A 72089-nucleotide genomic window follows, 5' to 3' on the forward strand; every position below is an offset into this window, starting at 1 on the left:
GTTTTTCCTCATAATCCTGGACTATCAGACCACCATTTTATTACGATTGCAATTGCAACAAATAATCTGCACAGACCCCAACCAAGGAACATCAAAAGTCGTGCTATAAATTCACAGACAACACAAAGATTCCTTGATGTCCTTACAGACTCCCTCTGTCTACCCAAAGACGCCAGAGGACAAAAATCAGTTAACCACCTAACTGAGGAACTCAATTTAACCTTGCGCAATACCCTAGATGCATTTGCACCCCTAAAAACTAAAAACATTTCTCATAAGAAACTAGCTCCCTGGTACACAGAAAATACCCGAGCTCTGAAGGAAGCTTCCAGAAAATTGGAACGGAAATGGCACCACACCAAACTGGAAGTCTTCCGACTAGCTTGGAAAGACAGCACCGTGCAGTACCGACTGAATTGAGGAAAGTAAGAACAATCCTTTTTGATACTGTCGCAAAGCTAACTAAAAAGCAGCATTCCCTAAGAGAGGATGGACTTCAGCAGTGATAAATTCATGAACTTCTTTGAGGAAAAGGTCATGATTATTAGAAAGCAAATTACGGACTCCTCTTTAAATCTGCGTATTCCTTCCAAGCTCAGTTGTCCTGAGTCTGCACATCTCTGCCAGGACCTAGGATCAAGAGAGACGCTCAAGTGTTTTAGTACTATATCTCTTGACACAATGATGAAAATAATCATGTGGTCTAAACCTTCAAGCTGCATACTGGACCCTATTTAAACTAAACTACTGAAAGAGCTGGTTCCTGTGCTAGGCTATCCTATGTTGAACATAATAAACGTCTCTCTATCCACCGGATGTGTACCAAACTCACTAAAAGTGGCAGTAATAAAGCCTCTCTTGAAAAAGCCAAACCTTGACACAGAAAATATAAAAAACTATCGGCCTATATCGAATCTTCCATTCCTCTCAAAAATTTTAGAAAAGGCTGTTGCGTAGCAACTCACTGCCTTCCGAATAGGACTTCTCCTGTCCTATTCGGTGTCCTGTGTGAATCTAAGTGTGCGTTCTCTAATTCTCTCCTTCTCTCTTTCTTTCTCTCTCTCAGAGGACCTGAGCCCTAGGACCATGCCCCAGGACTACCTGACATGATGACTCCTTGCTGTCCCCAGTCCACCTGACCGTGCTGCTGCTCCAGTTTCAACTGTTCTGCCTTATTATTATTCGACCATGCTGGTCATTTATGAACATTTGAACATCTTGGCCATGTTCTGTTATAATCTCACCCGGCACAGCCAGAAGAGGACTGGCCACCCCACATAGCCTGGTTCCTCTCTAGGTTTCTTCCTAGGTTTTGGCCTTTCTAGGGAGTTTTTCCTAGCCACCGTGCTTCTACACCTGCAATGCTTGCTGTTTGGGGTTTTAGGCTAGGTTTCTGTACAGCACTTTGAGATATCAGCTGATGTACGAAGGGCTATATAAATACATTTGATTTGATTTGATTTGATTCCTGAAGACAAACAATGTATACGAAATGCTTCAGTCTGGTTTTAGACCCCATCATAGCACTGTGAATGTGGTAAATGGCATTTTAATGGCATCGGACCGAGGCTCTGCATCTGTCCTCGTGCTCCTAGACCTTAGTGCTGCTTTTGATACTATCGATCACCACATTCTTTTGGAGAGATTGGAAACCCAAATTGGTCTACACGGACAAGTTCTGGCCTGGTTTAGATCTTATCTGTCAGAAAGATATCAGTTTGTTTCTGTGAATGGTTTGTCCTCTGACAAAATCAACTGTAAATTTCGGTGTTCCTCAAGGTTCCGTTTTTGGACCACTATTGCTTTCACTATATATTTGACCTCTTGGGGATGTCATTCGAAAACATAATGTTAACTTTCACTGCTATGCGGATGACACACAGCTGTACATTTCAATGAAACATGGTGAAGCCCCAAAATTGCCCTCGCTAGAAGCATGTGTTTCAGACATAAGGAAGTGGAAGGCTGCAAACGTTCTACTTTTAAACTCGGACAAAACAGAGATGCTTGTTCTAGGTCCCAAGAAACAAAGAGATCTTCTGTTGAATCTGACAATTAATCTTGATGGTTGTACAGTCGTCTCAAATAAAACTGTGAAGGACCTCGGCGTTACTCTGGACCCTGGCCCATCTACTGTTGCTAGCCCCAATTCTGACTTGTGCTCTGATATCTGCTTCACTGATTTCTGTTCTCGTAAAAGCCTGGGTTTTCTGCACATTAACACTAGAAGCTTATTACCTAAAATTGATCAATTTAAAGTGTGGGTTCACAGCTCCAATCCAGATGTGTTGGTCATTACGGAGATGTGGTTAAGAAAGAGTGTTTTGAATACTGATGTTAACCTTTCTAGTTATAACCTTTTTCGGCAAAACAGATCTTCCAAAGGTGGGGGAGTGGCAATCTTTACCAAGGAACACCTTCAGTGCCCAAACAATTTGATTTGCTGGTTTTAGGCATTACACTTTCAAAAAGCTCTTTGTTGACTGTTGCTGGGTGCTATCGTCTTCCATCAGCACCGGTCTGTACCCTACCTGCCCTAAGCTCTCTCCTGGCCCCTTACACTAAATCTGAATTTGTCCTGCTAGGTGACCTAAACTGGGACATGCTTAAACCACCTGACCAAGTACAAAAGCAATGGGACTAAATCTTTCTCAGAATATCACCAATCGTACAAGGTATGACTCCAAACACCCAGAAAAGACTACTCTCCTTGATGTTATCCTCACAAATAATACTGATAGGTATCAGACTGGTGTTTTCTGTAATGACTTTAGAGGTCACTGTTTTGCAGCATGTGTTTGTGATGGCTGCTCAGTGAGATGACCTGTCCTGATTTGTCATAGACGCTTGCTAAAAAACTTTGATGAGCAAGCCTCCCTTCATGAACTGGCCTCTGTAAAATGGTATAGAATCAGCTTGATCCCCTCTTCTTTTTGATATTTTCAGTAGTATTGTTAACAAACACGCCCACATAAAGAAAATACGATTTTAAAGACAGGTTCAGCCCCTGGTTCGACCATGATCTTACAGAGTTACTCCACCTCAGTAATTGCATTTGGCGAAAGGCTCGGTACACGCATTCTCAAGCTGACTGGCTCTCGTTCAGGCAAATGAGAAATAAGTGCACAGGCTATCCGGAAGGCCAAAGTTAGTTACTTTAAGGAGCAGTTCTCTCTCTGTGGCTCTAAACCCAAGAAGTTCTGGAAAACAGTTAGACCTGGAGAAGAAAACCTCCTCCTCAACTTCCCGCGTCCTGTAATGTTGATGATGTGGTTGTTACTGACAATAAGCACATGACTGAGCTCTTTAATCACCACTTCATTAAGTCAGGATTCCTATTTGACTCATGCCTCCTTGCCCGTCCAACATTTCCTCATCTCCAACCCTTTCTAATGCAACTATCCCCGATGCTTCTCACTCTTTTTCCCCTGCCCCGCTACAATGTTCTCCCTGCAGGAAATCACTGAGTCTGAGGTGCTAAAGGAGCTCCTTAAACTTGACCCCCAAAAAACATCTGGTGGGCAAGCGATCGCCAACACTGGACATTTGAGGAGTGGAAAGACATCGCCTGGTCCGACAAATCCCGGTTAGTGTTGCGTCATGCTGATGGCAGAGTCAGAATTTGGAGTAAACAGCATGAGTCCATGGCCCCATCATGCTTGTTGTTAACGGTACAGGCTGGTGGCGGTGGTGTAATGGTGTGGGGAATGTTTTCCTGGCACATGTTAGGTCCCTTGATACCAATTGAGCAACGTTTCCATCCCCCAACGAATTCAGGCTGTTCTGGAGGCAAAAGGGGGTCCGACCTGGTACTAGAGTGTATATTCCCCTGTCTATTCTCTTCCTTTAGTTATCTGTCAATGTTGTACAATGTTATAGCTATAGTAAATGTTTATGAATGAATGCTTTGCCGTCTATAAGGGTTAGAACTTGGAAACCAACAGTTGGATTCAAGATTCAAGAAATTGTAGGCCAATGAGGCAAATGAGTGCAAACTAAACCATAATGGTATAATGAATCTGACTGGAATGTTGATGACTGAATGGAGAATTTGAGCATTTTAACTAACATTAAACCTAACCGTTGTCCTAACCTTAACCTAATTCTCCTAACCTACTACGTTAATTATCCTAACCTGCTACGAAAATAGCTGTATACTATCTAGTCCTCGCCTTCAATGTTTTAAATAAATATAGTGTTTTAACTATTTATTTATTTGTTAAGGACAGATACAATGATTCAATGTTTTAATTGTATCTATTCCTAACAGATTAGGCTCTTTTTATCTATGTATCTATTGTTAACTCTACTCTAAAACTCTTATAAACCATCTAGTAATAAAAAGTCAAAGTCGTAACAGTTTTAGTTAAAAGCCCATCTTTTATTCAAACAGACTTTGACATCTCTACACTGCGATCGTGAGGGAGAAGCGGAAAAGGGCGGTTAGGCCAGGTAGGTTACCCGGCCTGTCTAACGCCTCCTGCGGCCCCCTCTCCTTTGATGCCAGGTCACCCTGGGTCGGCGGCACCCGCGGACAGGGTGGCTTGTGGGTTCTCTGCGATTACGAACTTTGGGACAGGTAAGAACATCTGAGGACATTGTGCCCTCTTCTATCCCTCTTCTCCGTTTGTATCTGTCTGGTTGAAGGTCAGGTTGGGCGAGGTACAATTAGGAGTTCTCCTTTTGTCATCCTCCACCTGATTTGATTAAAACAAACTTTAATGGATGAAAAAAATGTAATCAGAAAATGTAATCAAAGAAAATAGAGGAGGAGGGGTTGGGTATAGGGTACGAACCCGGTTTAGGGTACGTTGTTTGGTTTGGGGTAAATAATTGTATTTAAAATAGAAATGTTGGAGATGGAAACTTCAGGATATGGGAGGGGGTTGGTGGTTTGTGAATGGTTTTGGTTTATGTTTTTCGTGTTTTCCATCTTTCAACAGGAGTTGCAGAGAGGATTACACACGTCTTCTCCAGAGTAGCAACATATCATCTTACTGGCGTTCTGAACTTTAGGTAAGTAATTAGGTATTCATGAGTAAAGTATGCATGTTTTAAAACATGTTTTAAAAAGACAATTATGTTAATTGTTTGATGTAAAACATTCTTAAAAGCTGTTCTTAAAAGCTGGCAGCCTCTGTGCTTCTGCCTAGGTGGGTTGAAATGAGTTGGATAGCAAACATTTATATAATGTCTGCCTCCAGTGTTATTAAGAGTTAAGTGGAAAAAAAGAAATCAACTTAAAGTGCATTTAAACTGTGGTTAAGATTGCTAAAATGTCAGCTTCTATTGCACTATCCTTGACAGGTGGGTTTAAAAGGGTATAATGGTTTAAAGTAAGTCCAGTGGTTAAAATAACTGGAGTTAAAATGTTGAAATATCAGCAGGAGAAAGAGCGCATATAATCATAATTAAATGGAACAGATATCCACTCTAAAATGGTTTTAAAAGAGTTCAGAACTGACAAAATGCTCAATCTTTAAGAAGCACATAGAGGGGGGTGCTAGATAAAAAAATTGGTGTGGGTTGGCTTGTTCATCCTCAATCATGGGTTTCAGAGATGGGTTGTCCACTGACCTGAGTGTAAACCTGCACCCAAGAACGGCCATCCTCTCCTCAACTGTTCTCAGTCCTAAAGGTTCATGTAGTGTGTGTTTGTGTACGTGGGGAGTCTGTATGCCATCTTGATGGTAAGGTTTTGAATGGTCTGACGTTTTCTGATGTGAGACCTCTCCACTTTACACCAGGCTGGTGTAGCGTACTCAAAGAGCGGCTGAATGCACCTCTGGTAGACTCGATGGCTGTTCCATGGGGAGGCTCCTCCTTTTCTTTTACAGAGTACCCTCAGGTGGTTCAGGCGCTTCATTCCCTCCTTCTCCAGGCAGTCTGTGGGCACGCCAGGAACATTTTTCTTGGAATGTGACCCCAAGGAACTTGGCCTTTGGGGTCATCTGGAGTGCCTGTCCATACAGTTTAAGGTCCACTTGCTTAGTTCTTTTGGGGCGCCTGGAGAAGGGGACGCAGTGGGTCTTCAGGGGGTTAAGCATGCCCAGCCACAGAGTTGCTCAGTTCTTGATCTCTGTTATGCACTTCTGTAGCTTTTTTCCTGCATGAGCAAAGTTCTCAGAGGAGGCCCAATAACAGAGATTGTCTGTGAACTGGGCCACATGTCCCTCTCTTGGGTGGGGGTTATAAATATCACAGATGTACATTAAAAACAGCAGAGAGCTGAGGGTGGAGCCTTGGGGTACTCCCGCCTCTGGAGAGAACCTGGATGATGTGGGTTCTCCTTCTCCCATGCAATCTCCCACTGATTCAAAAAGCTGTTTAAGAGTGACCATCTGAGTGGGGAGTTTCAGGTTTGTATCTGATAGCCTATAGATGAGCCCATTGTGCCACATCTTATCAAATGCCTTTTCACTGTCGAAGAAGACAGCCACCGCCACCTCTTTTTTTGTTGAACCCGCTTTGTACAGCTTCGGCCAGGCTCAGGATGTTGATCTCTTCATCCTGAAGCTCACCTGATGTACTCTTGAGTGCTCCGCTGTTGTTGAAGTGTCTCAGGTGCCGGCTAACCAGGACCCTCTCCAGCAGCTTCAAGAGGTTGATGGGCCTATAGTTGGCTGGCTGGTGAGGGTCCTTACCTGGCCTGGGGATCATTGTGACAACCGCCGACTTCCAGGGCTTGGGGAAATGTGTGGTGTGCACACAGAGGGTGCAGAGGTCACAGAGCTGGTAGTGGAACTCAGGGGAGGCCTCCTTGATGAGTCGGTTGTCGATAGTGTCCTCCCCTGGTGCCTTGATGTGCTCTTGCAGCTCTGTGACAGTGACAGGAGTGATGAGGGGGTGACTTGTGTTGAGGATGGGGCTTATGGGTAGATGGATGGGGATAAAAACCTGACGGTCAATGATGGTCTTCCACTCAGGGTCAAACAGGGGGCCTCCAGGGCAAGAGTTGATGTTTTTCAGATGGTCTTCAAAAACATTGGCCTTCTCCCTGTCCTCCACTATTTTCCCTTGTTATTTTAGTTTTGTGACCTTGCTGTTGCTTTTCTTCCTGTTGAGTTGGTGCAGAATGTTCTGGGCTTGGGATCGTTGTTTAGGTCTGAGTAAAATGTGTCCTGTTTTCTCCCTCCCTCTCTTCATTTATATTCTTATTTGTGCTTGCAGTTGGTTTACTCTGTGTTTTATCTCAGTTGGCCTTGTAATCATGAATTCTCTCCTCAGATCCCTTTTCTGGTGGATAAGGAGTAATGGAGCACCATGCACAGACTTCATGGAGACCACTGAATATGACGAGGATTTGGCCCATCAGGACGGCCCTCTGGTCCAGGCATAGGGGGTTTGGGTCACAGGGGGCAGAACAAGAGCTTTGGTAATTGTGGTTTCCCAGTCTGCAGTTTTCTAATCATGTTGGATTCTTCTATATACAGACTAGGATTGAAGGCAGAGAGAGGTGAGGATAAGAGAGCGGGGGTCTCTTTTGTAGGGCTTGAGTGATGTCATCATGGGATAAATGATGCAATAATTATTGACAGTTTGAATTTTGCCCATTCTCATACTGCTACTGCACTGACTACACACACCTTGATTTGTGAATGCTTGGCAGCTTTTTTGAAAGCCCTCAAATATCCTATTCAATCTGACAACTGGTAAAGTTAGGCTTATTTTACAGAATAACTTTTGTGTAAAATAAAATGTTATGCATGATGTCATATCTTGTGTACTGTATGTGTAGAAGACAACATTGCCATGTGTTAAGCATAGTCTTACAAGACAATGGTAAAATGATTACATTCTCTCCAAGAAATCTTTCAAATGTTTGCTTGTTTATTTCGCAGGACCCCAATTTTCAAGAAATACATGATTAGCCTCGCAAACCTAAACACAACAAGCATTATGACTTGCACTGATATGTAAAATACATAATATACAAAACAAAATAAATATAATTCATATTTCAATAGCATGCCTCACAATGCAAACGGCGTATGTACTTTATGTATACATTAGAATGACAACTATGAAGAGATGAAGCATAACTTTTCCAAATCACATTTTATTAATAAAAACAAAAGCCCTGGATCTACCACTCTAATCTAGGCTTATAACAAAGCTCTGATTTTACATTGTACTTTGATGCATACAAGTAACACAGCCCAAATGTCTTACAAGCTGGTTGACGGCACCCATCCATCTGCACAATATACAACAGTCTGTCTACACCGGAAACAGTCGGCTGGGCAGTTAGTGCCTTATTCAAACGCCTTCAGAATGAATTTACATTACTGACATCTTTTTACACGTCAAGGTACTGCGGGGGAAGAAAAACAACAGTGGGAAAATATAAAATACATTGCTTATAGTCAAACAAGGCAGTTTGACAAAGAGAACGACCTAGAAACTCTACAGAACCTGTAAGGTAAAAGGAGAGATAGATGAATGCTTTGCTTTCTGTACATTCTAGAAGGTTTAGTAGCACCATGTAAAAGCTTGAGTCAACTGTCTTAAGGGCTTTTCACACTACATGTTCTTAGCCCAGGGCCAACCTTAACCCTGGTTGAAAACTAGCCCTGGGCTACGTGCAGTGTGAACGCGACTTAAGAGGGACAAGCGACAGGCAAGGTAAAGCTTTAAGGGAAATAGTCCATTTCAGTTCAGTCAGTGCTTTCAGCCTGTTTCCTCCCCTCATCTCCATGTCATGTGCGGTAAGCAATGTAAGTTGATCTCAGAACCATATTCTATCTTTAACTGCTCTTAGTAAGTTAATATGGCTTGGCGAGGCAGAGTACAACAGATGGAAGGAATGCAGTCACACCGGGTGATTGACAGGATTTTAGTTCTGGAGCACCTGATGGTCAGGCGCTGTGTTGACATGATGACAAAGGTCAGAGGTGTTCTTTCCTGTCCTGAATCTCTGGTGGACTGCTGGCTGCTGCTGTTCTGTAGCCTGGTCCCAGATCTGTTTATGCTGTCTTGTAAACTCCTATGATTGTCACGCCAATGGCCATAGGATTTGTCGAGACAGCACAAACTGATCTGGGACTAGGTTAGCTGTTGAAGGTACTCCATTAGCTTTTCTGAGTGTCCGTCTCCAGTTCCAGTTCCTCTCCATCTTGTAGTTCTTTGTTCACTTCTTGTAGTTCCTGGTCATCTTGTAGTTCTTCATCATCTTGTAGTTCTTTGTCCTGGTCATGTATCTGATCATACTGTAGCTGCTCAACGTCTTCTTCATCTTCCTCGTGCAGAGTCAGTTTCCTGTCCTCCACCAGCTTCATCTTGTCCCGGATGTGTACAGCAGAGGATGCCATGTCTCCTGGGCTGCCGAAGTACTGCTCACTCCTAAAGGGGGACATAGCGGAGGGAAGGAATCAACAACAAGGCATCAGTTCTCCTCTTAAAGTGGCATGCATCATTAGATCTTCAAACATCTTCATGTACACTATGACATTGATAAATGGTTATAGTGGATGGATAACATCAGTTACCAGTGTAAATTATGTTTTGTACTAGAGGAGTAAATTGGAAATAACTTTACCAGCATTGACGTTAACCCCGCATCATGACAAGTTTCAGGGAGTCACTAAAGTCATGCAGGTTTTAGTGTGACCTGTCCTCTGTTTCTTACCCATCTGGGAATATAACAGGGACAGTGAGTCTGTCCAGTAAAGCTTTCCCCACCGTCTCCACCTCCTCATAGGTCTCCTGCTCCAACTCCACTGGGAGATCACCCTGCTCTGGGCTGGCTTGGACCAGCACCTGGGATGGAGAAGACAGTGTTGTGTTCATATTTCAGAACATATGGATTCTTTAGAGATTCAGAATGGTGAAAACAGAGAGCCACAAACAGAGAGCCACAAACAGAGAGCCACAAACAGAGAGCCACAAACAGAGAGCCACAAACAGAGAGCCACAAACAGTGTGTCACAAACAGAGTGTCACAAACAGAGTGTCACAAACAGAGTGTCACAAACAGAGAGCCACAAATAGAGAGCCACAAACAGAGAGCCACAAACAGAGAGCCACAAACAGAGAGCCACAAACAGAGTGTCACAAACAGAGTGCCACAAACAGAGAGCCACAAACAGAGAGCCACAAACAGAGAGCCACAAACAGAGTGTCAGTGTCATGAAAGGAGTGTGGTTGTTTGTCCTGGCAAAGTGGTTTTATGGCTGACTGAATGGGAGCTGATAATTATGAGTCTTTTACTCTGCTGGTCTCGGCTGCTCTCGGGAAGAAATTACGAGTCCTCATTGTCCGAGACGAGTCAAGACTAAGTAAAAACGTGTCCAACACAGAGACAAGACTGAGACACTCAATATATGGTCTCGAGACTGGACTCACTACAACACTGATCATTAAAGAGGCTGCTCTGGAGTTTAGTTGCTAATTGTTTACCTAAAATGTTGGCTTGAGTGTTGCCTGTCATCACTACCTTCTGTCATGAAACCTCACAACCTGTAGGTTTTCCATAGGCTCAAATAAGCTTTAGGCAGGGAGAAAGCCTTTTCTTGGTGTCTCATTCTTTACACAGTAACTATTGTCCATTCTTCACCCACCTTCTCAGCTGCGGTGTGGAAAGAGCAGGCCATTTCCAGCCGATGGACCCTCTCCTCAGAGGTGACAGTGAACTGTTTCCAGACCCGGTTGAGGCGTGGCAGGGTGTCACCGGAGGAGCGTGTGGTGCAGCGTAGAGACTGACACAACACCACCGTCGCCTGAAGCAGCTGACGGCCGTAGTCGTAGGTGCTCTGAAACACAGAGAAAGAGGGAGATGCTCAGGGTTGTGTTCAGGGTTGTGTTCTGTACATGTATGTCAACAGCTTGCCACGAGAGATCAGTACCTGTGCAACATCCACAAATTTCTTGTGTTTCTCCAGCAGCACTTTGGTTTCCTGTGCATCGTCCCCGAGCCTGATGTGGGTCTTCAGGAGAGCATCCAGCAGCTCACCAAGCCACTCCACCGCCTGAGAATCAACACAGGTATGAGGTTTACTTAAAAACAAAAACAATATGTCAAGAATAACAAAACAACACATCAGTGACGTGTTGACATATGCAACCCAGAACCAAAGATTAAACTAACAAACAGACAGACAGAGATGAAGAAGGGAAGGTCCATAGACTGACCTGTGACGCATCTTCCTCACACTTGAAAAGCTGGACCATCTGAAGCATCTTCAGTCTCCTCACATCCACCATGTCTTCACATCTAGACAGAACCAAAACACTCTTAAAACATGACAATGGTCATTTCCATGTCAATATCCATGGCAAAGTCCAAAATTCGATGATATTACAGAAATTGTCTGACTCATGGAAGCTTTGTAAACAACTTCAGCATTATCTGGAGCAGCTGCAGCCCTGCACGCTCAGGAAAAAAGACATCTGGGTAAACCTTTGTTTCCGGAGTTGCATGTCCTCCATAACTCCTTGGATATGATCAATGTTTTCTTTGTTTTCAATGGGCACATCCTTCCCATAGGACCAGGTTGTCTGGTTGGACATCTGATCCATCACGACCTGCCCTTTCTCCCTCAGGCCTGCCAGGGATCCCTCTGGACAGAGCATCACAGCAGAGAATATTCCTCAATAACCAAACTAACACTACTGATAGTTATAAAATATTCCAACCAAACTTTATTCTTGCAGTTATCCATCTACAGTTGAAGTCGGAAGTTTACATACACTTAGGTTGGAGTCATTAAAACTCGTTTTTCAACCACTCCACACATTTATTGTTAACAAACGATAGTTTGTCGGTTAGGACATCTACTTTGTGCTTGACACAAGTCGTGTTTCCAACAATTGTTTACAGACAGCTTATTTCACTGTATCCCAATTCCAGTGGGTCAGAAGTTTACATACACCAAGTTGACTGTGCCTTTAAACAGCTTGGACAATTCCAGAAAATTATGTCATGGCTTTAGAAGCTTCTGATAGGCTACTTGACATCATTTGAGTCAATTGGAGGTGTACCTGTGTACCTTCAAACTCAGTGCCTCTGTGCTTGACATCATGGGAAAATCAAAGGAAATCAGCCAAGACCACAGAAAAAAAATTGTAGACCTCCACAAGTCTGGTTCATCCTTGGGAGCAATTTCCAAATGCCTGAAGGTACCACGTTCATCTGTACACACAATAGTACGCAAGTATAAACACCATGGGACCACGCAGTCGTCATATCGCTCAGGAAGGAGACTCGTTCTGTCTCCTGGAGATGAACGTACTTTGGTGTCCGAAAAGTGCAAATCAATCCCAGAACAACAGCAAAGGACCTTGTGAAGATGCTGGAGGAAACAGGTACAAAAGTATCTATACCCACAGTAAAATGAGTCCAAAATCGACATAACCTGAAAGGCCACTCAGCAAGGAAGAAGCCACTGCTCCATAACCGCCATAAAAAAGCCAGACTACGGTTTGCAACTGCACATGGGGACAAAGATCGTACTATTTGGAGAAATGTCCTCTGGTCTGATGAAACAAAAATATTACTTTTTGGCCATAATGATCATCGTTATGTTTGGAGGAAAAAGTATGAGGCTTGCAAGCCAAAGACCACCATCCCAACCGTGAAGCACAGGGGTGGCAGCATCATGTTGTGGGGGTGCTTTGCTACAGAAGAGACAGGTGCACTTCACAAAATAGATGGGATCATGAGGCAGGAAAATTATATGGATATATTAAAGCAACATCTCAAGACATCAGACAGGAAGTTAAAGCTTGGTCGCAAATGGGTCTTCCTAATGGACAATGGCCCCAAGCATACTTCCAAAGTTGTGGCAAAATGGCTTAAGGATAAAAAAACGTCAAGGTATTGGAGTGGCCATCACAAAGCCCTGACCTCAATCCTTTTGACAATTTGTGGGCAGAACTGAAAGCGTCTGTGCGAGCAAGGAGGCCTACAAACCTGACTCAGTTAGACCAGCTCTGTCAGGAGAAATGGGCCACAATTCACCCAACTTATTGTGGGGAGCTTGTAGAAGGCTAACCGAAACGTTTGACCCAAGCTAAACAATTTAAAGGCAATGCTACCAAATACTAATTGAATGTATGTAAACTTCTAACCCACTGGGAATGTGATGAAAGAAATAAAAAGCTGAAATAAATCATTCTCTATACTATTATTCTGACATTTCACATTATTAAAATAAAGTGATGATTTTACCTGACCTAAGACAGGGAATTTTTATAACATTACAAAAATGAACAGTAAGAATAGAATAATAAAATGGTGCTTACCAACACTCTTGAGTTTCTCCTCGAGGTGTTTGAGTGTTTGTTGGATGGCAGCCCCGTCAGTGGGGGCCACGTCTGCACAGAGCATGCCCAGTAGACCATCCAGCTGCTGGGACAGCTGCGAGGGTAAACTGGGGTGTTAGTACAAAGGCAACACAAAGCTGTAGTCCATACAGTTAGTCTATACTATTATGACTGAATCCCAAATCAACCCCCACTCCTTCACCCCTAGGCCCTTAAGTAGATTGGAGGACTTGATAAGTGTAAGCAATATGGGTGGTGGTAGCTCCATCTTGCCATCTGATTGTTGTCATATTGCTTTCACATATCGATCTACAGTACACAAATGCCAAGGGACTGGCCCTAGGTACTGACTTGGTGATTTAGAGTAAGAATCACTGTCGCTCTTGGCTGTATAGGTATTTTGCTGTTATCAAATAAATTCAATCAATCAATGAATTAATCCATGAAACATACATCCTGTGCGGTGCCGTGGAACTCGTGTGCTGACTGCAGTACGTTCTGCCTGGACTCCAGTTGGCTGGCCTGTCTGTAACAGACATCACTGAGCTGCTGCTGAAGACCCTTCAGCTCCACTAGGTCCTCCTCGTCTCCAGCACTCAGCAACGCTGCTATCTGCTGGTTCAGCTCCACGTACACCGCAAACCACTCCTGTGGATACACAACCAATAACACACACATTATTACACCGCAAACCACTCCTGTGGATACACAACCAATAACACACACATTATTACACCGCAAACCACTCCTGTGGATACACAACCAATAACACACACATTATTACACCGCAAACCACTCCTGTGGATACACAACCAATAACACACACATTATTACACCGCAAACCACTCCTGTGGATACACAACCAATAACACACATATTATTACACCGCAAACCACTCCTGTGGATACACAACCAATAACACACACATTATTACACCGCAAACCACTCCTGTGGATACACAACCAATAACACACATATTATTACACCGCAAACCACTCCTGTGGATACACAACCAATAACACACACATTATTACACTGCAAACCACTCCAGGAAATAAACAACCAATAAGACATTATCATACACAGCAAGCAATCCTGTATATACACAACCAATAAGACATTATCATACACAGCAAGCAATCCTGCATATACACAACCAATAACACATTATCATACACAGCAAGCAATCCTGTATATACACAACCAATAACACATTATGTAAACTCCCGAGCTGACAAGGTGGGGCAAAAAAGTATTTAGTCAACCACCAATTGTGCAAGTTCTCCCACTTAAAAAGATGAGTGGCCTGTAATTTTCATCATAGGTACACTTCAACTATGACAGACAAAATGAGGGGAAAACAATCCAGAAAATCACATTGTAGGATTGTTTATGAATTTATTTGCAAATTATGGTGGAAAATAAGTATTTGGTCACCTACAAACAAGCAAGATTTCTGGCTCTCACAGACCTGTAACTTCTTATTTAAGAGGCTCCTCTGTCCTCCACTCATTACATGTATTAATGGCACCTGTTTGAACTTGTTATCAGTATAAAAGACACCTGTCCACAACCTCAAACAGTCACACTCCAAACTCCACTGTGGCCAAGACCAAAGAGCTGTCAAAGGCTGGGAAGACTGGTGCAGGTAATCTGCAATAGGTAAGCAGCTTGGTTTGAAGAAATCAACTGTGGGAGCAATTATTAGGAAATGGAAGACATACAAGACCACTGATAATCTCCCTCGATCTGGGGCTCCACGCAAGATCTCACCCCGTGGGGTCAAAATGATCACAAGAACGGTGAGCAAAAATCCCAGAACCACACGGGGGGACCTAGTGAATGACCTGCAGAGAGCTGGGACCAAAGTAACAAAGCCTACCATCAGTAACACACTACGCCGCCAGGGACTCAAATCCTGCAGTGCCAGACGTGTCCCCCTGCTTAAGCAACAGTGTGTGAAAACCTTGTGAAAACTTACAGAAAACGTTTGACCTCTGTCATTGCCAACAAAGGGTATATAACAAAGTATTGAGATACACTTTTGTTATTGACCAAATACTTATTTTCCACCATAATTTGCAAATAAATTCATTAAAAATCCTACAATGTGATTTTCTGGATTTTTTTTTCTCATTTTGTCTGTCATAGTTGAAGTGTACCTATGATGAAAATTACAGGCCACTCATCTTTTTAAGTGGGAGAACTTGCACAATTGGTGGCTGACTAAATACTTTTGCCCCACTGTATATACACAACCAATAACACATGCGTTATTACAGAGCAGAAGAGTCAGACACTACAAAACAAATAAGTTATTTTGTGGAGACACAATTCATACCAGCAAACACAGAAGGTTGTGCTAATACTGTATACCAACAATACAAATTGTTTCTGTATCAAAGTTGTTAATGTTCAGTTCAGACCTACTGTGTAAAGTAATTGAGTTGAATGCTTTTGGACTGTCATTATTACTTAGAGAACACTTAACATTTCAGATCAATAGCTCCACCTGCTGAAGGCTGTGGGATATAACAGCAAAACAAGGCTCTCGCTCTCTTGACAGTGTGGGTGTCGCTCTCTTGACAGTGTGGGTGTCGCTCTCTGCCGGTGTGGGTGTCGCTCTCTGCCGGTGTGGGTGTCGCTCTCTGCCGGTGTGGGTGTCGCTCTCTGCCGGTGTGGGTGTCGCTCTCTGCCGGTGTGGGTGTCGCTCTCTGCCGGTGTGGGTGTCGCTCTCTGCCGGTGTGGGTGTCGCTCTCTGCCGGTGTGGGTGTCGCTCTCTGCCGGTGTGGGTGTCGCTCTCTGCCGGTGTGGGTGTCGCTCTCTGCCGGTGTGGGTGTCGCTCTCTGCCGGTGTGGGTGTCGCTCTCTGCCGGTGTGGGTGTCTCTAGCCTAATCGTCAATCTTAGCTTTGACCTCGCTCTGGCTTTAGCCTTCAATTCACCCTGGCCAGCTTTCTCTGTTCCGGTCAACGGGGCACGCTCCAGCCCAGAGCAATGATTCATCAGGGTCTTTGATATAAACCCAGCCAGGAGAGACATTAGTTACACCCCACAGCTGTTGCTGCTGCAGTCACTTCCTGGCCTGGACTGACTCTGGTGATTGAGCAGGGAAATACTAATGCCAGCTGTTGTTTTGTTAGTGAAATCACACAAACCTTTTCCAGATGTAAACATTGTACCTTATTTATGTCAATGGTTTACCTACATCAGTTCCATAGTTTTAGTCTAGTACCGCTTTGCCCCTGCTTCTCAGCCCAGAGAGTACTGATCTATGAAAAGCAGTTACAGAACAGTATGTCTTCTGCCAAGTGCCTTCCCTACAGTCTCCTGGCAGCTAACACATTCGTCCTAACAATCTAAATCCATAATCATATTCAGTCACCTAATTATTGGGATCTTCAAGACACTCCAGACATGTACTTCTACTGCAGAGAGAGAGAACTAGCAGCTATCTATCTCCACAACTCTTCTCTGTAAGTGAGTATGAACACTGAACAATGAGTGGCGTAACAGAGCTGTGTCTGTGGTGTTATCGTGTCTGTGGTGTCCTTACGCTGTGTTTGCTCTCTATCTCTTGTGTCTTCTGGCCAACTATGTGTCTTGAGTTGTGTGGTATTGTATTATGTTGTGTTGCGTCTGTTTTGTGTCTATTGTGTCTGTAGTGTGTTGTTTTATTCTGTCCTTACGCTGTGTTGGCTTTCCATCTCCTCGTGTTTCTGCTGTAGGGCCTGGGAGGCCCTGATAGAATCTCCGATCCCCCACTGTGTTCGGAGCTGCTCTGTGCCAGGCCCCTCCAGCCAATTCACAACCTGCATAGCAACAAGAGAGACCCCATTGGACACAATCATTGATAAATGCTTCATCACTTCCCCCAGGCCGACCAACGAAATACCTTCCAGGTATCAGAGGTCCCTAATTGGTTGGAAAAACTGTAAATCAGAGTGGGTTTCAATCAGGTAACACTCCTTAAAATCTAGAAGGTGATATAAAGCATGTATTGGCATTTAAAATGTTGTATAATGAGGCTCATTGTTAAAACAGTGTACCATGTGTCAGCACAGCAATATATTATGCCAAGTTACCTATAAAGTAAATATTGTTCACGATATATTGTACTAATGTTTTCTGTGTGTGTCTACTTGAAACTGACATCCCAGGACAAGATAAGGATAACATGATAAATCTAATTCAACATCTGGTTGAAATACAGCATCATTTAAGGAAAGATCAAGAAGAGGTGTTAGAATCCACTGAACTTTGAAAGAGGGATGATAAAATGGTTCAGTGTTGAGTTTGAAAGAGGTTTTCGGCATCATCCTTGAGCCTTGCTAAGCAATTCTCCCGCCTGTCTCCTATATCGCTCGGAGAAATACAGCTTACAAACTACTCCCCCACTCGCTACACTGCATCTCTACTCCCAGCAGATAAGAACTAGGCCAAACCCCCCTAGCCAAACTAATCCATCATCCTACAGAACAACATCTTCATCCCCATAGCAACAGACTGCTCATTCCGTTAGGATCTAGAATCTAAAATAGAATCCATCCATTCCATGGAACACTTCACATCATATCGAAGGAGCTGTTCACTTCCTTTTGCACAGGAAAACATTCAAAATGCTGACATCTTTAGATCAGCGGTTCTCAGCCTGGTGTACTAGTGCCCCTAAGGGTATCAGTCAAATCGACAGGTGGTAGCCTATATGGGAGGAATAATAAGAACATAGGGCAAATGATCAGTTGCACATGACGGAGTACGGAGAACAACTGTTTTAGATGCTAAAGTAGAGTTAAATCTATTGGCCAATGGGAGAAAAGGCATTTTCCCTTCATGGTTACAGACAGGAAATGAGGTAGTGCCAGCTGCCAAGGAGGAAGTGTGCTGATATGTAGCCATGTGTGCTGACTGCTCATCCTGGCTTTGTCTCAAATCACTATCTTTTCCCTATACAGTGCACTACTTTTGACCAGGGCCCACTAGATATGGGACAATTATTAGACTGAAGGTGAGGACACAACAGTTCACCTGACAAGACTGAAACCAAACATTACACTGTTTTATGTGCATTTTACATGAATGTATCCAGGTGCATCAGCTAGGTGCAAAAAAAAAAAAGACAAGCGTTTGAGTGAGAGATCTAACTGGTGTTTCAAAATGGCCGTACACCTCTCCAAAGTGTGCACAGTTCCTAAGTCATTTCGATGCACTTTTTTAACTCAACTATGAGGTGCTTTTTTGAGCTCTCGTGCCATTGAGGAACATCCCCGCCTTTACACAATTACTGTTGATGTTTATGCAATACCCAAGAACAGTCCATCATAAATCGCAATCGGGTCAGGTGGGCATAATTGGGAAGCTTATTCTATTGCCAACATGACCAGCTAAATGCTCAAATATAATCTTACAGTGTTAGGCTTTCACAAGGCAATTCAGAGAAGCAGATGGTCATTTTGGTGCACATAGAATGGAGTCATGAGTGCATTCAGATGCGTGGTGTTCTTCCCAAAACAACAAACAGGCTCATTCTGTTCAGGACAACCCTGGGTATAACACCATGCCATCTTGTAACTGGACATCAAACATAGTGATGTTGTATAACTGAGTAAACAAAACATTAAGAACACCTGTTCTTTCTATGACATAGACTGACCAGGTGAATCAAGGTGAAAGCTATGATTCCTTATTGATGTAACTTGTTAAATCCACTTCAAAATCAGTGTAGATGAAGGGGAGGAGATGGGATGAAGAAGGATTTTTAAGCCTTGATACAATTGAGACACAGATTGTGTCTGTGTGCCATTCAGAGGGTGAATTGGCAAGACAAAAGTTTGAACAGGGTATGGTAGTAATTGCCAGGTTTGTGTCAAGAACTGTAACGCTGCTGTTTTTTTTATGCTCAACAGTTTCCTGTGTGTGTGTGTGTGGGGGGGGGGGGGTTGCAACTCCATATTAGGAAGATGTTCCTAATTTTTGGTATACTCAGTGTATACACAAGTTTTATGATATGGAAATATGAGGTGCCCTTTTGGCTTGCTTGTATGACATCAATGCGATATTTATTATAATCCTCAACGTATCATCTTTCAAAATACACAGAGTCCTCGTAATTTACAGCCTTTCCCTCACAAAAATGTGAAAACGTTGCCCAATTAGCGGGAGGGATGAGGGCAGCTTCTTGTCGCGTGTTGTGTTCAAGTTCAGAATGTCTGTCGTCAAAACCCATGCAGAGCTGACGTCATGTATAGCATGTCACTGTACAGCCACTGCATTCCAATTTAGACGCTATCAGTGTCCAAATGTTAAAACCCTATATGGTGACGAGTGTAAATCTGCATTTGTTTCTCTGTCTGGTCACTAGGCTGCTGTTGTTGAAGGTATTGGGCTAAAGTCAGTGGGTTTGGTGTGTGTAGTATGTTGGTGTGTGTGTAGTGTGTGTTCAGTGTGTATCCAGAGTGTGACATCATAGGGCAGTGTGTGTGCAGTACCTGCATGACCTTGGTCTGTATCTCCTCCAGCTGGGATCGTTTGCTGCGTTGGCGACACACCTCCTGGTACTTAGTGTACTGTTCCCTGAGGGAGTCCAGCAGCTTCATGACCTGAAATAATAGTTTATCTTGTATAGTATTTGTATGTTATGTGTGAATTTTGATGTTATATGTTTACATCTTAACCCGGCTTGCCATAACTGAAGTTCCCTCTGGGAAAAATGCAGTTATTCTATTGTACCTGTGGCTGGGCCAGTAGCTCGTCATCCATGGGGGACCAGGCCACACCACCTCCCTCTGACCCATTAAACCTCCGCTGCTGCAGCTCTGACAGCAACTCATGGCCTGGAGGGGAGAGAGGAGATAGGGATGGTCATAGGGGGAATGGTAGTGAGAGAGATATTTTTTTATATATAAGTGTGTGTGAGAGAGAGAGAGACAGCCAGCCAGCAAGAGAGAGAGACAGCCAGCCAGCCAGCGAGAGAGAGAGACAGCCAGCCAGTGAGAGAGAGAGACAGCCAGCCAGAGAGAGAGAGACAGCCAGCCAGAGAGAGAGACAGCCAGCCAGAGAGAGAGAGAGACAGCCAGAGAGAGAGACAGTCAGCCAGAGAGAGAGAGAGAGAGACAGCCAGAGAGAGAGAGACAGCCAGAGAGAGAGAGACAGCCAGAGAGAGAGACAGCGAGAGACAGCCAGAGAGAGAGACAGCCAGAGAGAGAGAGACAGCCAGAGAGAGAGACAGCGAGAGACAGCCAGAGAGAGAGAGAGACAGCGAGAGACAGCCAGAGAGAGAGAGAGAGAGAGAGAGAGAGAGAGAGAGAGAGAGAGAGAGAGAGAGAGAGACAGCCAGAGAGAGAGAGAGAGAGAGAGAGAGAGAGAGAGAGAGAGAGACAGCCAGAAAGAGAGAGAGAGAGAGAGAGAGAGACAGCCAGAGAGAGAGACAGCCAGAGAGAGAGAGAGAGAGAGAGACAGCCAGAGAGAGAGAGAGAGAGAGAGACAGCCAGAGAGAGAGAGAGAGAGAGAGAGAGAGAGACAGCCAGAGAGAGAGAGAGAGAGAGAGAGAGAGAGACAGAGAGAGAGAGAGACAGCCAGAGAGAGAGAGAGAGAGAGAGAGACAGAGAGAGAGAGAGACAGCCAGAGAGAGAGAAAGAGAGACAGCCAGAGAGAGAGAGAGAGAGAGAGACAGCCAGAGAGAGAGAGAGAGAGAGAGAGAGAGAGAGAGAGAGAGAGAGAGAGACACAGCCAGAGAGAGAAACAAACAAACCAAAACAAAGGCAAAGTCTTCTCATGCTTTGTTGATTTCAAAAAAGCCTTCGACTCAATCTGGCATGAGGGTCTGCTATACAAACTGATGGAAAGTGGTGTTGGGGGTAAAACATACGACATTATAAAATCCATGTACACAAACAACAAGTGTGCGGTTAAAATTGGCAAAAAACACACATTTCTTCACACAGGGTCGTGGGGTTAGACAGGGATGCAGCTTAAGCCCCACCCTCTTCAACATATATATCAACGAATTGGCGCGGGCACTAGAAAAGTCTGCAGCACCCGGCCTCCCCCTGCTAGAATCCGAAGTCAAATGTCTGCTGTTTGCCGATGATCTGGTGCTTCCGTCACCAACCAAGGAGGGCCTACAGCAGCACCTAGATCTTATGCACAGATTCTGTCAGACCTGGGCCCTGACAGTAAATCTCAGTAAGACCAAAATAATGGTGTTCCAAAAAAGGTCCAGTCACCAGGACCACAAATACAAATTCCATCTAGACACTGTTGCCCTAGAGCACACAAAAAACTATACATACCTTGGCCTAAACATCAGCGCCACAGGTAACTTCCACAAAGCTGTAAACGATCTGAGAGACAAGTCAAGAAGGGCATTCTATGCCATCAAAAGAAACATAAATTTCAACATACCAATTAGGATTTGGCTAAAAATACTTGAATCAGTCATAGAGCCCATTGCCCTTTATGGTTGTGAGGTCTGGGGTCCGCTCACCAACCAAGACTTCACAAAATGGGACAAACACCAAATTGAGACTCTGCACGCAGAATTCTGCAAAAATATCCTCCGTGTACAACATAGAACACCAAATAATGCATGCAGAGCAGAATTAGGCCGATACCCACTAATTATCAAAATCCAGAAAAGAGCCGTTAAATTCTACAACCACCTAAAAGGAAGTGATTCACAAACCTTCCATAACAAAGCCATCACCTACAGAGAGATGAACCTGGAGAAGAGTCCCCTAAGCAAGCTGGTCCTGGGGCTCTGTTCACAAACACAAACACACCCTACAGAGCCCCAGGACAACAGCACAATTAGACCCAACCAAATCATGAGAAAACAAAAAGATAATTACTTGACACATTGGAAAGAATTAACAAAAAAACAGAGCAAACTAGAATGCTATTTGGCCCTAAACAGAGAGTACACAGCGGCAGAATACCTGACCACTGTGACTGACCCAAAATTAAGGAAAGCTTTGACTATGTACAGACTCAGTGAGCATAGCCTTGCTATTGAGAAAGGCCGCCGTAGGCAGACATGGCTCTCAAGAGAAGACAGGCTATGTGCTCACTGCCCACAAAATGAGGTAGAAACTGAGCTGCACTTCCTAACCTCCTGCCCAATGTATGACCATATTAGAGAGACATATTTCCCTCAGATTACACAGATCCAAAGAATTCGAAAACAAATCCAAATTTGAAAAACTCCCATATCTACTGGGTGAAATTCCACAGTGTGCCATCACAGCAGCAAGATTTGTGACCTGTTGCCACGAGAAAAGGGCAACCAGTGAAGAACACACACCATTGTAAATACAACCCATATTTATGCTTATTTATTTTATATTGTGTCCTTTAACCATTTGTACATTGTTAAAACACTGTATATATATATATATAATATGACATTTGTAATGTCTTTACTGTTTTGAAACCTCTGTATGTGTAATGTTTACTGTTAATTTTTGTTGTTTTTCACATTATATATTCACTTTGTACACTTGCTTTGGCAATGTTAACACATGTTTCCCATGCCAATAAAGCCCTTGAATTGAATTGAATTGAGAGAGAGAGAGACAGCCAGAGAGAGAGAGAGAGAGAGAGAGCCAGAGAGAGAGAGAGAGAGACAGCCAGAGAGAGAGAGAGAGAGAGAGAGAGCTAGAGAGAGAGAGAGAGACCGCCAGAAAGAGAGAGAGAGAGACCGAGAGAGAGAGAGAGAGAGAGAGAGAGCTAGAGAGAGAGAGAGAGAGAGAGACCGCCAGAGAGAGAGAGACCGCCAGAGAGAGACAGCCAGAGAGAGAGAGAGACAGCCAGAGAGAGCGAGAGACAGCCAGAGAGAGAGAGACAGCCAGAGAGAGAGAGAGACAGCCAGAGAGAGAGAGAGACAGCCAGAGAGAGAGAGAGACAGCCAGAGAGAGAGAGAGAGAGAGAGAGAGAGAGACAGCCAGAGAGAGAGACAGCCAGAGAGAGAGACAGCCAGAGAGAGAGACAGCCAGAGAGAGAGAGAGAGAGAGAGAGAGAGAGACAGCCAGAGAGAGAGACAGCCAGAGAGAGAGAGAGACAGCCAGAGAGAGAGAGAGACAGCCAGAGAGAGAGACAGCCAGAGAAAGAGAGAGACAGCCAGAGAGAGAGACAGCCAAAGAGAGAGAGACAGCCAGAGAGAGAGAGAGACAGCCAGAGAGAGAGAGAGAGAGCCAGAGAGAGAGAGAAAGAAAGGTGTACTACAGTACAGAATGTAGACGACAGCAAGTTTAGCCATTAAGTTACATTATACATTTCAGCGGTGCATTATTGTGGAGTAGTACTTCAGGGGAAAGATTGCTATTCATTTATTCATAATACCAACATCAACAGCATCCCAACCTCTTTAAACAGAGATTAATTACACTGGAAAGCCTTCCAAGTACGTTCTTTGATAACAGCACATAACAAATAGGACAGAGTATTGTTCTTATATCATGCTCTTATTCTATCTCACGTTGTGCCTGTAGCAACACAAACAAGAGTGACAGGACAGCCCAAGCCCTCTTCTTCATTACGCAAGACAATCGCTCAGAGAGCGAGCGAGCGAGAAAGAGAGAGCATCAGGCGTTGTGTAGGAAGTATCCCAAATTGCACCCTATTCTCAATATAATGCACTACTTTTAGCAAAGGCCCATAGGTTTCTGGTCAAAAGTAGTGCACTATGTAGGAAATAGGATGCAATTTGGGACACATACCGAGTGAGTTCTTCTGTGGGAAGCACAGTACCAGAGACGCGTTGGGCTGACCGTCCATTCCACAACCACCAGACAAAGCTCCTTTTATTGGGACAGCTCTGCTATGTGCTGGCCTTCCAGGGTGTGTGTCCCATAGAACACCCTATTCCCTTTATAGTGCAGTACTTGGCCCTGATCAGACGTAGTGTAGTGCACTATGAAGGGAACAGGGTGCCATTTGGGCTCAGCCCAGCTCTGCTCTGGCATTCCTCTGAATGGGTCAATATTTTCACTGTAGTAAAACCGTTCAAGTGACACACTACTCGCCACTAGGCCTGCAAATACAATTACTGGGTCTACGTCCCAAAAGGGTGCCTTTTGGAACGCACTCTAGGAGTCTGTTTACTGAATGGTTACACAGAGTGGAAAATGTCTTCTCTGCTGGTGGCGTGCACCATCTCTGCATCCTGTACCATTCAACTGAAATGGAGCTCAGACTGGTATAGAAACACACAGCTCTACTAGCTAGGCTACCTGGATTCAGCTATTTGTATTAACAATGACTTGTGGACAAAGATTGGTATAATTACCGGTTTGTAGAACTGTTTCAGGATCAAGCGATGGTAGGAAGTTACAATCTGGTGGCCTGGGAGAAAGATAAGTAAGCAATGTGTTTACTGTGTTCAATTCCCTTTCCTCAATCATGGATACTTAGAGCAAAAATAGATATAGTCAATACCTTTCTTTGTCTAATTGGTTACTTTTCTCACTCTCGTTGATGACCACCAGTTCATCTAGAAGGGATGTGGACTCTTTGGTAAACTTCTCAAAGACCTGAGGAAAAACTAATGAGTAACAATGTACATGCATGTTTGTCACATAACAACAGGATTGGGGTGAATTCCATTTCAATCAGGAAGTAAACCATATTTAAATTCCACATTTTCCTCATTGAAAAGCATGGAAGACAATTTCAGTGTACTTCCTGAATTGACCCCAACTCTGCATAATGTCATTGTTATATACATTTTAATCTGTAGGATTCAAATGTGATGTCCAAATGTGTGCTATTGTACACAGTCACAGTGCATTTGCTTACAAAACCACCTCCAACTTCCTTCATACTGGACACAGAGACATACACATGGACTCTGGGGAAGTTGATAAAAGGGCCTCATTGCCAAAATCCCGAAGTATCCCTTTAAAATGGTGGCTAGGCTTACCAGTCTTTTGTTCACCCAGTCCATGTGATCATACACTAAACTTCCTCCAAACTCATCAGTCAGCTGACAGGGCTCGATGTAGCGTGTGAGCTTATTGGCAGATACCAGAATAACCTGGAACAAGAGAACAGAGGAGAGACAGGGTCAGAGACAGTTATTAAATCCCCACTGTGGATTAAGGAGTTGTATTATTTCATCATCACGCTAATCTCATCCAAGTTTGGACAGTATAAAAGCATGATTTAAGTTTGTAAAATGTAGAAACAATTGATCAAGTGGAGCAAGGCCTAAACACAGCTGGTAGCGTGGTGTGATGGCCTTTCATACTGGTTAAGTTAACAACTTTTCAATGTTAACAACTCACACTGACTAGATAGCGGTAAAGTTTTCAGTTCGACACATCAACGTTGACAACCCAGACAAACTAGATAGGGATTGGAATAGGATTCTGGGAGAGGCCTATACAGACAAGTCTCTCTGTAAGCCCTGCCTGTTAGCCTCCACGGCTGTTCCTCCTGTCAAATACAGGCCTGTTTAGATGTAGCAAGGGGATGGGAGGCAACCGCTGACCATACAGATGAGATGAACACAGCAGAATGTTTTCCACCAGGGACAGACTGGACAGAGAGACCAGGGCCCATACAGATGAGATGAACACAGCAGAATGTTTTCCACCAGGGACAGACTGGACAGAGAGACCACGGCCCATACAGATGAGATGAACACAGCAGAATGTTTTCCACCAGGGACAGACTGGACAGGGAGACCACGGCCCATACAGATGAGATGAACACAGCAGAATGTTTTCCACCAGGGACAGACTGGACAGGGAGACCACGGCCCATACAGATGAGATGAACACAGCAGAACGTTTTCCACCAGGGACAGACTGGACAGAGAGACCAGGGCACATATTCAGAAAGATCCGTTTGTCTTTCAGATCATAATGAATAAGACAGAAATGGCCTGATCCTAGATCAGCATTCATACTTTGAGATGCTTTATGAACATGGGCCCTGAACTCCAGTCCTCAGCACAAACATCCTGGATACGTCCAGTCAGAGTGAAGAAAAAGACTTACATCTCAATCTCCCAATAACGTCAAGATATCTGCCTGTCTGATGTCATGTGTGGGTGTGTTGAGACGTATCGGAGCTATCTGGCAGCCATACCTGGTTGTTTGTTTTCAGACACTAATGGAGTGTAAAGTCAGAAACAGATGTATTGTATTTTCACCATGTTGTGATTCATCACCAGTCTATGCTGTGAATATTACTCAATGAAGATCAGATACTACTTATCCTAACCTGTACACACAGAGACATAACTCCCCTCACCCAGAAGATTAAAGTGAGAGCGTGTGCAGCATGAATAAAGGGATGAGAGAGAGCTTAAAGGTCAAATACAAGTGAACCCTGGAGAACTATATAGTTAGGCATCAACCCTGGAGAACTATATAGTTAGGCATCAACCCTGGAGAACTATATAGTTAGGCATCAACCCTGGAGAACTATATAGTTAGGCATCAACCCTGGTGAACTATATAGTTAGGCATCAACCCTGGTGAACTATATAGTTAGGCATCAACCCTGGAGAACTATATAGTTAGGCATCAACCCTGGAGAACTATATAGTTAGGCATCAACTCTGGAGAACTATATAGTTAGGCATCAACCCTGGAGAACTATATAGTTAGGCATCAACCCTGGAGAACTATATAGTTAGGCATCAACCCTGGAGAACTATATAGTTAGGCATCAACCCCGGAGAACTATATAGTTAGGCATCAACTCTGGAGAACTATATAGTTAGGCATCAACCCTGGAGAACTATATAGTTAGGCATCAACCCTGGAGAACTATATAGTTAGGCATCAACCCTGGAGAACTATATAGTTAGGCATCAACCCTGGAGAACTATATAGTTAGGCATCAACCCTGGAGAACTATATAGTTAGGCATCAACCCTGGAGAACTATATAGTTAGGCATCAACCCTGGAGAACTATATAGTTAGGCATCAACTCTGGAGAACTATATAGTTAGGCATCAACCCTGGAGAACTATATAGTTAGGCATCAACCCTGGAGAACTATATAGTTAGGCATCAACCCTGGAGAACTATATAGTTAGGCATCAACCCTGGAGAACTATATAGTTAGGCATCAACCCTGGAAAACTATATAGTTAGGCATCAACCCTGGAGAACTATATAGTTAGGCATCAACCCTGGAGAACTATATAGTTAGGCATCACCCCTGGAGAACTGTGTAGTTAGAGGCTATCATAATGTTTTGTTCATCTCTGTAGAGACCAAAGCAAAACACACATACAAACACCATCATCACGCTACAGTGAAAACATGATGCTAATGCAGATTATTAACATTTTTCCCCTTGCAGACAGACTGACTCATTGATAAATATTCCTGGTTGTAAAGCAATCCCTAGAGTGTGTGGATCAATCCACATTGCCGTGTGGAATCAATGGAGGCCTCTTCATCTGCATATGACTAACAAGGTTAGGAGAATCACACACAGGCTTTCGTATTGCATGTGCATTTATTTATATCGCGATTAGCCTCCAAATAAGAAGGAAGAAAACTGTAGCCTGAAGTTTCTAGTTAAATTGTGATGGCAGATTGGCAACCTCCCAAAGAGAAGAGAAGCAGTAAGAAAAACAGAACAGACCCATCCCTTCTCTTCCACAGCCCACTATGTATCAAATGACATCTGGATAGAGACATTTGTACATGAAACCAACCTCAATCTATCCCTCTCTGGGCATGTATCCACACAGTTATAGAGTAGGGGTGCTGATCTAGGATCAGTTGTCTTAACTTACATCTTAATGTATAGGAATATATGGAGAGGTGGTACCTGGACCCATATCCACAAAGTGCCTCTGAGTAGGAGTACTGATCTAGGATCTGTATATATCGTCTGACTCAATATGATCTAAAAGGAAACACTGATCCTAGATCAACACTCCTACTCGGCAGCTTTTCAAATATGGACCCTGGGATGTAAACTCAGCTCACAATCCTAATCGAAGTGCTTTGAAACGGAAAGGCAGATCAAGCAGAGCATTTTGTGTCAGGGTTTAAACCCACAGTGGCATTTATTGTTCAGTTGCGTCTCAGTGAGTCAGCTCTCTACCATAAGTGTTGCTTTGTCTCACTGTGAGATCATTCCATTAACAGAAGAACATGTCCCCTCAAAATAGAATGGCCTCATTTGAGAAGATCAAAACCATGATGTATTGTGGCTAAATTGTGACTTACTGACTTAAATACAAATAATAATCAGTACATGTTGCAAGGTGATTTGAAATGCAGTCCATGTCGAACAAACCAAATAGCTAGTTCCTTGAGATTGAGGAGGCAGGCACTGAGTGAGACTGTTCATGCCCTGTTACACTTCCACATGCTCCAGTGTTCATGCCAGATTGGTTGTGGGCAGTAGAGTCCAATACAAGTCAGCCAACCACTTAGTTCAAATATATTTCATTCTCAACACCACAACAGTAACGTTAGATGAATAAAAGTATCTAACTAAACAAGGTCAATTTCGCAATTGAACTATTTTCCCCCAATTCTCTTTTATTTCCAATCCCAATAAACGGACCACCTCTGCCATGTAACAGAGCCATCTGGTGAAGCAGGGGAGTTATAGGGAGGGAGAGCTAGAGGGTACTGCTGGCCCAGATCATTACACAACTGTTGGGAGCAAAATCAACAAGAAAGACCTCTACTGAGCAGTCTCAGGAATTAGTGTCACGACACTTTATACATACATATATATACACATACATACACACATACATACACACACATAGAAATAGAAACTGGCGTGTGTCCCAACATATAAATCCTTCAGGAAGTGATGATCAAAGACATATGGGAGGTTGAAATGGAGCAGGATGCATGAATGTTCTGATACAATGCTGACTTCCATTTAAAATCACCACACAGTGCACTTAAAATAGACTAACGCTGCCATGCTGTCTACCACAACAGACCTTGCCATCTATCTATCAGCCTCATTTGACAGAGAGCTTCATTACAGATTGAAATATGCATATTGGTCTATAACATGTTGTCAGGAATTACTCTGGGGGTTTATTGGTAACTGATAGGCTGCATTTGAGGGCTGTTGTGGAGCAGGCAACCACAAAAGAAGCAGCGAAAATCACTAGAAATCACTAGTCATTGTAATAACACCACCCACATGAGTTACCTATACAGAACAAACAGATCTGAAGAACACCATTGCTGAAGGGGTTAACAACACAAGGCCAAATTGAATACTGACAATTAAATATCTATTCCTCTTTATCAATTTGTTTGCCACCCAACCACCAACGTTGGAATCATTGGTTCGCGAAGGAAAGTAAATTGAATTCCGGCCATAATTAGTCCCTCTGGGAGGTGACTGGGGATGCTGCTGCTCAGATGGGAGGTGACTGGGGATGCTGCTGCAGAGAGAGAGAGAGAGAGAGATGCAGAGAGAGAGAGAGAGCGATGCAGAGAGAGAGAGAGAGAGATGCAGAGAGAGAGAGAGAGAGAGATGCAGAGAGAGGAGATAGATATGCAGAGAGAGAGAGAGATGCAGAGAGAGAGAGAGATGAAGAGAGAAGTGAGAGATGCAGGAGAGAGGAGCGAGATGCAGAGAGAGAGAGAGAGATGCAGAGAGAGAGAGATGCAGAGAGAGATGCAGAGAGAGAGAGATGCAGAGAGAGAGATGCAGAGAGAGAGAGCGAGAGAGAGAGAGCGAGAGAGATGCAGAGAGAGAGAGAGATGCAGAGAGAGAGAGAGATGCAGAGAGAGAGAGAGATGCAGAGAGAGAGAGATGCAGAGAGAGAGAGAGAGAGAGAGAGATGCAGAGAGAGAGAGAGAGAGAGATGCAGAGAGAGAGAGAGCGAGATGCAGAGAGAGAGAGAGCGAGATGCAGAGAGAGAGAGAGCGAGATGCAGAGAGAGAGAGAGAGAGAAGAGAGAGAGAGAGAGAGAGAGAGAGAGAGATGCAGAGAGAGAGAGAGAGATGCAGAGAGAGAGAGAGATGCAGAGAGAGAGAGAGAGATGCAGAGAGAGAGAGAGAGAGAGATGCAGAGAGAGAGAGAGAGATTCAGAGAGAGAGAGAGAGGAGAGGAGAGAGAGAGAGAGGGAGAGAGATGCAGAGAGAGAGAGGGAGAGAGATGCAGAGAGAGAGAGAGCGAGAGAGATGCAGAGAGAGAGAGAGATGCAGAGAGAGAGAGAGATGCAGAGAGAGAGAGAGATGCAGAGAGAGAGAGAGATGCAGAGAGAGAGAGAGATGCAGAGAGAGAGAGATGCAGAGAGAGAGAGAGAGAGAGAGATGCAGAGAGAGAGAGAGAGAGAGATGCAGAGAGAGAGAGAGCGAGATGCAGAGAGAGAGAGAGCGAGATGCAGAGAGAGAGAGAGAGAGAGATGCAGAGAGAGAGAGAGAGAGAGAGAGAGATGCAGAGAGAGAGAGAGAGATGCAGAGAGAGAGAGATGCAGAGAGAGATGCAGAGAGAGAGAGAGAGAGAGAGATGCAGAGAGAGAGAGCGAGAGAGATGCAGAGAGAGAGAGAGATGCAGAGAGAGAGAGAGATGCAGAGAGAGAGAGATGCAGAGAGAGAGAGAGAGAGATGCAGAGAGAGAGAGAGAGAGAGATGCAGAGAGAGAGAGAGCGAGATGCAGAGAGAGAGAGAGCGAGAGGCAGAGAGAGAGAGAGAGAGAGATGCAGAGAGAGAGAGAGAGAGAGAGAGAGAGAGAGATGCAGAGAGAGAGAGAGAGATGCAGAGAGAGAGAGAGATGCAGAGAGAGAGAGAGAGAGAGATGCAGAGAGAGAGAGAGAGAGATGCAGAGAGAGAGAGAGAGATGCAGAGAGAGAGAGAGAGAGAGATGCAGAGAGAGAGAGAGGGAGAGAGATGCAGAGAGAGAGAGGGAGAGAGATGCAGAGAGAGAGAGAGCAGAGAGAGAGAGAGAGATGCAAGAGAGAGAGAGATGCAGAGAGAGAGAGATGCAGAGAGAGAGAGAGAGAGAGAGATGCAGAGAGAGAGGAGAGAGAGAGAGAGATGCAGAGAGAGAGAGAGAGAGAGATGCAGAGAGAGAGAGAGAGAGATGCAGAGAGAGAGAGAGAGATGCAGAGAGAGAGAGAGATGCAGAGAGAGAGAGAGAGAGAGAGAGAGATGCAGAGAGAGAGATGCAGAGAGAGAGAGAGAGAGAGAGAGAGAGAGAGAGAGAGAGAGAGAGAGATGCAGAGAGAGAGAGAGAGAGAGATGCAGAGAGAGAGAGAGAGAGAGAGATGCAGAGAGAGAGAGAGAGAGAGATGCAGAGAGAGAGAGAGAGAGAGATGCAGAGAGAGAGAGAGAGAGAGAGGCAGAGAGAGAGAGAGAGAGAGAGCAGAGAGAGAGAGAGAGAGAGAGATGCAGAGAGAGAGAGAGAGATGAGAGAGAGAGAGAGGGAGAGAGATGCAGAGAGAGAGAGAGAGAGATGCAGAGAGAGAGAGAGAGATGCAGAGAGAGAGAGAGAGAGAGAGAGAGATGCAGAGAGAGAGAGAGAGAGATGCAGAGAGAGAGAGATGCAGAGAGAGAGAGAGAGAGAGATGCAGAGAGAGAGAGAGAGAGAGATGCAGAGAGAGAGAGAGATGCAGAGAGAGAGAGAGAGAGAGATGCAGAGAGAGATGCAGAGAGAGAGATGCAGAGAGAGAGAGAGAGAGAGAGAGAGAGAGAGAGAGAGAGAGAGAGAGAGAGATGCAGAGAGAGAGAGAGAGAGAGAGATGCAGAGAGAGAGAGAGAGAGAGAGATGCAGAGAGAGAGAGAGAGAGAGATGCAGAGAGAGAGAGAGATGCAGAGAGAGAGAGAGAGAGAGAGAGATGCAGAGAGAGAGAGAGAGATGCAGAGAGAGAGATGCAGAGAGAGAGAGAGAGAGAGATGCAGAGAGAGAGAGAGATGCATAGAGAGAGAGATGCAGAGAGAGAGAGATGCAGAGAGAGAGATCTGAGAGACAAGGCAAGAAGGGCATTCTATGCCATCAAAAGAAACATACATTTCAACATACCAATTAGGATTTGGCTAAAAATACTTGAATCAGTCATAGAGCCCATTGCCCTTTATGGTTGTGAGGTCTGGGGTCCGCTCACCAACCAAGACTTCACAAAATGGGACAAACACCAAATTGAGACTCTGCACGCAGAATTCTGCAAAAATATCCTCCGTGTACAACGTAGAACACCAAATAATGCACGCAGAGCAGAATTAGGCCGATACCCACTAATTATCAAAATCCAGAAAAGAGCCGTTAAATTCTACAACCACCTAAAAGGAAGCGATTCACAAACCTTCCATAACAAAGCCATCACCTACAGAGAGATGAACCTGGAGAAGAGTCCCCTAAGCAAGCTGGTCCTGGGGCTCTGTTCACAAACACAAACATACCCTACAGAGCCCCAGGACAACAGCACAATTAGACCCAACCAAATCATGAGAAAACAAAAAGATAATTACTTGACACATTGGAAAGAATTAACAAAAAAACAGAGCAAACTAGAATGCTATTTGGCCCTAAACAGAGAGTACACAGCGGCAGAATACCTGACCACTGTGACTGACCCAAAATTAAGGAAAGCTTTGACTATGTACAGACTCAGTGAGCATAGCCTTGCTATTGAGAAAGGCCGCCGTAGGCAGACATGGCTCTCAAGAGAAGACAGGCTATGTGCTCACTGCCCACAAAATGAGGTAGAAACTGAGCTGCACTTCCTAACCTCCTACCCAATGTATGACCATATTAGAGAGACATATTTCCCTCAGATTACACAGATCCACAAAGAACTCGAAAACAAATCCAATTTTGAAAAACTCCCATATCTACTGGGTGAAATTCCACAGTGTGCCATCACAGCAGCAAGATTTGTGACCTGTTGCCACGAGAAAAGGGCAACCAGTGAAGAACACACACCATTGTAAATACAACCCATATTTATGCTTATTTATTTTATCTTGTCTCCTTTAACCATTTGTACATTGTAAAAAAACACTGTATATATATATATATATATATATATATAATATGACATTTGTAATGTCTTTACTGTTTTGAAACCTCTGTATGTGTAATGTTTACTGTTAATTTTTGCTGTTTTTCACTTTGTATGTTGTCTACCTCACTTGCTTTGGCAATGTTAACACATGTTTCCCATGCCAATAAAGCCCTTGAATTGAATTGAATTGAGATGCAGAGAGAGAGAGAGAGAGAGATGCAGAGAGAGAGATGCAGAGAGAGAGAGAGAGATGCAGAGAGAGAGAGAGAGAGAGAGAGAGAGAGAGAGAGGGAGGAGGAAAACGCATAGACGTAGCAAGATCGACAGAGCCTGGTCTGTCCTTCGCCTTCCAATAAGACACTCACCTCAAAGCCTAGTCTGTCCTTCTCCTTCCAAAAGCAGAAATGAGTGACCTTCTTGTCCCAGAATTCATCAGGCTTCACCACACACACCAGAGACACCTCTGCTGGAATCACGTTCTATAAATAATGATATAATATGAAGGGGAAAAAATTAAGTAAAATAAAATAAGCAAAATGGTATAGACTTTCAATGGCTTACTGGACACAGTCAAATCCAGAAACAGAAATGTCATCCCCAAAACAATTCAGTGTTTTTCCTATATGCATTTAGCAGTGGCGCACCGCCATATTCTTAATTCCATTCCTTCACTTTAGATTGTGTGCATTGTTAGATATTACTGCACTGTTGGAGCTAGAAACACAAGCATTTCGCTACACCCACAATAACATCTCCTAAACACGTGTATATGACAAATAACATTTGATTTGATGATGGCTGCCACTGCAAATAAATAAATAAATATTTAAATAAAACAAAATAAAAATAGTTTTTGGGATGGTAAAAACATTTTCAGTGTAAACTGAAACCAGATATAAGGCATGGTGAGAAGATAATGAAGCAATCTATTTTTAAATAAGATCATCTTTGAGAATTAACAATCACCAAAATAAAATCTACAGTCAGGTAGAATCTAAAAGTAAAAAATGGCATGGGGCCCCCATGGACTTTGTTCTAACGTTTGAGTCACTCAGGTAGCATAAGAACAAGGCATAAGCCATGACAAAATGTGTACAATTGCAGGAAAATAGCTTTAAAACAGAAAAATTGTGTCTCTGTGGCCAAGAGCAAGGCCTCTAAAACCGCACCATTTTTCAATAACTGTTTAGCACATCAGTTTTTCCATGAAATCCTGCAGTGAATTTCCCCATCCCATCACATGGTAGGCCACTAAATGAGGAGTAGCTTGCAGCAGCATTTTCCCCTGACAGTGCCAGGCAGATTAGTGTCAACAGATAGTACATTTCATACTGTCATCTTATCTTTCCTGGTCCTGTTTCTGCAGAGGTCTATGGATAGCAGGGGACTGGCGATATCTACCAAGAGCATTTTACACCGTATAGTCAATCTGCAGTGACAAAACCAGGTAAGGGCAGACAGGGAAGAATGCAGGCTACAGTACAACAGACCTGGGTTCAAATAGTATTTTAAATCGTTCATAAACCTTGAGCGTTTTCTCTAGCATGCCTAGAGAGCCAGATGGGCGGGGTTTAACAGTTTTGGGACTATTCATTAAGCCAAGCAAGCTCAAACAAGCATAGCTAAAGTATTTTAAATGATTTCAAACAGTATTTGAACCCAGGTCTCTGGCAGACAGACTGCAGACCACAGTCTGCTGATATTGACCTCTATCCACCCTGCAGTGTGGCCGGAGCCTGGGTCCTGTTCATTAGGCATCAAATGGAAGAAAATGACTAAAACCGGGAGGGACAATGGTGTAAAATGTTTTACTAGTGTGCCCTAATTAGCACAACACAGAGCCTGGACTTCAGGGAAAAACGCTAAGTATTGTTTAACGGTATAATCAGCCAGCCGTGTCAAGCTATTTCATTCCTACTCTTCTTAAAATCTATTCAACTTAATTAAGATTGTCTTAATTACTTTCACTTGATTGCTGGTGATGCATTTGATCTGAGATGTCTATTTATTTGATTAGTTTAGGGACATTTTTTTTTAGGGACCACGCACATTGCATATTGCCCCAGATTTGGCTCCATAGCCCATCACTGTAATGTTTTACGACATTTGGAGGGTTATTATTTATTATGCAGGTAGGGTCAACAGAGACGAGACACCGACAGAACGCAACATCTGGGTTGGACCACCATTTTATTTCTCCTCCCAGCTCTTTGTCACATTCTGATTGGTAGAGGTGTTAACACCGTGTGGGTAGACCTAGATCGTTCCCCTGTGGAAACTTCATGCCCGCATCTGCTTCTCACTCGGACATATGCTCCTCTATACTGCGCTAATTAATCATTACCCTCATGAATATTCATTATAAATAGAGAGTCGTGGGTTTTAAAGGGTTAAACCTACTGAACATTGTTAAATAGGCCGTTGGGAACAGAACACATCATGTTAAAGTATTTTTACATCCTCACTCCTCAGCTCAACCCGCCACTAGTCTTGTTCTAATACAACAAAGCATGGCATCGTCTTCTTATCTAGCCTGGGTGTGTTATAGCAGACTGCATAGAAACAGTCAGGAGAATAAAGCAAAGTACAACAGAGACAATAGTGACTGACTGACCTACATGAGTCATCACGCTGTCAAACTGTAGAGGATGTTATTAGTACTCACTACTGTACATACGACTGTAATCCTCTATACATTCCAAATGCAGTAGGAGATAAAGACTGCAGATTGAAATGAGGTGTAGGTGCCATGTTTTTGACAAGCGTTCCTCCGCTTGATACACAGAAATATGGACCTCTCGTCTCAATACAGTGTGGGGTAAACTGTGCTTTTATCCTAAAAGGAACACTGTGCTGATTCTCTGTGTCCTACCAGCAACATGAACCCCTTCTTTTATCAGTTCCTACCTGCAACATCAGTACCACAGTCTTCACGATGTTCCACTGTGACTTTCGTCCGTCCACGATGACTGTGAAGCCTCTTGCTTTGCACTTGTCACTGAAGAGAGAAGACAAGAGAAATATGGTGATTATTTGTCTACCTGTAATAATGTGTGCTCTTGTTCCATGAATTTGACACCAAGGATCCCAGTATAGGTCAATAGAAGACATCAGATACATAGATGAAGAAAGCATCCCACTGGGAACCCACAACCGTAGCGCCATGTTCTTACTAACTGAGCCAGACAGGACCATAAAGCCGAGATGAATACAGATCAGAAATTGTGTAATCATCATGCAGAAGTCACAAGCTAACATAGCATGATCTTCCTTAACTTTTGGTATTCTCTCCTACACACCCACGTAGCAGAAGTAGCTCAATCCAAATAGAATACAGTCTAATGAGCGTCCAATACTGTTGCTATGCAAGTGCATTTTCAAAAGCAATGGAGCCAAGATCCCTTTTAGAGGCCTACAGATCAATATGAGAATAATAGAATGTCAGCCAGATAAAGGACAGGCTCTGTGCTCACATTCCATTGGCTAATAAAAGTAGACCACCTTAACAAGCAATGCTCTCTGCCTAATTAAATAATAGTGGTAAGTATTTCCAAATCAAGCTGCTGTGTATGTGGTATTTGGACATGATGAATACAATGATCTATTGAACTGTAAATAATAAAGGACCATGATTTATTTATTTTAAATTTGGGGGGGGGGGGGGTCTTTGAAGGATCTACTGGAACATGCTCCCAAAAAGCATGCTATCCAATTGAAACCCCATTTTAATGTATCTAGATTTTTATAAGTCAGTGTGTGTGCCAGTGATTGATTCTTGCCTGGGGATGCCGAGGAGATAGTCCAACGTGGAGCTGAGCTCCTCCATACTGGTCTGTTCTGTACATAGTGGAATGGTTAGGATCAGTCCACTGCGTCTGTCTTTGCCTCCTGTGAATGTGAAACAACCAGAACAATTACTGTTATTAATCTTTATTTATACAGTTTAGTCTCACTGAGATAACATTTATTTTGCAAGAGAGACCTAGTGTATCTACCGTAGTGGGTGTACCCATGAGTGTGCCAGTCAAATTGCTATGGTCAGAGGTTCCAAGGCCATTTTGTTCCTTCTAATTCTATGGTATCTACACTGATTCACCGTACAAGTCATTAACAATCCATTTTCAAAGAATGCACACTAAAAAGTGTGTATAAAGAGGACTGTGTGTAAATCACATGGTAGACTTTGGAGAAGGTCGGGCAGACCCAAGTATTCCAAGTACGGCCGGCCAAGAATCATCTATTAAAGGAGGAGTAGTCTCTTGTAAACGCCACGGACAGCGGTAATGATGGAGGGAGCTCTGCCCCTGGATGTGTCCCAAATTATGCCCTAGTCTCTATGTAGTGCACTACTTTTGACCAGAGTCCTATTGGCCTTGGTCAAAAGTAGTGCACTATATAGGGAATATGGTCCCATCTGGGACATACCCTCTGACTCAAAAGCTCCTGCTACGTCGTTTTGTTCCTCGTAACACATCTGTAAGGGGGATGAACCAAAGGAGTGCATAGTGCCACATGTCAGGGTTAAAGGAGCAAAAGCAACAGTTATTCTCGTCAAAGTTAGTTTTGTGTCCACTAGGAGTCAGTGACATAAAAGCAAGAACTATTTGTCAAAGTCAGTCTTCTTTCAAGCCAGTGTGAGTCAGGTAGTCAGATTTCATTCAGGGAAGTGACAAAGTAGCTGCTTTGTTCTTTCTTTTATATGTGTAAGACTCTAAACACAGGAAACCACATAGTTGATTGTTGTGATTTTCCTGACAGGAATCTGTGTCTATTGGAGACTTTTACTAGTCAGGAAAAAAACGAACTAACAGAAGTCTTTAAATGATGCTCACCGGCACATTTCTTTATTTTATTGTCTAAACTATTATTTTTGGCAAAATGTGAAATTGGATCTCAAGAGAAACCCCATTTACATGTGTGAGTGTATGCAGTACAGCAGCTCAATCCAAAACATTTTTCTCTTTGAAGCTAACAAGAAAGAAAATCCATATTTATACATTTGTGAAATTAACTATTAGCTAGTATTTCATTAGACTTTAGTGTAACAATAATAAAGATCTGTTCTATTCTAATGCCACAAGCATTCATTTAGTTGTGTATCTAGTACCTAGTAAGTCAATGAGACCTTCAACAGTATCTGAACACAGAGTCCCTCCCTGACGCAGCCCTGGTGCTGTGACCTTCAAATCAGCATCATCAACAAGATGAGAAACCTCATTCTGTCAGCAGCAGGCAGGACAGAACAGAACAACAGGCTATTATCACGACACACTGCCTGCCAGAGCCAAGAATAGAGAGGGGGGTTTATCAGACCACCCAAGGACTCGCTACTAGACTCCTAGACCAAGGACTAACACTACACTCCTAGACCAAGGACTAACACTACACTCCTAGACCAAGGACTAACACTACACTCCTAGACCAAGGACTAAGATACTACACTCCTAGACCAAGGACTAACACCACACTCCTAGACCAAGAACTAACACCACACTGCTAGACCAAGGACTAGCTACTACACTCCTAGACCAAGGACTAGCACTACACTCCTAGAGCAAGGACTAACACTACACTCCTAGACCAAGGACTAACACTACACTCCTAGACCAAGGACTAACACTACACTCCTAGACCAAGGACTAACACTACACTCCTAGACCAAGGACTAACACTACAATCCTAGACCAAGGACTAACACTACACTCCTAGACCAAGGACTAACACTACACTCCCAGACCAAGGACTAACACTACAATCCTAGACCAAGGACTAACACTACACTCCTAGACCAAGGACTAACACTACACTCCTAGACCAAGGACTAACACTACCCTCCCTTCAGAGGCTAGAGAGGGATGATGAGCACACCAATAACACAGCAACTTCAAATGGTTGTTCCCTTGCACACCTATAATGATTAAGCAACTTGATGAAAATGAGAGCTAGATGTGGGGTACACACAAAGCTTCACAATCCTGGGAATTATACGAGCATGCATAACTTCAAGTTAATTTTTAGTGAACTCTGCCTGCCTCTACTTCCTTGATAATGCTGGCTCTCACTGCTGTACGCTTATTTCACTGACTGGGAATGTTCAATAAGCAGCACAAAATAGTGCTTGAGCCAGTTGCACGAGGACAAAGGTAAAGTAGTAATAGTAGATTCTGGCACTACTGTTGGGCATTTCTATGTAAAGATGATCACTGGTAAATGTAATGTTAAGCTTAGCAATGTAAATGCAGTGCGGATCATTCCAAGAAGCCATCTCTGTCAACAGTAAAGATAAACAGCTTTGACTGACAGGAGGATATTATTACCTGACAAGAAGGCTAGGCGTTTCTTCAGAATGGGCAGTATGTTGGTAGCCTCCATACTGGCAAGTTCCCCCCTGCAGTCTGAAAAGTAAACATATAGGTTATAGCAAAGCAGGTGATGCACATAATAATCATTAGATGATCACACACGCATACAACACTGTCATCCCTGTCAATTACAAGCCAACTGACACAACGAAACACCAAGATGCTTTACCTTTCTAGAAATCAAAGGTACCTCTTTCAAACATTTCCTTCTGGGCCCATGTTCTGTAATGAGGACAAAGATATAAGAACAAGTCAACACTATAGATAAGTAGCAACTAGCTCAATATTGACAATCATATTGACAAACAAATCATCCACTAACAAGGAATCAAGACATACCTTATTACTATGTCAGAACAAAAATAATGTCCAAGAACCATTTTGTTAGTCTATGGTATGAGGCTATGAAGAATGACGTGTGAACTGTTGTAATATATTCTATTAGCCTTAAACACAGTAATAAAATGGCTTGTTTTGCAGTATTGGGAGGATTACCCATCTGGACTGTCTTGTCTTAACTGAACGATACATAAACCACTGCAGTACATCATCATATCATTTTGGTCAAATCTGTTCTCAGCATATTTTTTAATTCCAAACACAGCAGAATGATAGATTTACATGGTTGCTGGCCAAAACAGTGTGGGAAAACATTTGAAACCCATTAGTAGATTGCAATGCAGCAAACTCTGACCTACTGCACAGTAATGAGCCACCCACTGGCATATTACCATTGATTGTCACAAACTGCACCCTATTACCTACAATGCACCCTACTTTTGACCAGAGCCCTATGTGCACTTGTCAAGGTAGTTCACTACATAGTGAATAGGGTGCCATTTGGGATACCCTGGTTTAGTGTACATATCTCTCACAAGCTTTCATGTAGTGCATCTGAGTTATTCAGGCAATTATACAAACCATAATAACCATCTATTATTCAATAACCTTATCCTGGAGTCATGACTAAGTAGCTATATTTGTAGGAAAAGTTAGGGTTGCTTTTCTTTCCTGGAAAGTTGGTGTCTTTGAGCTATTCTAGATCAAATATGTTTATGATGTGTAGTTCAAACTGGCTACTGTAATTAGCCACTGGTGAATAGTCTTACGCAGTACGAAAAAGTACTCAAATATATGCACTCACTACTGTAAGTAGCTCTGGACAAGAGTGTTTGCTAAATTACTCAAATGTACTCATTCTCACACTCCAGGAATAAATAGGTATTCCTATTTGGAGGCTGTAATTGATGACAATAACAATGCTACTTATTGCGATGGACAAAAATTATGTTATTTCTTCTATTTCAACATTAGACTACTCCTAAAGCATTGCTAATATGTGGCTACAATAGTTTTCACATGCTTCGAAAGTAGAGTAATTTGATATTGGTGACATTTTCAATGACATGGCCACGATGCATAGGCTACGTATGCAAAGGGCATTTAGGAGCGAGGACAACACTAGGTATGGTTGACAATAATCAACAGACATAACTATATTTCATACATTTAGGTTAAATTCCAAGTTCCGAAATGCTCGATATCATCCTTATGTGGTGGCAAATCATTACAATTGTTTTTATAGTAGGCATACAGCAGGCACGAGACAAAAGCCCTAAAATCGAAGGACCCACATCCCTGGCCTTCTCATCACAAGAACTCTTTAAAAAAATCGTAATTGTAAAATCCTTTATACATATTGTAATGTATGAAAATGATAATCTATGTCCCATTTGCTTACCCGTGCTGAATAAAAATCCGCGTTCGTATCACTTTTTAGCAGTAGCACGAGGTTTTCCCCAACTGACTACACATCCAATGGAAGCAACGCTAAACTGTTATAGTGAGCAGGCTATGCAGACACAATGACCTATATTCCTGAAACTGAATCCCGTGTTCGCAATATAATCCTTGTATGAAAATGATACCGTTTGTTGCGGCCAAAGGGGCGATTTCCTTCTTACCTCAGACGAAACAGGACGAATTATGTATGTATACGACGTTGAATCAATGTAGTCTGTAGGAGGAGTTTCTATTGACAAATCCCAGTTTATCTGACCGAGCTCCTCTGATTTATTGGACTGTAGGCGATCACATCTGTAACATCTTTCAACGCTTAGAACTCGTTAGAAAAAATATTGTATCGTCAAAAGTTACAACTCCGCCATATCTATACTGGATTTTTATTAAAATATGGTTTGTTTTCAGGGGGCTGGACTGTTACTACGGAGGCAACTCCCAAACGGACAATACATGCAATAGAGCGCCCTCCGACATATGTGAAGCTAGCCACAAAAAAGATTATCCATAATAGTGGCATTTGTGGTTCGCCTTCAAAATAAAAGGCACTCGTTGAAAGTTAATGCAAATAGATAGTGGAATCATGCCATATTTGGACTAGATAATGCTAAACAACGTTGGAAAGGTGTTATATAAATTCATCAAAAGTTCATTTGAGAGAAAAAATACAAATCTACTCAGCGACAACCACATAACACAACTGTGAAGAGTTTACAACAGGGGCACCGGTGGAGGGGCGAGAAGGAGTTGAACGGAGCCCTATGTCAGTCATATCAGCTCCCATGCTTGGCATTCATACTCCAATGCCAGCTGCTCCTGGTATTTTAGGTCCTTAAAGGGCGCTGCAAAATTTGAACGGCGATGGGGTACGGAACTCAATTTGGCATCTGTGTGACCATGGAGACTCCGCCATTGCGTCGCACCCTCCATATGGAGCCTCCGACCACATTTTCGGATCAAGCATAAAACGCACCACATGGTCAATCCCGTGTGTGCATTGGCCATGTAGCATTTATGGTGATATGGCCTTTGCAGATGTCGGGGCATTCATACTTGTTACGCTTCGCCGAACAGTACGGAGCTGTTGTGAAGGAAGTTGTCAAGGAAGTGAGTTTGTGTTTATACAGAATCCCCACCCACTCCTACCGTCAACCAATCATGTCAATGCGGAACTACACTGAGCTATACAGACACTCAGCGTTCTAAAAAAAAAAATGGGAGGCGCACGGAAATGTGGTATGGAGCTCAATTTGGCCTCCGCATGCCACCAGAGACTCCACAATTGTGTCACACTCCATATGGAGCCTCCATACACATTTTGGATCAAGCATAAATTGGCTTTTACCCAGTCACATTGCGACGTGGGAAGTGCATTACAAAGACCCGAAAGTGATTACAAGTTTTAGTAATTTGCAAAAGATAATCTTCAAATTGTGAATATCACTTATGTCATGTTTTATGCAACTAGTAATGCTTTTTAAGCATTTATCTCCACTTCAACAGACAACCTAAGGTATGGAGAAGTTATTTTATTGTTTTAATATATTTTTTATTTTATATTATATATTTTTTCCTACCCAATTGGTTGTTACAGTCTTGTCCCATCGCTGCAACACCCGTACGGACTCGAGAGAGAGAGGCGAAGGTCGAGCCATGCGTCCTCTGAAACACAACCCAGCCAATCTGCACTGCTTCTTGACACAATGCCCGCTTAATATAGAAGCCAGGCCCGCCACAGGAGTTGCTAGTGTGCGATGGGACAAGAACATCCATGCCGGCCAAACCCTCCCCTAAACCAGACGAAACTGGGCCAATTTTGCGCAGCCCCATGGGTCTCCCGGTCGTGGTCGGCTGCGACAGAGCTTGGACTCAAACCCAGAATCTCTAGTGGCACAGCTAGCACTGCAGTGCAGCGCCTTAGACCACTGTGCCACTCAGGATGCCTATGGAGGAGTTCTTTAAACTATTTTTCTGCGCAATGGATGGATGGACTGCTATGCGGATGACACACAGCTGAACATTTCAATTAAACATGATTGCCCTCGCTAGAAGCCTGTGTTTCAGACATAAGGAAGTGGATGGCTGCAAACTTTGTACTTTTAAACTCGGACAAAACAGAGATGCTTGTTCTAGGTCCCAAGAAACAAAGAGATCTTCTGTTGAATCTCACAATTAATCTTGATGGTTGTACAGTCGTCTCAAATAGAACCGTGAAGGACCTCAGCGTTACTCTGGACCCCGATCTCTCTTTTGACGAACATATCAAGACTGTTTCAAGGACAGCTTTTTTCCATCTACGTATCATCTGAAACTTTCTGTCCATAAATGATGCAGAAAAATGTATCCATGCTTTTGTTACTTCTAGTTTAGACTACTGCAATGCTCTACTTTCCGGCTACCCGGATAAAGCACTAAATAAACTTCAGTTAGTGCTAAATACGGCTGCTAGAATCCTGACTAGAACCCACAAATTTGATCATATTACTTCAGTGCTAGCCTCCCTACACTGGCTTCCTGTTAAGGCAAGGGCTGAGTTCAAGGTTTTACTGCTAACCTACAAAGCAGTACATGGGCTTGCTCCTATCTATCTTTCCGATTTGGTCCTGCCGTACATACCTACACGTACGCTACGGTCACAAGACGCAGGTCTCCTAATTGTCCCTAGAATTTCTAAGCAAACAGCTGGAGGCAGGACCTTCTTCTATAGAGCTCCATTTTTATGGAATGGTCTGCCTACCCATGTGAGAGACGCAGACTCGGTCTCAACCTTTAAGTCTTTACTGAAGACTCATCTCATCAGTAGGTCATATGATTGAGTGTAGTCTGACCCAGGAGTGTGAAGGTGAACGGAAAGGCTCTGGAGCAACAAACCGCCCTTGCTGTCTCTGCCTGGCCGTTTCCCCTCTCTAGACTGGGATTATCTGCCTCTAACCCAATTACAGGGACTGAGTCACTGTCTTACTGGTGTTCTCCCATGCCGTCCCTAAGAGGGGTGCGTCACTTGAGAGGGTTGAGTCACTGACGTGATCTTCCTGTCTGGGTTGGCGCCCACCCTTGGGTTGTGCCGTGGCGGCGATCTTTGTGGGCTATACTCAGTCTCAGGATGGTAAGTTGGTGGTTGAAGATATCCCTCTAGTGGTGTGGGGGCTGTGCTTTGGAAAAGTGTTTGGGGTTATATCCTGCCTGTTTGGCCCTGTCCGGGGGTATCATCGGATGGGGCCACAGTGTCTCCTGACCCCTCCTGTCTCAGCCTCCAGTATTTATGCTGCAGTAGTTTATGTGTCGGGGGGCTAGGGTCAGTCTGTTATATCTGGAGCACAGCTGTGCCATCAGAGTCCCTGGGTTCGCGCCCAGGCTCTGTCGTAACCGGCCGCGACCGGGAGGTCCGTGGGCCTAGCGTCGCCCGGGTTAGGGAGGGCTTGGTCGGTAGGGGTGTTCTTGTCTCATCGCGCACCAGCGACTCCTGTGGCGGGCTGGGCGCAGTGTGCACTAACCAGGGTGGCCATGTGACGGTGTTTCCTCCGGCGCATTGGTGCGGCTGGCTTCCGGGTTGGATGCGCGCTGTGTTAAGAAGCAGTGCGGCTTGGTTGGGTTGTGTATCGGAGGACGCATGACTTTCAACCTTCGTCTCTCCCGAGCCCGTACGGGAGTTGTAGCGATGAGACAAGATAGTAGCTACTACAACAATTGGATACCACGAAATTGGGGAGAAAAAGGGGTTAAATTCACACAACAAAAAACATTTCTCTCTTTCTCTCTTTCTTTCTCTCTCTCGGAGGACCTGAGCCCTAGGACCATGCCTCAGGACTACCTGACATGATGACTCCTTGCTGTCCCCAGTCCACCTGGCCGTGCTGCTGCTCCAGTTTCAACTGTTCTGCCTATGGCTATGGAACCCTGACCTGTTAACCGGACGTGTTACCTGTCCCAGACCTGCAGTTTTCAACTCTCTGACTTGTTGCACCCTCGACAACTACTGTGATTATTATTATTTTTCCATGCTGGTCATTTATGAAAATTTGAACATCTTGGCCATTTTCTGTTATAATGTCCACCCGGTACAGCCAGAAGAGGACTGGCCACCCCTCATAACCTGGTTCCTCTCTAGGTTTCTTCCTAGGTTTTGGCCTTTCTAGGGAGTTTTTCCTAGCCACCGTGCTTCTACACCTGCATTTGCTTGCTGTTTGGGGTTTTAGGCTCGGTTTCTGTACAGCACTTTGAGATATCAGCTAATGTAAGAAAGACACATTTGATTTGATTTGATTTCACGGCGATGTCATTTACAAAATAGCCCCCAACACTCTTCTCAGCAAACTGGATGTAGTCTATCACAATGCCATCCGTTCTGTCACCAAAGCCCCATTTACTGCCCACCACTGCGACTTGTATGCTCTCGTTGGCTGGCCCTCACAAACCCACTGGCTCCAGGTCATCTATAAGTTTTTGCTAGGTAAAGCCCTGCCTTATCTCAGCTCACTGGTCACCATAGCAACACCCACCCGTAGCACGCTATCAAGCTCCAGCAGGTATATTTCACTGGTCATCCCCAAAGCCAACACGTACTTTGGCCGCCTTTCCTTCCAGTTCTCTGCTGCCAATGACTGGAAGGAATTGCAAAAATCACTGAAACTGGAGTCTTATATCTCCCTCTCTAACTTTAAGCATCAGTTGTCAGAGCAGCTTACCTGTACCTGTACACGCCTGTACACACCCAATCTGTAAATAGCACACCCAACTACCTCATCCCCATATTAATACTTACTCTCTTGCCCTTTTGCACCCCAGTATCTCTACTTGTACATCATCATCTGCACATCTATCACTCCAGTGTTAATGCTAAATTGTAATTATTTCGCCTCTATGGCTTATTTATTGCCTACCTCCCTACTCTTCTACATTTGCACACACTGTACATGGATTTTTCACTTTTTCTATTGTGTTATTGACTGTACGTTTGTTTATGTGTAACTCTGTGTTTGTTGTTGTTTTTGTCACAATGCTTTGCTTTATCTTGGCCAGGTCAGGTCGAAGTTGTAAATGAGAACTTGTTCTCAACTGGCCTACCTGGTTAAATAAAGGTGAAATAAAATAAAAAATAAAAAAGGTTTACACCTGTTGTAAGATACAGTATCTGTTTTCTTGCATGGGCTGTGTCGCAATCCACTGCATCCGCCTATGTCGGCCTTCCTCATCTGCGGAGGAAGTTGGCTGAGCTACAGCAGTATTTGTCAGACCATGAGCCATCCTGAAAATTGGTCTTCTCAGGAAAACAACTGTACCGTCCGAATGGTTTGACCTACACAACTAATATGACCACTCTATGGAAAGATGATAATCTCACAAAGGAAATATGAGACTGTCATCTGAAGGTAACCAATACAAAATAATAGAAGTATGAAGGTAGTTTTCTACCAACAAAAATAAGGAGTTAAATATGTGTAAAAAAAAAAATAATAATATTTGAGCTTTCTTATATCTACTAGAGGACAGACACTTCAAAATCTTATTCCTTATGATATTTTTTTTATTTTTTGCCATTTTTGAATCTGTTATTCAATCAGTGGAGGCTGCTGAGGGGAGGACGGCTCATAATAATGGCTGGAACGGAGCAAATGGAAACCATGTGTTTGATGTATATGATACCATTCCACTGATTCTGCTCCAGCTATTACCACAAACCTGTACTCCCCAATTAAGGTGCCACCAACCTCCTGTGTAATTCAATGTGGGTCTATGGGCTATAGTAGTAAAGGGCAAATTCAACATTTTATCAAATAATTTCCTTTTTTGGGATACCTAAAGGGGTCCTAAAATTCTAAATCAAATAGCTAAATGATCGATGGCATGACCGTCTTAAAACAATTCCATATGTTAGCTTTGTAGAACCCTCCCCCCAACGGCTTAGACTTTTTATATTAAGGCTACCTCACAACAAAATTAACACTGTCGGCCTGTACATTTTGAATGGCTAATGCTTCGAACACACTGACAGCGTCATTGCATTTTGGTACATTCATTTACAATGAAACGCTGTGTTTGCCTTGCAGCAATGCGCTGCAGAGGCAGTTGCAGTGCGTTCGGTGTGGTGCATATGTTGGATTTATCAAACGTATGCGTCAAACTATGTATATACGGCTTGACAGAAATGTCAGCAGAAGGTGAATGTTGATTTTTTTGTTGCATACATATCCAGATGATGCTGTGTACTATTTTGCGCAAAAGAAACAAACTATTGATAACTATGTCTACTTGAACACAGAGTAAAACTGTAAATGAAAGTTAATTGGATCGCCTATGCATTGAATGCAGTGGGATCCTCATCTCATTTTAGGGTTGGATTTAGGCCTCAGGGTTGGCATACATTTGAATTGAAGGGAATCAAATCAGGTAAATACAGTTGAAGTCGGAAGTTTACATACACTTAGATTGGAATCATTAAAACTTTTTTTTCTTGTTAACAAACTATAGTTTTGGCAAGTCGGTTAGGACAACTACTTTGTGCATGACACAAGAAATGTTTCCAGGAATTGTTTACAGACAGATTATTTCAAATCAAATCAAAGTTTATTTGTCATGTGCGCCGAACACAACAGTGAAATGCTTACTTACAGGCTCTAAACAATAGTGCAAGAATGATATTAGGTGAACAATAGGTAAGTAAAGAAATAAAAAACTATAAAAAGACAGTGAAAAACAGTAGCAAGGTTATATACAGTAGCAAGGTTATATACAATAGCAAGGTTATATACAGTAGCAAGGTTATATACAGTAGCGAGGCTACATACAGACACCGGTTAGTCAGGCTGATTGAGGTAGTATGTACATGTAGATATGGTTAAAGTGACTGTGCATATATGATGAACAGAGAGTAGCAGTAGCGTAAAGAGGGGTTGGCGGGTAGCGGGACACAATGCAGATAGCATGGATAGCCAATGTGCGGGAGCACTGGTTGGTCGGGCCAATTGAGATAGTATATACATATGTACATGAATGTATAGTTAAAGTGAATGTGAATATATGATAAACAGAGAGTAGCAGCAGCGTAAAAGAGGGGTTGGGGGGAGGCACACAATGCAAATAGTCTGGGTAGCCATTTGATTACCTGTTCAGGAGTCTTATGGCTTGGGGGTAAAACTGTTGAGAAGCCTTTTTGTCCTAGACTTGGCACTCTGGTACCGCTTGCCATGCGGTAGTAGAGAGAACGGTCTATAACTGGGGTGGCTGGGGTCTTTGACAATTTTTATGGCCTTCCTTTGACAACGCCTGGTGTAGAGGTCCTGGATGGCAGGCAGCTTAGCCCCAGTGATGTACTGAGCCGTACACACTACCCTCGGTAGTGCCTTGCGGTCGGAGGCCAAGCAATTGCCATACCAGGCAATGATGCAACCGATGTTGCAGCCTTTCACTTATAATTCACTGTATCACAATTCCAGTGGGTCAGAAGTTTACATACACTAAGTTGACTGTGGCTTTAAACAGCTTGGAAAATTCAAGAAAATTATGTCATGGCTTTAGAAGCTTCTGATAGGCTAATTTACATCATTTGAGTAAATTGGAGGTGTACCTGTGGATGTATTTCAAGGCCTACCTTCAAACTCAATGCCTCTTTGCTTGACATCATGGGAAAATCAAAAGAAATCAGCCAAGACCCCAGAAAAAGAATTGTAGACCTCCAAAAGTCTGGTTCATCCTTGGGAGCAATTTCGAAATGCCTGAAGGTATCACGTTCATCTGTACAAACAATAGTACGCAAGTATAAACACCATGGGACCACGCAGCCGTCATACCACTCAGGAAGGAGACACGTTCTGTCTCCTAGAGATGAACGTACTTTGGTGCGAAAAGTGCAAATCAATCCCAGAACAACAGCAAAGGACCTTATGAAGATGCTGGAGGAAACAGCATACTAACTGACTTGCCAAAACTATAGTTTGTTAACAAGACATTTGTGGAGTAGTTGAAAAACGAGTTTTAATGACTCCAACCTAAGTGTATGTAAACTTTCGACTTCAACTGTAAATAGTTATAAACTGCAGCTACAACCCTTCCTTGTTACGGTGCGTGAATGAGGACCCAAAAGCGAATCAACTTAAACAGAGCTTCTTTAATTACCAAACATAGGTAGGCTCAGATGGACCGGCAGATTCCGACAGGACAGGACAAGGTTACAGCAAACATGACGGCAGTCTGGTTCAGGCATGAATGACACAAACAAACAAGAATCCGACAAGGACAGGAGCAGAAACAGAGAGAGATATAGGGACCTAATCAGAGGGAAAAAGGGAACAGGTGGGGAACGGGGTGAATGGGTAGTTAGAGGAGACAAGGGACAGCTGGGGGAAAGCGGGGGAGAAAAGGTAACCTAACACGACCAGCAGAGGGAGACAGGGTGAAGGGAAAGGACAGAGACAAGACAACATGACAGTACATGACAGTACCCCCCCACTCACCGAGCGCCTCCTGGCGCACTCGAGGAGGAAACCTGGCGGCAACGGAGGAAATCATCAATCAGCGCACGGTCCAGCACGTCCCGAGAGGGAACCCAACTCCTCTCCTCAGGACCGTACCCCTCCCAGTCAACTAGGTACTGATGACCACGGCCCCGAGGACGCATGTCCAAGATTTTACGGACCCTGTAGATAGGTGCGCCCTCGACAAGGATGGGGGGGGGGGGGGGAAGACGAGCGGGGGCGCGAAGAACGGGCTTAACACAGGAGACATGGAAGACCGGGTGGACGCGACGAAGATATCGCGGAAGAAGAAGTCGCACTGCGACAGGATTAATGACCTGAGAGATACGGAATGGACCAATGAACCGCGGGGTCAACTTGCGAGAAGCCGTCTTAAGGGGAAGGTTCTGAGTGGAGAGCCAAACTCTCTGACCGCGACAATATCTAGGGCTCTTCGTTCTACGCTTATTAGCAGCTCTCACAGTCTGCGCCCTATAACGGCAAAGTGCAGACCTGACCCTCTTCCAGGTGCGCTCGCAACGTTGGACAAAAGCCTGAGCGGAGGGGACGCTGGACTCGGCGAACTGAGATGAGAACAACGGAGGCTGGTACCCGAGGCTACTCTGAAAAGGAGATAGCCCGGTCGCAGACGAAGGAAGCGAGTTGTGGGCGTATTCTGCCCAGGGGAGCTGTTCTGACCAAGACGCAGGGTTGCGAAAAGAAAGACTGCGTAAGATGCGACCAATAGTCTGATTGGCCCGTTCTGCTTGACCGTTAGACTGGGGGTGAAAGCCGGAAGAGAGACTGACGGAAGCCCCAATCAAACGGCAAAACTCCCTCCAAAATTGAGACGTGAATTGCGGACCTCTGTCCGAAACGACGTCTGACGGAAGGCCATGAATTCTGAAAACATTCTCGATGATGATTTGTGCCGTCTCTTTAGCAGAAGGAAGCTTAGCAAGGGGAATGAAATGAGCCGCCTTAGAGAACCTATCGACAACCGTAAGAATAACAGTCTTCCCCGCTGACGAAGGCAGTCCGGTGACAAAATCTAAGGCGATGTGAGACCACGGTCGAGAGGGAATAGGAAGCGGCCTGAGACGGCCGGCAGGAGGAGAGTTACCGGACTTAGTCTGCGCGCAGACCGAACAAGCAGCCACGAAACGACGCGTGTCATGCTCCCGGGTGGGCCACCAGAAACGCTGGCGAATGGAAGCAAGCGTACCCCGAACGCCAGGGTGGCCGGCTAACTTGGCAGAGTGAGCCCACTGAAGAACGGCCAGACGAGTAGGAACGGGAACGAAAAGAAGGTTCCTAGGACAAGCGCGCGGCGACGGAGTTTGAGTGAGTGCTTGCTTTACCTGCCTCTCAATTCCCCAGACAGTCAACCCGACAACACGCCCCTCAGGGAGAATCCCCTCGGGGTCAGTGGAGGCTACTGAAGAACTGAAGAGACGAGACAAAGCATCAGGCTTGGTGTTCTTAGAGCCCGGACGATAAGAAATCACGAACTCGAAACGAGCGAAAAACAGCGCCCAACGCGCCTGACGCGCATTAAGTCGTTTGGCAGAACGGATGTACTCAAGGTTCCTATGGTCAGTCCAAACGACAAAAGGAACGGTCGCCCCCTCCAACCACTGTCGCCATTCGCCTAGGGCTAACCGGATGGCGAGCAGTTCGCGGTTACCCACATCATAGTTACGTTCCGACGGCGACAGGCGATGAGAAAAATACGCGCATGGGTGGACCTTGTCGTCAGAGAGGGAGCGCTGAGAAAGGATGGCTCCCACTCCCACCTCTGACGCGTCAACCTCGACAACGAACTGTCTAGAGACGTCAGGTGTAACAAGGATAGGAGCGGATGTAAAACGATTCTTGAGGAGATCAAAAGCTCCCTGGGCGGAAACGGACCACTTAAAGCACGTCTTGACAGAAGTAAGGGCTGTGAGAGGAGCTGCCACCTGACCGAAATTACGGATGAAACGACGATAGAAGTTCGCGAAGCCGAGAAAGCGCTGCAGCTCGACGCGTGACTTAGGGACGGGCCAATCAATGACAGCTTGGACCTTAGCGGGATCCATCTTAATGCCTTCAGCGGAAATAACAGAACCGAGAAATGTGACGGAGGAGGCATGAAAAGTGCACTTCTCAGCCTTCACAAAAAGACAATTCTCTAAAAGGCGCTGGAGGACACGTCGAACATGCTGAACATGAATCTGGAGTGACGGTGAAAAAATCAGGATATCGTCAAGGTAAACGAAAACAAAGATGTTCAGCATGTCTCTCAGGACATCATTGACTAATGCCTGAAAGACAGCTGGAGCGTTAGCGAGGCCGAAAGGAAGAACCCGGTATTCAAAGTGCCCTAACGGAGTGTTAAACGCCGTCTTCCACTCGTCCCCCTCCCTGATGCGCACGAGATGGTAAGCGTTACGAAGGTCCAACTTAGTGAAAAACCTGGCTCCCTGCAGGATCTCGAAGGCTGAAGACATAAGAGGAAGCGGATAACGATTCTTCACTGTTATGTCATTCAGCCCTCGATAATCTATGCAGGGGCGCAGAGACCCGTCCTTCTTCTTGACAAAAAAAAACCCCGCTCCGGCGGGAGAGGAGGAGGGGACTATGGTACCGGCGTCAAGAGCTACAGACAAATAATCTTCGAGAGCCTTACGTTCGGGAGCCGACAGAGAGTATAGTCTACCCCGGGGGGGGGTGGTTCCCGGAAGGAGATCAATACTACAATCATACGACCGGTGTGGAGGAAGAGAGGTGGCCCTGGACCGACTGAACACCGTGCGCAGATCGTGATATTCCTCCGGCACCCCTGTCAAATCACCAGGCTCCTCCTGTGAAGAAGAGACAGAGGAAACAGGAGGGATAGCAGACATTAAACATTTCACATGACAAGAGACGTTCCAGGAGAGGATAGAATTACTAGACCAATTAATGGAAGGATTATGACAAACTAGCCAGGGATGGCCCAAAACAACAGGTGTAAAAGGTGAACGAAAAATTAAAAAAGAAATGGTTTCACTATGATTACCAGAAACAGTGAGGGTTAAAGGTAGCGTCTCACGCTGAATCCTGGGGAGAGGACTACCATCCAGGGCGAACAAGGCCGTGGGCTCCTTTAACTGTCTGAGAGGAATGTCATGTTCCCGAGCCCAGGTCTCGTCCATAAAACAGCCCTCCGCCCCAGAGTCTATTAAGGCACTGCAGGAAGCTGACGAACCGGTCCAGCGTAGATGGACCGACAAGGTAGTGCAGGATCTTGAAGGAGAGACAGGAGTAGTAGCGCTCACCAGTAGCCCTCCGCTTACTGACGAGCTCTGGCCTTTTACTGGACATGAAGTGACAAAATGACCAGCGGAACCGCAATAGAGACAGAGGCGGTTGGTGATTCTCCGTTCCCTCTCCTTAGTCGAGATGCGGATACCTCCCAGCTGCATGGGCTCAGCACCCGAGCCGGCAGAGGAAGATGGTAGTGATGCGGAGAGGGAGGCGACGGAGAGCGCGAGCTCCTTTCCACGAGCTCGGTGACGAAGATCAACCCGTCGCTCAATGCGAATAGCGAGTTCAATCAAGGAATCCACGCTGGAAGGAACCTCCCGGGAGAGAATCTCATCCTTTACCTCTGCGCGGAAACCCTCCAGAAGACGAGCGAGCAAGGCCGGCTCGTTCCAGCCACTGGAGACAGCAAGAGTGCGAAACTCAATAGAGTAGTCTGTTATGGATCGATTGCCTTGACATAGGGAAGACAGGGCCCTGGAAGCCTCCTCCCCAAAAACAGATCGATCAAAAACCCGTATCATCTCCTCCTTAAAGTCTTGATACTGGTTAGTACACTCAGCCCTTGCCTCCCAGATTGCCGTGCCCCACTCACGAGCCCGTCCAATAAGGAGAGATATGACGTAGGCGACACGAGCAGTGCTCCTGGAGTAAGTGTTGGGCTGGAGAGAAAACACAATATCACACTGGGTGAGGAACGAGCGGCATTCAGTGGGCTCCCCAGAGTAACACGGCGGGTTATTGATTCTGGGCTCCGGAGATTCGAAAGCCCTGGAAGTGGCCGGTGGATCGAGGCGGAGATGGTGAACCTGTTCTGTGAGGTTGGAGACTTGGGTGGCCAGGGTCTCAACGGCATGTCGAGCAGCAGACAATTCCTGCTTGTGTCTGCCTAGCATCGCTCCCTGGATCTCGACGGCTGAGTGGAGAGGATCCGAAGTCGCTGGGTCCATTCTTGGTCGGATTCTTCTGTTACGGTGCGTGAATGAGGACCCAAAAGCGAATCAACTTAAACAGAGCTTCTTTAATTACCAAACATAGGTAGGCTCAGATGGACCGGCAGATTCCGACAGGACAGGACAAGGTTACAGCAAACATGACGGCAGTCTGGTTCAGGCATGAATGACACAAACAAACAAGAATCCGACAAGGACAGGAGCAGAAACAGAGAGAGATATAGGGACCTAATCAGAGGGAAAAAGGGAACAGGTGGGGAACGGGGTGAATGGGTAGTTAGAGGAGACAAGGGACAGCTGGGGGAAAGCGGGGGAGAAAAGGTAACCTAACACGACCAGCAGAGGGAGACAGGGTGAAGGGAAAGGACAGAGACAAGACAACATGACAGTACATGACATTCCTAAAGCAGATGGCTATCAATTAAGTTCTATCACCAGTGGGTGAGCAAAGTTTGCCTCTATTTATATAGTGATCTATAGATCGTGATTAATAGATTGTTTTATCTCTAATAAACAGTAATAATAATTACTATAGTAATAATTATATATGCATTCATTAATGTGTAATTGTGTATTCGTCTTTCAGATGCAACTGATTGAAAATAAGAAACACAGAGACAAGTGTTTTCCTCTGATACATAATAAAAATGTATGTTTTGAAAAAGTCCTCCCAATTCCCAACAATCAAACCTTGTCCCAACAATATTGATTCTTGGCATATGGTCCCTTAATTTAAATAAATGGTTTAATGGTTTTCTATGGTAATACTCTTACTCATTAAGAGTGAATGTGTCTAAGAAGAACCACTAGATGTCTCTGCCTGTCCAATTTCTATTAAAAGCTGTGACAAAATGTTCCCTGCTCACATGCAGTAATTCAGTAGCCGTTGCAGATCTTATTCAGGGCAGACATAGATTTGTTCACTGAAGTATCTTGTTGTGTATTTTTATGAAGCAACATGCTGACTGTTATTCTGACCCTAAGTACCTAACTTACAAAAGCAGTATTAGTGCTTTAAATACTACATCTACATATCTATATCATGACATATTCCTTTTGATATGAAGGGCAGTGTATAAAATAAGACTTGCTGATTTTTGACTACATTTGATAGAGAGACTAGTTTGTATAAATGGCAATGATGAGATGAAGCGACAAGGCCCACTGTGACTATTGTTCCTGTGGCAGTCTCCTATGGTTGTTTGGATGTGTACTGTAGATACATTAATTGCTGTCAATCCCCTGTGTCGACCAAACAGATGGAATGTAACATGGAGTTGTGTGAGCTGTATGTTTAGCTAAACCTGACGTCGTTTCAGAGTCTCAGAATGTTAAACGTGGAGGTGTGTTGGGTTTGAGAATTGAGATCAGACAGAGAAGGATATGTTCTACATTGCTTCCAACAACAACATTGACGAATACGCTGATTCGGTGAGCGAGTTCATTAGAAAGTGCATTGACGATGTCGTTCCAATAGCAACGATTAAAACATTCCTAAACCAGAAACCGTGGATTGATGGCAGCATTCGTGTGAAACTGAAAGCCCATATTTTAACCAGGGCAAGGTGACCGGAAACATGACCAAATAGAAACAGTGTAGCTATTCCCTCCGCAAGACAATCAAATAAGCTAAGCGTCAGTATAGAGACAAAGTAGAGTCACAATTCAAACGGCTCAGACACAAGAGGTATGTGGCAGGGTCTACAGTCAATCACGGACTACAAAAAGAAAACCAGCCCCGTCGCGGACCAGGATGTCTTGCTCCCAGACAGACTAAATAACTTTTTTGCCCGCTTTGAGGACAATACAGTGCCACTGACACGGCCCGCAACCAAAACCTGCGGACTCTCCTTCACTGCAGCCGACGTGAGTAAAATATTTAAACGTGTTAACCCTCGCAAGGCTGCAGGCCCAGACGGCATCCCCAGCCGCGTCCTCAGAGCATGCACAGACCAGCTGGCTGGTGTGTTTACGGACATATTCAATCAATCCTTATCCTAGTCTGCTGTTCCCACATGCTTCAAGAGGGCCACCATCGTCCCTGTTCCCAAGAAAGCTAAGGTAACTGAGCAAAACGACTACCGCCCCGTAGCACTCACTTCCGTCATCATGAAGTGCTTTGAGAGACTAGTCAAGGACCATATCACCTCCACCCTACCTGACACCCTAGACCCACTCCAATTTGCTTACCACCCAAATAGTTCCACAGACGACGCAATCTCAACCACACTGCACACTGCCCTAACCCATCTGGACAAGAGGAATACCTATGTGAGAATGCTGTTCATAGACTACAGCTCAGCATTTAACACCATAGTACCCTCCAAACTAGTCGTCAAGCTCGAGACCCTGGGACTCGACCCCGCCCTGTGCAACTGGGTACTGGACTTCCTGACGGGCCGCCCCCAGGTGGTGAGCGTAGGTAACAACATCTCCACCCCGCTGATCCTCAACACTGGGGCCCCACAAGGGTGCGTTCTGAGCCCTCTCCTGTACTCCCTGTTCACCCATGACTGCGTGGTCATGCACGCCTCCAACTCAATCGTCAATTTTGTGGACGACACTACAGTGGTAGGCTTGATTACCAACAACAATGAGACGACCTACAGGGAGGAGGTGAGGGCCCTCGGAGTGTGGTGTCAGGAAAATAACCTCACACTCAACATCAACAAAACAAAGGAGATGATTGTGGACTTCAGGAAAGAGCAGAGGGAGCACCACCCTATCCACATCGATGGGACAGTAGTGGAGAGGGTAGTAAGTTTTAAGTTCCTCGGTGTACACATCACAGACAAACTGAATTGGTCCACCCACACAGACAGCGTCGTGAAGAAGGCACAGCAGCGCCTCTTCAACCTCAGGAGGCACTCACAAACTTCTACAGATGCACAATCGAGAGCATCCTGTCGGGCTGTATCACCGCCTGGTACGGCAACTGCGCGGCCCACAACCGTAAGGCTCTCCAGAGGGTAGTGAGGTCTGCACAACGCATCACCGGGGGCAAACTACCTGCCCTCCAGGACACCTACACCACCCGATGTCACAGGAAGGCCATAAAGATCATCAAGGACAACAACCACTCGAGCCACCGCCTGTTCACCCCGCTATCATCCAGAAGGTGAGGTCAGTACAGGTGCATCAAAGCAGGGACTGAAAAACAGCTTCTATCTCAAGGCCATCAGACTGTTAAACAGCCACCACTGACATTGAGTGGCTGCTGCCAAATCAAATCAAATCAAATGTATTTATATAACCCTTCGTACATCAGCTGATATCTCAAAGTGCTGTACAGAATCCCAGCCTAAAACCCCAAACAGCAAGCAATGCAGGTGTAGAAGCACGGTGGCTAGGAAAAACTCCCTAGAAAGGCCAAAACCTAGGAAGAAACCTAGAGAGGAACCAGGCTATGTGGGGTGGCCAGTCCTCTTCTGGCTGTGCTGGGTGGAGATTATAACAGAACATGGCCAAGATGTTCAAATGTTCATAAATGACCAGCATGGTCGAATAATAATAAGGCAGAACAGTTGAAACTGGAGCAGCAGCACGGCTAGGTGGACTGGGGACAGCAAGGAGTCATCATGTCAGGTAGTCCTGGGGCATGGTCCTAGGGCTCAGGGCCTCCGAGAGAGAGAAAGAAAGAGAGAATTAGAGAGAGCATATGTGGGGTGGCCAGTCCTCTTCTGGCTGTGCCGGGTGGAGATTATAACAGAACATGGCCAAGATGTTCAAATGTTCATAAATGACCAGCATGGTCGAATAATAATAAGGCAGAACAGTTGAAACTGGAGCAGCAGCACGGCCAGGTGGACTGGGGACAGCAAGGAGTCATCATGTCAGGTAGTCCTGGAGCATGGTCCTAGGGCTCAGGTCCTCCGAGAGAGAGAAAGAAAGAGAGAAGGAGAGAATTAGAGAACGCACACTTAGATTCACACAGGACACCGATTAGGACAGGAGAAGTACTCCAGATATAACAAACTGACCCTAGCCCCCCGACACATAAACTACTGCAGCATAAATACTGGAGGCTGAGACAGGAGGTGTCAGGAGACACTGTGGCCCCATCCGAGGACACCCCCGGACAGGGCCAAACAGGAAGGATATAACCCCACCCACTTTGCCAAAGCACAGCCCCCACACCACTAGAGGGATATCTTCAACCACCAACTTACCATCCTGAGACAAGGCTGAGTATAGCCCAAAAAGATCTCCGCCATGGCACAACCCAAGGGGGTGCGCCAACCCAGACAGGATGACCACATCAGTGAATCAACCCACTCAGGTGACGCACCCCTTCCAGGGACGGCATGAGAGAGCCCCAGTAAGCCAGTGACTCAGCCCCTGTAATAGGGTTAGAGGCAGAGAATCCCAGTGGAAAGAGGGGAACCGGCCAGGCAGAGACAGCAAAGGCGGTTCGTTGCTCCAGAGCCTTTCCGTTCACCTTCCCACTCCTGGGCCAGACTACACTCAATCATATGACCCACTGAAGAGATGAGTCTTCAGTAAAGACTTAAAGGTTGAGACCGAGTTTGCGTCTCTGACATGGGTAGGCAGACCGTTCCATAAAAATGGAGCTCTATAGGAGAAAGCCCTGCCTCCAGCTGTTTGCTTAGAAATTCTAGGGACAATTAGGAGGCCTGCGTCTTGTGACCGTAGCATACGTGTAGGTATGTACGGCAGGACCAAATCAGAGAGATAGGTAGGAGCAAGCCCATGTAATGCTTTGTAGGTTAGCAGTAAAACCTTGAAATCAGCCCTTGCTTTGACAGGAAGCCAGTGTAGGGAGGCTAGCACTGGAATAATATGATCCAATTTTTTGGTTCTAGTCAGGATTCTAGCAGCCGTATTTAGCACTAACTGAAGTTTATTTAGTGCTTTATCCGGGTAGCCGGAAAGTAGAGCATTGCAGTAGTCTAACCTAGAAGTGACAAAAGCAAGGATGAATTTTTCTGCATAATTTTTGGACAGAAAGTTTCTGATTTTTGCAATGTTACGTAGATGGAAAAAAGCTGTCCTTGAAATGGTCTTGATATGTTCTTCAAAAGAGATATCAGGGTCCAGAGTAACGCCGAGGTCCTTCACAGTTTTATTTGAGACGACTGTACAACCATCAATATTATTTGTCAGATTCAACAGAAGATCTCTTTGTTTCTTGGGACCTAGAACAAGCATCTCTGTTTTGTCCGAGTTTAAAAGTAGAACGTTTGCAGCCATCCACTTCCTTATGTCTGAAACACATGCTTCTAGCAAGGGCAATTTTGGGGCTTCACCATGTTTCATTGAAATGTACAGCTGTGTGTCATCCGCATAGCAGTGAAAGTTAACATTATGTTTTCGAATAACATCCCCAAGAGGTAAAATATATAGTGAAAACAATAGTGGTCCTAAAACGGAACCTTGAGGAACACCACAATTTACAGTTGACACACTGACTCAACTCCAGCCACTTTAATAATGGGAATTGATGGAAATTGATGTAAAATATATCACTAGCCACTTTTAACAATGCTACTTAATATAATGTTTACATACCCTACATTACTCATCTCATATGTATTTGTATATACTGTACTCTATATAATCTACTGCATCTCTATGTAATACATGTATCACTAGCCACTTTAAACTATGCCACTTTGTTTACATACCCTACATTACTCATCTCATATGTATATACTGTACTCGATGCCATCTACTGCATCTTGCCTATGCCGTTCTGCACCATCACTCATTCATATATCTTTATGTACATATTCTTTATCCCTTTACACTTGTGTGTATAAGGTAATAGTTTTGGAATCGTTGGTTATTACTGCATTGTCGGAACTAGAAGCACAAGCATTTCGCTACACTCGCATTAACATCTGCTAACCATGTGTATGTGACAAATAAATTTGATTTGATTTGATTTGTAGTTACTTAGTTATCTCAGATGATGTAGCGGGGTGCGTAATTAGCGGCAGAGAAGTCAGGCGCAGGAGAGCAGAACTGGGTAATAACTGGAGATTTATTAAGCAAAAGCTTTGTTGTTCATCCAGAACAACAAGATAAATAGACACAAAAATAACCCGTTGTGCGCTTACGGGGAACGTGCACAAGCACTACAATAAACAATCCCACACAAAGACATGGGGGGAACAGAGGGTTAAATACACAACAAGTAAAAGAGGGAATTGAAACCAGGTGTGAGGAAAAACAAGACAAAACAAATGGAAAATAAAAAGTGGATCGACGATGGCTAGTAGACCGGCGACGCCGACCGCCTTGCGCCGCCCAAAAAGGAGAGGACCCGACTTCGGCGGAAGTAGGCTCAACTCATATGAGTAATACCTGCCAAGCAAACTAGGCTTTATACAACATTTTCAACACTGAGCAGAAAGCTAGAATTATATATCGCTGTATTGGGAGAAGTGACTAAATATGCAGTGTTGAGCAAACATTATGTAATGACACCTTGCATGTTTTGATAAAGTAGCCACATTCCCTATACAGTACATGTATCATAATTACAGTTATAGGGATTTCTATCCAATCTACCCAGGGACAGTTCAAGTACAAGTGGACTCTTATTAGTCTTGTGTTTTTTTTTTGTGTGTGTGTGTGTGTGTGTGTGTGTGTGTGTGTGTGTGTGTGTGTGTGTGATTTCGAAGATATCAACAGTATTCATTTGGCAGATGAAATCCCTATATCCATGACTGCAAGATTTCCAGCTCTCATACACTCACGTCTGGCATCGGGATGACTGGGTTCTATGGTCGATAATGTTCCTGAGGCATTATTTCAGAGGCGCTGGGTGTCTGTGGGTATTTATGGAAGCAGTGTTGACTATGTCACATTTGATACGGTTGACCTGGTATTACTGGCACAGACAAAAGGACAAAGGAAGTGACAGAATCAAATGGTGTTTGTTTCAATTTGGCACCCATGCGAGTCATACAATCATTATCTTAATTCAACAACAAAAACTCGAATACATTCTGTCTGTCCTCCTCATTCCACCACAAGCACAGGTTTCATTGAATGAGTAACTTCTGTTTACTATGCCACCCCACATGGTAATAAGATAAAGAATAGTGGAAGAATAGTGGTGAAATGATGTTGATTGGATATGAAGTGTCAACTAGAATAATGTACGTAGGCCAGTATCTGATGATCTTGACATTGATACTCTGAAGCTTTGTCATCATGTCGTAAATCCCTACTGTATCGGTTACAAATCATCACCTGACAACATGTGTGTTTTGTAACAGAGAACACCTTATATGGAATTGATACTTGATGTATGACATCTTTCTATAATTACATAGAAGACAGGTCGCTCATAGAGCAGTCTGTCATTTTAAATGCACTTACTTTCTCCTTTCCCTCAGAGCCAAGGACTGGTTAGTCATCAATCAGTTATCGTTATACTTACCCTGTGTCATATGTGAGCTAAAGCCATGTAATAAGACCAGGCTTATTCATCAGTGTCATGTTGCAGCTGTCCTTGGTAGTCCTAAATGAACTCATGACATATGTGTACTTATTATAACTTATATAAACATACCAGAATGACAGTCTGATACAGACATCACTGAGGAAATGGAAGGGTAGTGGAGTATCAATTCTCATAGCAAAAACCATTATCCACTATAGCGGAATTTGCACTTCACCTTCAAAATAAAAGCCCCTTATTGAAGGAGATGCAAATGGATACAAATAGTGGAATCATGCCATATTTGGACTAGCTAAACAAGGATGGAGGGTTTTTATATAAATTCAACAAAAGACAATAATTCGTTAATTTAACAAAAAAAAGTAACAATCCGTGAAAATGGATACATGTAAACTTCCGCAGACTTATATTTCATTGTTAAGCCTTACCTATAGATTGTGGATCCATTAAATGGGGTATCAGTCTACTCATTGACCTCCACAGAACACAACGGTGAAGAGATTACACAAATGTCAGTGTCGTAGCTCTTATTGCTGAACTTTGACTGTGGGAAATCACTATGCAGTGCAATATGAATGTCAATAAGCACAAATTAACTCATCATTTTTGGGGGTTTCATTTAGGCAAACAGCAAATTCAACTATTGTGGCTAATCCTTATTGTTGGTAGCTTATATAGTTGAAAGCTTGTGATTGTACATATCTGTAAAAGTATATTACTAACTAAACCTGGTACATTTGCAATGATTTAAATTGTACCATTATGAATAACAAACAAATAAAATTTATGAATTGATATAGACTGAAATCTATTTATGCATAAGTGATGACGGGATCCCGACTGGTTCAGCGGTCTAAGGCACTGCATCTCAGTGCTAGAGTGGTCACCACAGACAGAGGTTCAATTCCAGGCTGTATCACAACCGGCCATGATAGTGAGTCCCAGCGTCGGCCCAGTGTCGTCCGGGTTAGGGTTTGGCCGGGGTAGACCGTCATTGTAAATAAGAATTTGTTCTTAACTGATTTGCCTAGTTTAATAAAGATAAAATAAATCAAAATAAAATGTAAACAAATTAACATATGTTAGACAGTGTTGTTTATTACCAGATTCAAACAACATCTAAACTAGGCAAATTTAATATAGCTGGACATACTGTATGCTGCCTCTGGCATAGTGAACAATATGGTCCAGATTAGATAACTTCATATTCTGAATATTAACTTCAACATCTATGTAATCTAATCATTAAAATTGTATGAATAGGGCATGATATAAAAACCTACATTGTATATAATTAATGTAAATGATTAAGAGTTGTGCTTTATTCTATAAACCTTTAATAATGCCTTAAACTGAGTAATCAGTCTTCCCGAAAAATGTGTTTTTCAATTGAGAGTAATGCTTTTATAAACGTTTACAAATATCTTAAACATATAGACTGATTAAGTTATTAGTCCTACAAAAGATTAATCAATAACTCAATATAAGTGATACGTTTGGGTATTTAATAAGACAAACAAAATGTTTAACAAACAAACAAATGATAATACAACCACATATATCAAATAAAACTTAATTTATGCCTCAAACACATCATAGAAAATCATCTGAAAATAAATACTGTACATGTTTACAGAGAGCAGAGGGCAGGGAGCAGGGAGCAGAGGGCAGGGAGCAGAGAGCAGAGGGCAGGGAGCAGAGGGCAAGGAGCAGAGGGCAGGGAGCGGGGAGCAGAGGGCAAGGAGCAGAGGGCAGGGAGCAGGTAGCAGAGGGCAGGGAGCAGAGGGCAGGGAGCAGGTAGCAGAGGGCAAGGAGCAGGTAGCAGAGGGCAAGGAGCAGAGGGCAGGGAGCAGAGGGCAGGGAGCAGGTAGCAGAGGGCAAGGAGCAGAGGGCAGGGAGCAGGGAGCAGAGGGCAGGGAGCAGGTAGCAGAGGGCAAGGAGCAGAGGGCAGCGAGCAGGTAGCAGAGGGCAGGGAGCAGGTAGCAGAGGGCAAGGAGCAGAGGGCAGGGAGCAGAGGGCAGGGAGCAGGTAGCAGAGGGCAAGGAGCAGAGGACAGGGAGCAGGGAGCAGGGAGCAGAGGGCAGGGAGCAGGTAGCAGAGGGCAAGGAGCAGAGGGCAGGGAGCAGAGGGCAGGGAGCAGGTAGCAGAGGGCAAGGAGCAGAGGGCAGGGAGCAAGGAGCAGAGGGCAGGGAGCAGGTAGCAGAGGGCAAGGAGCAGAGGGCAGGGAGCAGAAGGCAGGGAGCAGGTAGCAGAGGGAAAGGGGCAGAGGGCAGGGAGCAGAGGGCAGGGAGCAGAGGGCAGGGAGCAGAGGACAGGGAGCAGGGAGCAGAGGGCAAGGAGCAGAGGGCAGGGAGCAGGGAGCAGGTAGCAGAGGGAAAGGAGCAGAGGGCAGGGAGCAGTGGGCAGGGAGCAAGTAGCAGAGGGAAAGGAGCAGAGGGAAAGGAGCAGAGGGCAGGGAGCAGGTAGCAGACGGAAAGGAGCAGAGGGAAAGGAGCAGAGGGAGGGGGCAGGTAGCAGAGGGAAAGGAGCAGAGGGAAAGGAGCAGAGGGCAGGGAGCAGAGGGCAGGGAGCAGGGAGCAGAGGGCAGGGAGCAGAGGGCAGGGAGCAGGGAGCAGGGAGCAGAGGGCAAGGAGCAGGGAGCAGAGGGCAGGGAGCAGAGGGCATTGAGCAGAGGGCAGGGAGCAGAGGGCAGGGAGCAGAGGGCAGGGAGCAGAGGGCAGGGAGCAGAGGGCAGGGAGCAGAAGACAATATGAGGATCTTATATCTCTTTCATTTCAACATGCCTTTTATTGACAATATCTTCGTCAGGTCTCCTTTATAAACTAAATTCAGTTCATAATTAAATAATTTAAAGTTATTTTTCATTTGTGTAAAATACAATTTCAATATGGAAGCAAATCATCCAAATATATTACTTTATTTTAAAAGGTAAATGTCAATGTACAGTCTCCTATATTGGTTCAGAAGACATCCCACCATCTTGAAAACAACTGTCATTCTTTCATGTTCAAGTGGATTGTTGTTTTCTTTTACTTAAAAAATACCAATACCTCTGTCTGTCTCTCTGTCGCTCTCCATAACTAGTGTTTTAACGTGGAAAGGGAAACAATACATTATACACTACAGAGAATAAACTGTACCAATTCAATGCTCTGTACATTATTGCATCAGAAAGCCACAACATATTGCAGCATCGTTTAAAACTAGGGATATTACATAGATATAAATGAAAGGCCCATGGTAACCCTGCCAAACAACAGGGTGATGCAAACAGGTTAACATCAGTTGAATTTCAATTCAGTCAATTCAGTCAGCAAACTGAAATGAACTGAAGTTTAATTCCTGAATTCACGGTTTTGAAATGGAACAGACCTCATCCCTGGATACAAATGATGAACACTAATAGATTCTACCCTTCCTCTTAGAAAATAGTGACCGATGATTACATAATATACTGCAGAAACAAAGTACTGTAAGGGTCTAATCCTGACTTGAGCTCTGCACACTTAACTAACATGTTCTTGAAGAGACTTGAAGTCTCCTGTTGACATCAATGCATCTCAAGTTAAGATTCGGCCCTTATTAAGAAACCAAGAGAATGGTTTCTCTCTCTGAAGTGGGGACAATGAGAACACTGTTACTAAATAATTTGTTACTATGGCTATCTACTGTAAGTTGCTGCATCAGAAGTAAAGTAAACCAATAATACAGACTGTTTGATGATAAGAAGAGTTGTGGTGTAGAGATTCAGCTTATTGACTTACATAATACAGACAGAATAGAGACCAAAACTGCATTACTGTGTTACAGTCACTGACATCAAGCAACAACTGAAACATTTGACTGATTTCACACTACTGGGCCAGACCAAGCAGATCCAAGCTATACTGCTCGGGTCTGGTTATGCATCTACCGTAGTTGCTGGAACCGTGCTGGAAAGGACAATGTGAGAAGAAAATATTCAAGCCAGCTCAGTATGGTTCAGGTCGGCTCTATAGTGTGGATCAGGTATGACTGTCCTTCTGTCTGGGGGCTGTTATGATAAACACTGTCAAACACACGCAGCTAGAACTGTCCATTAATTTAATCAAATAGGAAGACTATGGGTATTCAAGTCATTCAGGAAGCAGTTTGATTCTCTTTATTATACCACAAGAATCCAATACTTAGACCCTCAGTGGTCTTAGCGGGCCCACTGAACCTCTGTGCTTCATGCCTCAGGGCAATGCACGCAGCCAGAGAAAGGTAAACAAGTTCAATCAAATAAATACACTGTTGTTTGTTGAAGCTTCGCAGTGCAGTAGTCCTCTCAGTTCAGTGCATTGGGTGGGTATTGTATGTAATAGGACATCATCCAGTATGCAGTGCACTCACTGCTCCACAAGGTCAGAGGTCCCCTGGTTCTCTGCTCATGACAGTTTCCCTCCGTGTTGCCTCTGGTGCCCTCTCTACCGATACACTGGGTCGTGTTCATTAGGGTACACCGTAAGCAAAATATTTTCGCAATGGGAGACAAAAACAAGCATTTCTTATTGGACGAGCTCAGATAGTACCTCACCGTTTTGCTCAGTTTCCTCCCCATTGCACTCAGGCTCTGTCCATTTTCTTCCATTCCCTGCCTACTGAACACGACCCCTGTGTCAAAACCCAGGAATCAATATGGGGTGAAGAGGATAGAGCCGGTGGTGGGCCGGACTGGCCCTGGAGCAGCCCGGAGGAAGGAGGGCATGCAGCCTGGCAGGCCAGCAGTCTGAAAGATGGAGGCGTTGGGCCGCGGATGCAGGGAGATGGAGGGGAGGGTGGTGGGGCAGAAGGGGTTAGAGAGAAACGTAGCAGGGGAGATAGGCTTCACCAGGTCCTTCTGAAGAGCCAGCTTGGCCTGGAGGAGAGGAGAGGACAAAGGTTTAATGAGGGAGCAAATCTATTTCTAAAGTAATTATTCTTATTGATTAGCTACAAAAAAAACAAGCTATTATTTTCCATGAGCACGAAGGCGTCTTTAAACCCACTGATGCATAAATAGTTTTAAGAAACTGCCAATAAATGTCTTAACTATTAATCCCTGAAGTCTAAGCAACGGTTCCTGCGAGGCTTTGATTAGAAACATAGAAGATACATACGGCCAGGACTGTGGAGCTGCGTTGTTGTTTGTTGTAAGGGCTGTATTTGGGCTTCATCGGTTTCCCAGCTACTCTGTCCTTGTGCCTTCTGCTGGAGATGTGCTAAGAAAATATAACAACAAAAATCAGTGATGTTACTATGGCTGAATCCCATGGGCCCTGGTCAAAAGCAGTACACTAGGAAGGTTAAAGGGTGCCATTTGGGACACATTATGTTGAGCCAATATTAACACGCTTGTAAGGTCCCTTCGAGACAACAAGCACGGTATACAAATGCCTGTCATGAGAGACTACCTGTTTGAGCTGTATTTCTGAGTTGACGTGGACATCACAGATCTCACAATGGAACGTTTTGTTCTGTAGTCCGGAACCTTTTAGCACGTTGGTGGCCTGTACTTTGAGCTTCGAGCCTGGTCTGGGATAGGCCTTAATTGGACCTGCTCCATTCCTCGCCTCAAGCATAGTTTTGTGCTTGGAACCTTCAGGGGACAAAATAAATGGCAAAAACATAATTTAGTACATTGAGCAGTGAAAATAACCATAGGTAAAACATAAAAAGAACAACATCTAATTTGTTAGGATTAAATGTAAACCAGCTTTTGTTTTCGCATCCAAAATTCATATTGGTCAGCTTGAGTTCCAACTGTTTTTTTTTCTGACCTGGGTATGACATCTGACCCCGCTATAACTACATAACAACGTACATGTCAATGTTAGCTTACATAACAAACATCTGACATATTGTGCCCTTCTGCTTTCAAAGCAATTAAAAAAAAAAAAAAAGGTCAATATGGCGTCTATTGTGATGTTGTGGTCAAGTTGTATACTCGTTGTATAAATATGTTCTGGAAACGTTTTGTTGTCTTTTTAACAACCAGAAAAAATATGTCCATATAACAACCAAAATATGACATATTTCCCATGACGTCTTGATATCTTCATGACAAAAACCTCTTTACCTTGTAACAGAGTGTTGACCTTGTAAAACCAGTTTACAACCAAATTATTACAATGTGTAGTATACACTGTTTAGGGAGAGTGCTGCGTGAAGGTATTTGTGGACACACCTATGTTGTGGGCCTCCAGCTGCGACAGAGAGTTGACGGCCACTTTGCACAGCGAACAATACAGGAGCTTTTTGGCTTTTTCCTCCTCCGACTCTGGCGTGGGCTGAGTTCCTGTAGCAGCAGCAGTGGTGGGGGACACGAGCCCTGGCTTGGTGCTGCTGCCGCCACTGCTGCTAGTCTTCATAACATGCCCCTGTAGTTGTGCTGGCGTAGCTGATGGGGGGCTGGCAGGCGTGGGATCACACAGGACGGGATTACAGGGGCTGTAGACAGACATGTCCATTGATGCTGCCAGGGAGGAGGAGGTGGAGATGATGGGGACGAAATCATTTGGAGAAGCAAAGGTTTTATCCGCCTCACTGGGAGGCACAGTGATTTGCTCTGAGATCAAGAAAGAGGGAGGGAGGGAGGGAGGGGGGGTAGAGAGAGACACACAACATCTGACAGTTAGTCCGGGAGCGCTATGGAATATTACAACTTTTAGTGACACATTTCTGCATATTTTCATTTTGGTGCATTGTGTAAGAGTCTGATCCCTGGAGGAGGGAGAGTTCCTTTTCACACAGCAGCAGCTCAGTAGCAGTAGAAGCAGGACTGAGCTTTTGGGCAGTGTTTTCTGTACCCCTATCTGCGTGTGTGTGTGTGTGTACATGTGCGTACTGTACGTGTGTGTGTGTCCATGTGTCCCTGTGTCTATGTTACAGAGCCTAGTCATCAAAACTCTTGCCCCCCCCCCCCCTATTGTGACACTTTACCTCCACCCACTCATAACTATGTTGTACCACAACACCATGGAGGACAGGGCCACAAGGCAAGGCTGCCTGAACCAACACCCACACCCCCACACGATCCCTCCACCCTTCTACCATGCCACCCTTACACCTCTTCCCACACGCCACACCCACCCTCCAAACCCATGATCCAACACCCTGCATTAGGAACCCTGCACGTAGCTTTCTATGAATGTCATTCTGCATTCCTCTTCTGAGAATAGTGTGCACTTTACAATGGCTGACTCTATGACATCTAAAAGCTACACGTTACTACACTGGTCTATATTTGTTTGAAACTTCAGTAAGCCTAGCTTCATTAAGCCTAGCTTCATTAAGTCTGATTTCCACAAAAAGTCTTCTATGTACTCTTTGAAGCTAGTTTGTAAACTTAACACCAAATATCCTAAGATAAGATTATCAAATACATTTGGGTCGAAATGTCTATCTGCACTAGAGGGCGACCGATTAATCGGAATGGCCGATTAATTAGGGCCGATTTCAAGTTTTCATAACAATCGGAAATCTGTATTTTTGGACACCGATTTGGCCAATTCATTTATAATTTTTTTACACCTTTATTTATCCTTTATTTAACTAGGCAAACCAGTTAAGAACACATTCTTATTTTCAATGACGGCCTGGGTTAACTGCCTTGTTCAGGGGCAGAATGACGATTTTTACCTTGTCAGCTCGGGGATTCAATCTTGCAACCTTACAGTTAACTAGTCCAACGCTCTAACCACCTGATTACATTGCACTCCACGAGGAGACTGCCTGTTACGCGAATGCAGTAAGAAGCCAAAGTAAGTCGCTAGCTAGCATTAAACTTATCTTATACAAAACAATCAATCAATCATAATCACTAGTTAACTACACATGGTTGATGATATTACTAGTCTATCTAGTGTCCTGCGTTGCATACAATCGATGCGGTGCGTATTCGCGAAAAAGGACTGTGTTGCTCCAACGTGTACCTAACCATAAACATCAATGCCTTTCTCAAAATCAATACACAAGTATATATTTTTAAACCTGCATATTTAGTTAATATTGCCTGCTAACCTCGCTCGTTGTGAACTGTGAAGACTATTTCTTCCTAACAAAGACAGCCAACTTCGCCAAACGGAGAATGATTTAACAAAAGCACATTTGCGAAAAAAGCACAATCGTTGCACGACTGTACCTAACCATAAACATCAATGCATTTCTTAAAATCAATACACAGAACCTGCATATTTAGCTAAAAGAAATCCAGGTTAGCAGGCAATATTAACCAGGTGAAATTGTGTCACTTCTCTTGCGTTCATTGCACGCAGAGCCAGGGTATATGCAACAGTGTGGGCCGCCTAATTTGCCAGAATTGTACGTAATTATGAAATAACATTAAAGGTTGTGCAATGTAACAGGAATATTTAGACTTATGGATGCCACCCGTTAGATAAAATACGGACCGGTTCCGTATTTCACTGAAAGAATAAACGTCTTGTTTTCGAGATGATAGTTTCCGGATTCGACCATATTAATGACCTAAGGCTTGTATTTCTGTGTGTTATCATGTTATAATTAAGTCTATGATTTGATAGAGCAGTCTGACTGAGCGATGGTAGGCACCAGCAGTCTCGTAAGCATTCATTTAAACAGCACTTTTGTGCGTTTTGCCAACAGCTCGTCGCTGTGCTTCAAGCATTGAGCTGTTTATGACGTCAAGCCTATCAACTCCCGAGATTAGGCTGGTGTAACCGATGTGAAATGGCTAGCTAGTTAGCGGGGTGCGCGCTAATAGCGTTTCAAACGTCACTCGCTCTGAGACTTGGAGTGGTTGTTCCCCTTGCTCTGCAAGGGCCGCGGCTTTTGTGGAGAGATGAGTAACGCTGCTTCTAGGGTGGCTGTTGTCTATGTGTTCCTGGTTCGAGCCCAGGTAGGGGCGAGGAGAGGGACGTAAGCTATACTGTTACACTGCCAATACTAAAGTGCCTATAAGAACATCCAATAGTCAAAGGTATATGAAATACAAATCGTATAGAGAGAAATTGTCCTATAATTCTTATAATAACTACAACCGAAAACTTCTTACCTGGGAATATTGAAGACTCCTGTTAAAAGGAACCACCAGCGTTCATATGTTCTCATGTTCTGAGCAAGGAACTTAAATGTTAGCTTTTTTACATGGCACATATTGCACTTTTACTTTCTTCTCCAACACTTTGTTTTTGCATTATTTAAACCAAATTGAACATGTTTCATTTTATTTGAGGCTAAATTGATATTATTGCTGTATTATATTAAGTTAAAATAAGTGTTAATTCAGTATTGTTGTAATTGTCATTATTACAATTTTTTTTTTTTTTTTAAATCGGACGATTAATCAGAATCAGCTTTTTTGGATTCTCCAATAATCCGTAGCGGTATCGGCGTTGAAAAATCATAATCGGTCGACCTCTAATCTGCACCAACTGGGTCCAACTGGGTCTACAGCGCAGGAGCTAACGAGGGATCCCAAAGCAACATTGATCAGAAATACAGTGTAGACATTGTTAATGTTGTAAATTAATATTGTAGCTGGAATTGATTTTTAATGGAATATCTTCATAGGCGTACAGAGGCCCATTATCAGCAACCATTACTCCTGTGTTCCAATGGCACGTTGTGTTAGCTAATCCAAGTTAATCGTTTTAAAAGGCTAATTGATCATTAGAAAACCCTTTTGCAATTATGTTAGCAGAGCTGAAAACTGTTAAGGGAATTAAAGAATAAAGAATAAAGAATAAATAAAACTGGCCTTTTTTTAGACTAGTTGAGTATCTGGAGCATCAGCATTTGTGGGTTAAATTACAGGCTCAAAATGGCTAGAAACAAATAACTTTCTTCTGAAACCTATCAGTCTATTCTTGTTCTGAGAAATGAAGGCTATTCCATGTGAGAAATTGCCAAGAAACTGAAGATCTCGTACAACGCTGTGTACTACTCCCTTCACAAACAGCACAAACTGTCTCTAACCAGAATAGAAAACGGAGTGGGAGGCCCTGGTGCAAAACTGAGCAAGAAGATAAGTACATTAGAGTGTCTAGTTTGAGAAACAGATGCCTCACAGGTCCTCAACAGGCAGCTTAATTAAATAGTACCCGCAAAACACCTGTCTCAACTTCAACAGTGAAAAGTAGACTCCGGGATGCTGACCTTCTAGGCAGAGATGAAAAAAAAATGCTGTATCTCAGACTGGCCAATAAAAAGAAAATATTAAGATGGGAAAAAGAACACAGACACTGGACAGAGGAACTCTGCCTAGAAGGCCAGCATACTGGAGCCACCTCTTCACTGTTGACGTTGAGACTGGTGTTTTGCGGGTACTATTTAATGATGCTGCCAGTTTTAAGAGAGATTTAAAAAACACCAGGAATTCAACAAAAATATACAGTATACACTACCGTTCAAAAGTTAGGGGTCGCTTAGAAATGTCCTTGTTTTTTAAAGAAAAGCAAAAAAAATTGCCCATTAAAATAACATCAAATTGATCAGAAATACAGCGTAGACATTGTTAATGTTGTATATGACTATAATTGACTATTGTTGCCGACCCCTGATTTAGTTCTTCAACTCTCTCTAGTTAAACTGAATCTGACTTCAG

General features: G+C 44.1%; 2 protein-coding genes across 7 annotated transcripts in view; both read right to left on the minus strand.

Annotated features, from left to right (window-relative positions):
* Nucleotides 1-7810: 7810 nt before the first annotated feature.
* sestd1 (SEC14 and spectrin domains 1) lies at nt 7811-42516 on the minus strand. 4 transcript variants are annotated; one of them, XM_090230078.1, is made up of 20 exons: nt 41546-42516; nt 39751-39803; nt 39537-39614; nt 36999-37107; nt 36127-36217; nt 33585-33698; nt 25179-25292; nt 24695-24789; nt 24546-24601; nt 19991-20094; nt 19750-19860; nt 16951-17073; nt 13717-13911; nt 13243-13357; nt 11399-11558; nt 11131-11212; nt 10845-10967; nt 10560-10751; nt 9629-9759; nt 7811-9342 (listed from the first exon to the last, which is right to left on the minus strand). In XM_090230078.1, the coding sequence occupies exons 3-20, from the start codon at nt 39589-39591 to the stop codon at nt 9072-9074; spliced, it is 2241 nt and encodes a 746-aa protein (XP_090086204.1). In that variant the 5' UTR covers nt 39592-39614; nt 39751-39803; nt 41546-42516; the 3' UTR covers nt 7811-9071. The 4 variants fall into 4 exon arrangements, with proteins under 4 accessions (XP_090086204.1, XP_090086205.1, XP_090086203.1 ...); XM_090230079.1 differs by having other exon boundaries at nt 19759-19860; nt 41546-42506; XM_090230077.1 differs by having other exon boundaries at nt 41323-42461.
* A 21845-nt stretch (nt 42517-64361) lies between these two features.
* The window catches only part of LOC110520312 (zinc finger protein 385B), a 125601-nt gene continuing 117873 nt past the window's right edge, over nt 64362-72089 (minus strand). For all 3 annotated transcript variants that reach the window (XM_036974819.2, XM_090230082.1, XM_090230081.1), the window contains exons 5-8: nt 67692-68072; nt 66919-67103; nt 66625-66726; nt 64362-66383 (exon numbers count right to left, since the gene is read on the minus strand). In XM_036974819.2, coding sequence (XP_036830714.2) covers nt 66159-66383; nt 66625-66726; nt 66919-67103; nt 67692-68072 — 893 coding nt within the window. In that variant the 3' untranslated portion in view covers nt 64362-66158. The remainder of the gene's footprint in view (nt 66384-66624; nt 66727-66918; nt 67104-67691; nt 68073-72089) is intronic.

This window comes from Oncorhynchus mykiss, chromosome 3 (genome assembly GCF_057628025.1).
Source record: "Oncorhynchus mykiss isolate SJ-2025 chromosome 3, ASM5762802v1, whole genome shotgun sequence".
NCBI classification, from domain to species: Eukaryota; Metazoa; Chordata; class Actinopteri; order Salmoniformes; family Salmonidae; genus Oncorhynchus; species Oncorhynchus mykiss.

Bases quoted from the DNA above. Each gene is read 5' to 3' on its own strand.
- sestd1 (XM_090230078.1), bottom strand. From the start codon at position 39,591: ATGGAGGCTACCAACATACTGCCCATTCTGAAGAAACGCCTAGCCTTC. The intron at 20,095-24,545 runs GTAATTATACCA...TCTCCCCTCCAG, and splicing joins TGAAACAGTTCTACAAACCG to GCCATGAGTTGCTGTCAGAG. The intron at 9,343-9,628 runs GTAAGAAACAGA...GTCCCCCTTTAG, and splicing joins CCTGTTATATTCCCAGATGG to GAGTGAGCAGTACTTCGGCA.